This window comes from Callospermophilus lateralis, chromosome 15 (assembly GCF_048772815.1).
Source record: "Callospermophilus lateralis isolate mCalLat2 chromosome 15, mCalLat2.hap1, whole genome shotgun sequence".
Lineage (NCBI taxonomy): Eukaryota > Metazoa > Chordata > Mammalia > Rodentia > Sciuridae > Callospermophilus > Callospermophilus lateralis.
Window position 1 is genome coordinate 19,618,452 of NC_135319.1, and position 72,089 is coordinate 19,690,540.

At 34.9% G+C, this 72,089-nt stretch overlaps 3 protein-coding genes and 1 pseudogene across 3 annotated transcripts; all 4 read right to left on the reverse strand.

The window, feature by feature from the left end:
• Positions 1–31,341: 31,341 nt before the first annotated feature.
• On the reverse strand, positions 31,342–32,292 carry LOC143381368 (olfactory receptor 6C75-like). Its single transcript, XM_076834954.1, has one exon. It carries the CDS (start codon positions 32,278–32,280, stop codon positions 31,342–31,344), a length of 939 nt encoding a protein of 312 aa, XP_076691069.1. The 5' UTR covers positions 32,281–32,292.
• Positions 32,293–48,235: 15,943 nt separating this feature from the next.
• Positions 48,236–49,952, reverse strand: LOC143381535 (olfactory receptor 6E1-like). Its single transcript, XM_076835196.1, has 2 exons — positions 49,948–49,952; positions 48,236–49,163 (listed from the first exon to the last, which is right to left on the reverse strand). The coding sequence occupies exons 1-2, from the start codon at positions 49,950–49,952 to the stop codon at positions 48,236–48,238; spliced, it is 933 nt and encodes a 310-aa protein (XP_076691311.1).
• A 5,808-nt stretch (positions 49,953–55,760) lies between these two features.
• LOC143381536 (olfactory receptor 6C4-like) lies at positions 55,761–59,755 on the reverse strand (annotated as a pseudogene).
• Positions 59,756–70,886: 11,131 nt separating this feature from the next.
• LOC143381537 (olfactory receptor 13A1-like) lies at positions 70,887–71,813 on the reverse strand. Its single transcript, XM_076835197.1, has one exon. The coding sequence runs from the start codon at positions 71,811–71,813 to the stop codon at positions 70,887–70,889; it is 927 nt and encodes a 308-aa protein (XP_076691312.1).
• Between the last annotated feature and the right edge of the window lie 276 nt (positions 71,814–72,089).

Consider the following 72,089-nt stretch of genomic DNA (forward strand, 5'->3'; position numbering starts at 1 on the left):
GGAACTTGAGGTCTAGGCCCACATGATGAAGATTAGGGCCTACTTTTTCTTCTATTAGATGCAGAGTCTCTGGTTTAATTCCTAGATCCTTGATCCATTTTTGAGTTAACTTTTGTGCATGGTGAGAGATATAGATTCAATTTCATTTTGTTGCATATGGATTTCCAGTTTTCCCAACACCATTTGTTGAAGATGCTATCCTTTCTCCAGTGCATGCTTTTGGCACCTTTGTGTAATATAAGATAGTTGTATGCTTGTGGGTTAGTCTCTGTGTCCTCTATTCTGTACCATTGGTCTACCAGTCTGTTTTGGTGCCAGTACGATGCTGTTTTTGTTACTATTGCTCTGTAGTATAGTTTAAGGTCTGGTATAGTGATATCACCTGTTTCACTCTTCCTGCTTAGAATTACTTTAGCTATTCTGGGTCTCTTATTTTTTCAGATGAATTTCATCATTGCTTTTTCTATTTCTATGAGGAATGCCACTGGGATTTTGATCAGAATTGCATTGAATCTGTATAGTGCTTTTGGTAATATGGTCATTTTAATAATATTAATTCTGCCTATCCATGAGCAAGGTAGATCTTTCCATCTTCTAAGGACTTCTTCTATTTCTCTCTTTAGGGTTCTATAGTTTTCATTGTATAGACCTTTCACCTCTTTTGTTAAGTTGATTCCCAAGTATTTTATTGTATTTTATTTTTTGAGGATATTGTGAATGGGGTAGTTTTCCTCAATTCCTTTCCAGAGGATTTATCACTGATATACAGAAATGCCTTTGATTTGTGGGTGTTGATTTTATATCCTGCCACTTTGCTGAATTTACTTACTAGTTCTAGAAGTTTCCTGGTGGATATAGATATTGATATATTTCCTTGGTCTTCTAGATATAGAACCATATCATCAGAAAATAGAGCTAGTTTAAGTTCTTCTTTTCCTATACATATCCCTTTAATTTCTTTCATCGATGTAATTGCTATGACCAGTGTTTCAAGAACTATGTTAAATAAAAGTGGTGAATGAGGGCATCCATGTCTTGTTCTGGTTTTTAGAGGGAATGTCTTCAATTTTGGTGTCCTCATTCTTGCCTAAGACCCTGAGAAATTGGCTGAATTTATCTTCCAGACTTTCCATCAGCACCTTCTCCCTATTTTCTGTAGAGTCTGTTGTGATATTGCCTTTTTCATCATGTATGCTAGTAATTTGAGTTGTCTCTCTCCTTCTCTTCATTAGCATGGCTAAGGGTCTGTCAATCTTATTTATTTTTTTTCAAAGAACCAACTTTTAGTTTTGTCAATTTTTTCATTTGTTTCTTTTGTTTCGATTTCATTGATTTCAGCTCTGATTTTAATTATTTCTTGCCTTGTACTGCTTTTGCTGCTGATTTGTTCTTTTTCTAGGGCTTTGAGATGAAGTATGAAGTCATTTACTTGTTGGCTTTTTCTTCTTTTAAGGAATGAACCCCATGCAATGAATTTCCTCTTAGTACTGCTTTCATAGTGTCCCAGAGATTTCAGTATGTTGTGTCTGTGTTCTCATTTACCTCTAAAATTTTTTAAATTTCCTCCTTGATGTCTTCTGTAACCCATTGTTCATTCAGTAGCATATTATTCATTCTCCATGTGATGTAGGAGTTTTTCTTCCTTATTTTATCATTGATTTCCAATTTCAATCCATTATGATCAGATAAAATGCATGGTAGTATCTCTAATCCTAAGATTTGCCCTCTGGCAATAGACCTATTTTTGAGAAGGATCCATGTGCTGCTGAAAGTGTATCCACTTGATGTTGGTTGATATATTCTATATATGTCAATTAAATCAAATTTATTAATTGTATTATTGAGTTCTATAGTTTCTTTATTCAAGTTTTGTTTGGAAGAACTGTCCAGTGGTGAGAGAGGTGTGTTAAAAATCACACATGATTATTGTGTTGTGGTCTATTTGACTCTTGAACTTGAGAAGGGTTTGTTTGCTGAACAAAGCTGCAACATTGTATGGGGCATATATATAAATAATTGTTATGTCTTGTTGGTGTATGGTTCCCTTGAGTAGTATGTAATGTCCTTCTTTATCCCTTTTGATTAACTTTGGCTTGAATTCTACTTTATTTGATATGAGTATGGACACCTCTGCTTGCTTCCAAGGTCCATGTGAGTGGTATGATTTTTCCCAACCTTTCACCTTCAATGTGTGTTTGAGTCTCCTGTAGGTAGCATATTGTTGAATCTTTTTTTTTAATCCAGTCTACTAGCCTATGACTTATTAATGGTGAGTTTAAGCCATTAACATTTAGGGTTACTATTGAGATATGGTTTGTATTTCCACACATATTTGTTTATTTTTGTTATTTAACTTGACTTGATTTTTCTCTTTGATTAGTTTTTCCTTTAGTGTAGTACCTTACACGGTTGGTTTTCATTGTTATTTTTCATTTCCTCTTCATGAAATGTTTTGCCAAGGATGTTTTGAAGCGCTGGTTTTCTAGCTGCAAATTCTTTTAACTTTTGTTTATTGTGGAAGGTTTTTATTTCATCTTTAAATCTGAAGCTTATTTTTGCTGGATGCAAGATTCTTGGTTGGAACTCATTATCTTTCAATGTTTGAAATATGTTGTTCCAGGATCTTCTAGTTTTCAGAGTCTGTATTGAAAGATTAGCTGTTAACCTAATTGGTTTACCCCTATATGTAATCTGCTTCCTTCTCTTGAGGCATTTAAAATTTTCTCCTTGTTTTGTATGCTGGGAATTTTTATTATTATGTATCTTGGTGTGGGTCTCTTGTAATTTTGCACATTCGGCATCCTGAAGGCTTCTAGGATTTGGATTTACATTTCATTCTTCATTTCTGAAAAGTTTTCTAATATTATTTCATTGAACATATTACTGATTCCTTTGGTTTGGACCTCAATACCTTCCTCTATCCCAATAACTCTTTAATTTGGTCTCTTTATGCTATCCCATATTTCTTGGATTGTTTGCTCCTGGCTTCTTCTCAGTCTCTCTGAGCTGTCTACATTCTTTTCAAGATGATATATTTTGTCTTCGTTTCTGATGTCCTATCTTCTAAGTGGCCTACACTGCTGTTGATACTCTCACTTGAGTTTTTAATTTGGTTTATCATTTCATTCATTTCCAGGATTTCTGTTTGTTTTGTTTTGTTTTGTATAACATCTATTTCCCTATAGACTTGATATTTTGCTTCTTGGGTTTGTTTATGTAATTCCTTGTCAAAGTGACCTTTCATTGTCTTCTTTTGTTGTCTAATGTCTTCCCTGAGACTCTAGAACATCTGACCTATGTATATCCTGAAATCTTTATCTGACATTCTTTGCTGTAGATGTTACCTCTTCTAATGTTGTATTATCTTGCATTGTTTGTGGTCCTTTCTTTCCTTGTCTTTTCTCATTGCTCACTTTTCTTTCCAGCTCTGTTAGACTGTTGTGTTATTGTTTTTCCCCTATAGATTTATATTGCTCTTGTATATTTCCAAAATCTCTCCTTTGTGGGGAAAGACAATGTTAACATTTCCCAATATCAACAATTCATCATCTATGAGCAAATTTTCATTATTAATACATTTATAGTTAGTCTCTATGTCTAGAGATGTTGTATTCAATTATTATTTAAAATATAGTCATTAGTTTCATAAAAGGCATACGGTTTCTAGTGACATTTAGAGAACTGAGGATTGGGCGTAGGACATTATGTTAAGGGGAAAAGGTGTGAGGATATGGGGTTAGTCTATCTTAGCAACTTTGGAGGAGAACTCTAATGAATAAACAGAAGATATTTTATGAAAGAATGCATAAAATCAAACTCCTATATGTATTTAGAAAATTATCCAAAGTAAAAATAGTATAAGTTAGGTGGTGGAGGTAACCAGTGTTGAAAGTGGGAGAGAGGGTGAAAGGAAAAAGAAATAAAAAGGAAAGAAAAGCAGAGAAAAAAGAGAGAGGGAGAAAGAGGGAAAAAAGGGGGAGGGGGGCATATGCAATTCCTCTATATTATATTATTCTGGTGATTCAGTTCTTAAAGTACGATTTCATGCAAAGTTCTTGGTTTCACATATGTTGGGGTTGTGAGGACCAGAGCGGGAAGGGTAGAGGAGAATGGATGAGGAAAAAAAAAAAAAAGAGAGAGAGAGAGAGAAAGAAAAAAGTCTCTTAGAATTCTGTTTTCTTTTCTTCCAGTAGGTGGCATTGTCTATTTCAAGCTTGAGTCTCTGCGCTCAGGGTGGTGGAGGTAACCAGTGTGAGAGGGCCTGAGCTTCTGCCTAGAGCCTCTCTGCTCTTAGTCTCTCTGAGTTGGAAACCAGGTGCCTGTACAGTTACAACTTAACATTGATAGCCATGCCCCCCCCCCCAATAAAAAAAGATTGTAAGAAAAGTTTTGAGTTATCACAGGTGGGGGTGGGGGAGATGGAAACCGGGTACCTGATCAGCCTCGGGAACCCACTGGTAGCCACATCCACCAATAGATGATGAGTAAGGTTTTCCAAGATGGATTCTGTCGGGTGTTTGGTGAAGTAGGGGGTGCTGGGGTGACCTTGTGCTGTGACCAGAGCTTGGTCTGGTGACTGGCAAGCAAAGCCTCTGCATTCTGCACTGCCAGGCTCAACTCCGCTGCTTGCTCTTCCACTGATCAGTATTCTAATTTTCTATATAACTATAATGAAATCAGTTAGAAACTGCTATTTATATATATATATATATCTCCAAGAGAAACAAGATCAGGGAGAAGGAGGGAGGGAAGGATGGGGGAAGTACTGGGGATTGAATTGGAGAAAACTGTGTTGCATGCATTTATGAATATGTCAAAATAAACCTCACTATTAGGTATATCGCTAAAAATAATAACAATTTTAAAATTCACATGAAACCAAAATGGATTTTCATTATCATGAAAAATCAAGATAATCTCAAAAATTAACAAACTGTCCTATTTCAAAGTATATTACAAAGTTTTAATAATTAAATAATACAATACTGTAACTGAAAACTCGATCCTTGTCCCCAATGCCAATTCAATAGCAACAACACAGTTTTGAGAATAAGGAAAAAGAAGTTTTATTGCTTTACTAGCAAAGGAGAAACACAGGGGACTCCTGTTCCAGGGGCTGTGATTCTGCTCATCAAGAGGATCAGGGGGATTTTTAAAGAAGCTCTTCAAAGGCTACATTCCAGGTGTGCCCTGACAGGGAGTCCCAGGGTGCCCTGATGGTCCATTAGGATTCACTTGTTAATTTGGGAGATATTCACTTCCTAGATCTTCTGGCAGACATCTCCTTCTGGTGGAGCACAGATAACCCAAGGTAATTTTCTTCCCTGATCACAGGTTACAGGACAGGAGAGGGAGAAGAGGCAAAGGAAAACATGTCCCTTTTAAAAAGAAACCTCAGAGCTATATTCAAAGAACTCAAAAAATCAAACAATAAGATAACAAATAACCCCATCAACAAATGGGCCAAGGACCTGAACAGACACTTCTCAGAGGAGGACATACAATTAATCAACAAGTACATGAAAAAATGCTCACCATCCCTAGCAGTCAGAGAAATGCAAATCAAAACCACCCTAAGATACCATCTCACTCCAGTAAGATTGGCAGCCATTATGAAGTCAAACAACAACAAGTGCTGGCGAGGATGTGGGGAAAAGGGTACACTTGTTCATTGTTGGTGGGACTGCAAATTGGTGCAGCCAATCTGGAAAGCAGTATGGAGATTCCTGGGAAAGCTGGGAATGGAACCACCATTTGACCAGCTATTGCCCTTTTCGGACTATTCCCTGAAGACCTTAAAAGAGTGTACTACAGGGATACTGCCGCATCCATGTTCATAGCAGCACAATTCACAATAACTAGACTGTGGAACCAACCCAGATGCCCTTAAATAGATGAATGGATAAAAAAAAAATGTGGCATTTATATACAATGGAGTATTACTCTGCACTAAAAAATGACAAAATCATGGAATTTGCAGGGAAATGGATGGCACTAGAGCAGATTATGCTAAGTGAAGCTAGCCAATCCCTAAAAAACAAATGCCAAATATTATCTTTGATATAAGGAGAGCAACTAAGAACAGAATAGGGAGCAAGAGCATGAGAAGAAGATCACCACTAAACAGGGATGAGAGAGGGGAGGGAAAGAGAGAGAGAAGGGAAATAGCATGGTAAAGGAAGGAGACCCTCATTGTTATACAAAATTACATATAAGAGGAAGTGAGGGGAAAGGGGAAAAAAAAAACAAGAGAGAGAAATGAATTACAGTAGATGGGGTAGGGAGAGAAGATGGGAGGGGAGGGGAAGGGAAGGGAGGGGGGATAGGAGAGGATAGGAAAGGCAGCAGAATACATCATACACTAGTATGGCAGTAGGTAAAAAAGTGGATGTGTAACCGATGTGAATCTGCAAAATGTATATGGGGTAAAAATGGGAGTTCATAATCTGCTAGAATCAAATGTATGAAATATGATATGTCAAGAGCTTTGTAATGTTTTGAACAACTAATAATAAAAAAAAGGTGAAGTGGACCACTGTTATAATACTATCAAAAAATTGAGATGTGTTACAGTAGCTGGTGCAAATCTCCACAAGATTTACAGCTCTGAATTCAAGTAAAGCCTTATCAACAGAGAATATCTCCCAGGCTGTCTTCTGCAAGGCACAGCAGGGCTGTCTTCTGCTAGGCACAGCAGGGCCGCCTTCTGCAAGGCATAGCAGTCTGCTGGAAAAAACTTTTAAACTATATTTCTGGTCCTGTGATTATTATTTGGCTCCTTTGCTGTGGTTTTGGTAGTTAGGGACTGTTTTCGGGACAGGCCTAATGCTAAGGTCATGCCTGGGTGGGCAGGTGCTGATTTTCAAAATGGAGTTACTTTAGCCTAAGGACCTAACAGTAAGAACCAATGCAGATGTAAAAACCAAAATACAGATGTAAAAATAGAATGGGGAAACTCGAAATATGTAGCTAACTTATGTTAGATAAGGGTTCCCAAAACAATGGAGAAAATGTGAAGTCTTCAATGAATGGTGCTGGGAAACTGAATATCCATACAAAAGAATAAAATTGGACTTTTATATCAGATAAACTCAAGATGGACTCAAAACTTAAATGTAAGACCTAAAAAAATACTCCTAGAAGAAAACAGTGGAAATATTAATAACACTGGTATTGGCAATGGTTTCTTAGATACAATAGCAAAAGCCCAAATAACAACAGAAAAAATAAAAAAGAGAAATTACATTAAAACTAAAATTTTCTTCACAGCAAACAACAAAGTGAAAAGACAACATATGTTATAGGAGAAAAATTTTCAAACTATCTGTATGATAAGGGGTTAATATACAACCTATTAAAAGAAATGCCTGAAAGTCAATAGCGAAATAAAAACCAAAAACTAAATTCATCCAAAAAAACAACACAAACAAGAAAAGGCCAGATTATTAAAAAAAAAACAAATCTCTAAGGAAGACATCAAATTGGTGAATGAGCTTAATATCTTCCAGGAAAATGAAAATCAAAATCACAATGAGATAATCATGTCACACCTGTTAGAATTGCTATGCTATTTTAAAAAACAAGTGTTAGCAAGAATGTGGAAGAATTGGCACCACTGTTTACATTGCTGAAATAGTAAAATGGCATAGCCACTAAGGAAAGTAGCATGTCGATTTCTCAAGAAATACCAGATAATCTAAAAATCCCATCCTTGGGATTTATTCAAAATAATTTAAATAGGTTCTTGAAGAGATATTTGCCCTCTTACGTACATGGCAGTATTATTTACAGTAGCCAAGATAAGAAAACAACTTAAATATATATAAAAAGTTGAATGGATAAGAAAATACAGTATTTATACAATGGAATATTATGTAGCCTTAGAAAATAAGGAAATCTTATGATATTTAACAATATAGACAAAACTTGAAGATAATATACTAAATGAAATGAGCCAGGCACACAAGGACAAATACTGCATGAATCCACTTTTTAGTTTCAACTCTGTTATAAACTCTACTGGTTGCCAGGGTAAGGAAATTTTATGATATTTAACAATATAGACAAAACTTGAAGATAATATACTAAATGAAATGAGCCAGGCACACAAGGACAAATACTGCATGAATACACTTTTTAGTTTCAACTCTGTTATAAACTCTACTGGTTGCCAGGGGTTGGAATGGAGGGGAAGTAAAAGATTGCTATTGTTCCAGTTATGTAAGATGATTAAGTCCTAGAGATTTGTTGTACAATATTGCACAGATACATAATATAACAACATTTTTGTTAACAATGAACTGCCTATAGGACAATGATCCCATAAGATTACATTGCCTAGTGATATCCTAGCTCAGTTGGACAGATAGATGTTATGATGTTTTCATAATGACGAAAATGTCTAACAAAACTTTTCTCAAAGATTATCCTGATCATTGTGCTGGGAATGTGGTTCAGTAGTAAGGTGCTTTCCTAGTATGTGCAAAGTCTTGGGTTTGATCTCAAGCACTGGGAAAAAAATATATCTGGATTATTAAATAGTACATAATGAAGCATGTATTAACAGTACCATATCATACAATTCTGTATATTTTTGTAAGATATGAATTTATTTAAATCACTTGCCAAATATTATGACAATTTAAAAAATGCAACCAATAAAGTAAGAAGAAACTTTTTCTGTGACTGAAATGTTCTAAATGTAGATTGTGATATTTGTACAGCTCTGTACATTGACAAAATATCAATGAGTTGAATATTATTTAAAAGGGTAAATTTTAGACATATCAAATATCTCAATAAAGCTGCTTCAAAAAGTGTTTAAATATATACCTGGAGAAAGTGCAGTATCTTGAATAGATGGTGCTGGATAAACTGGATTTCCACATGTAAAAGAATGGAATTCAATATCTAGGTACCAACACAGAACTTCTAGTTCCTGTGGCAGTAAAACACATTTATAGAAATAGAACATCATTATACAAAATACATGTATGAAGATGTGAAAAAAAATTAAAAATTTTTAAAAAAGGAATAGAACATGTTCATGAACATCTACATCTTTGGTCTTAATAGTGCACATTTAAGCAATACAAATGTTCATCAATATATTTTGTAATATATTCATTCCAATGCCAAATTACTCAATATCATCTTGCTAGATCTCAAAGTAAACATTGTGATTTATTTTATTTCTCTGCTATTCACAAAGCAGTGAAGATGATGTATGTAAATAGAAACAAAAATAGAGGCTGCATGTAGTGGGTATTGATTGGAACTTATAGGGGATTCTTTTTTTTTTTGTCAATGGACGTGATTTGTGTATTCATAGGGGTGTTAGAAGGTGAGGAGGGTATTGTTTTAAACATTTGTCAAGTCACAGATTTAAGATTAAGACATTTGCATTTTAATCTGAATAAGTTTTTATGTTGATGCAACAATAAAAAGGAGGAGATGAGTAAGAATCCGTGGCTCAGTGGAGAGCACTTGCCTAGCATGTGTGAGGCACTGGGTTCGATCCCCAGCATCACATAAAAAACAACAACAAAAAACTACTAAATAAACAAAATAAATCTGTTGTGCCCATTTACAACTAAAAAACGATCATTAGTAATAGAGACAGGCATATTTTTCAAAATTTCCCCTATACCACCAATCAAATAACTATCTAACCCAAGGTTCCAGTTTCTGGCTGGGTTCCACATAGAATCTTGGAGTGTTCTCCAGGTTCTATTGTAGCTCTGGATCCCTGGTTACTGGGCAGATGCCTGCTGTGGTGGCTACAGCACCATGGAATGTGTCCGATCTTCTGTGGAGCTTGGCTTTATGCTTTTCCTGGAGAAGCTAAATAAGGTGGTGGTTGAGCTGTTGCCCAGTGACCTGAATCCACAACTCAAAGTTCACAGCCTCCAAGGAGAGATACTTGTATGTCTTCCCATCATTGTTTTAATGGTGGGTCTCTTATTTTTATTCATAGTTGTTCAGTTTGTTAAAAGTCGACTTTATGTTAGATATGAAAAGCAACTGGCAGAAGCAGGAGGAGGAGAGATATCAAACTGAGTGCTGCTAAAAAGGAGCTTGCAGAGATTGAGTCATCCTTAGAGAAGACAAGGGCAGAGAAAGACTCTTTCAATATATCTAGCCTAATAGATGCTTACAGGAAGGCAAGGAGTACCAACTTGAAGCTGATGGAAGAAGTAATTTTATTGGTTCAAGAGCTGAAGGAGGAAAGATCCAAACTCTCCAGAAATCAAAAGGAGATGATGGAGTTGCAAAACAGGCTAGAGTTTCTGAAAAAGACCCTGAGAATCAGCAAGCACATCAAGGGAGCTTTTCCAAACTTGCCAGGGGGCCAGTCCCCCAAGAGTGGAACCAGGTCCTAAGGCAGCAGTGTTCCCTTCTGTCTACCCAGATCTCCCAAGCTGCCAGGCTACATTCATCCATTTTGACTCTATATGTGGATCATTGAGGCCAAAAAGTCCAAAGAGACAATGCAGATCCTCCAACTTCACATGCTGGACACAACAGTCATACTTCAAAGTGGAAAATTCCTCCAAATCTAAGTGTGTGGGGGGGGTATTGGACTTCCTGAAACACATTAAGAAATGTGGACTTCCTTTTTATAGAAAGTTTGGATTTTCTCTTACTAAAAGTGAAATAAATGTTGTACTTATGATACTGATCTTTTAAAAATTTTTATTGATGTATAATAATTATGCATAACAGTGGGATTATGACCTATTTAATATGGACATAATTTGGTCAAATTCACTCCCTAGTACTTCCCTCTTCTCATCCCTCCTCCTGTGCTTCTTTCCTTTCCATTCTGGTCTCTCTCCTATTTTTATGAGATCTCTTTTTTTCCTTTACTTTCTCTGGCTTCTGAATATAAGAGAAATCATATGGGCTGGGGTTGTGGCTCAGTGGTAGAGCACTTGCCTTGCATGTGTGAGGCACTGGGTTTAATTTCTAGAACCACATAATATGTATAAAACCTTTATTTTATTTGTTTACTTGCTGTGTCTGGCATATTTCACTTAATAAAATTCTCTCCAGTTCCATCCATCTTTCTGCAACTGATATAATTTTGTTCTTTATTAATAAAACTTCATTTTTAATGTGTATTTATACATATTATATATTATATATATATGTTATATACACACATATTTTCTTTATCTAACTTTTGACAGACACCTAGATTGTTTTCATAATTTGGCAATTGTAAATTGTGCTGCTATAAAAAGTGGTGTTCATGTATGAATATAATATGCTAACTTTAATTCTTTTGGATAAATGCTGAGGAGGGGTCTTGCCAGGGTCATTTTATAATTCTAATACTAGTCTTTGGAGGATCCTCCATACTGATTGATGTCCAGTGGTTGCATTAATTTACAGTCCCACCAAAAGCATATAAGAGTTTCTTCTTCCCTACAACCTCACCAGTTCTTATTTTTATTATTATTTGTATTCTTGATGATTATCATCCTAACTGAAATGAGATAAAAACTCAATGCAGTTTTAATATGCATATCCTGGATTGCTAAAGATGTTGAACATTTTTTAATATATTTGGTAACCAATTATGCTTTTTTTGAGTGTCTGTTTCTTTATTTGCCCATTTATTTAATAAGGTTTTTTTTTTTGGTTTTATGTATTTTATATATATATATGGGGGAAGGGAATAGCTGGCAAATATGTTCTCCAATTCATAGGCTCTCTCTTTATGCTGTTATTTCCTTTGCTATACAGATATTTTTTAATTTGATGCTGTTCCAAATTAATTCTTGGTATTATTTCCTGAGCCTTAAGAATCTTATCAAGTAAATTTTTGCTTACTTATGTATATTGGAGTGTTGACTATATGTTTTCTTGTAGCAGTTGAAAAGTTTCTGATCTAATTGCTAGCTACCACTGATCTACATCCCTAATACAATCTCTGCCTTTCAATTGGTAAATTTAGGCCATTTCTATTCAATGTGATCATTGACATACTTGCCTTTAGGTTTATAACTTTGTTAGTTCTTTAATGTGTTTTTGTTGTGGGTTTTTAAACTATATTTTCTTGTGTAGTTTTTTAACTAGTAACTTTGAAAAACCATATTTATATATTTATCTTTTCATAGTCTAGTTAGAATCAATATTTTAGCATTTAAATGGAGTAGAGAAAATTTCTGGATTTTCTATAGCACATGAGTCTCTACCTTCTTCCCTTTATGTTATAGTTATCTTATGTGTTTCATTTAAATACATGGAAAAACTACTTTCAGATAATGTATCATTTTTTGCTTTCAACTATTAAATATATTTTTAAAAACACGAGGATAATACTAGTCTATTATATTTACCAAGATATTTGTCACTTTAATGCCTATTATCTCTGATATATCATTTTCTTCTGGTAGAATTTTCATTACATCTGAAAAACTTCATTTAGCAATTCATTTTCATCAGCTCTCTTAGCAAAAAATGCTCTTATTTTACTTACATCTTCATTCTTAATAGTTCTTCTAAATATCAGCTCTTGAAAAATATTATGCTATTTCCTTTTGAAGTTTCTGGCAAGAAATCCACAGTTATTAAAATTCTTTCATTACAAGCAATGTGCCCTTTTTGTGTGTGTGTGGGGGGTTACTATCAATATTTTTCTTTGTTGTAAGCTTTAAAGAGTTTGATTATGATTTGAGCTTGAAATTTCTTTTTTTACTCTGTTTGGGTTTAATTCAGCTTCTTGAATCTGTAGGCTTGAATGGTTTGCCAAGTTTAGGAAGTTTTCTGCTATTCTTAAATGTATTTTTTTTTAGTACCAAGTGCTTTCTGCTGTCTGAGATTGTGATGACAAGAAGGTTATATCTTTTTGTTATTTTCAAAAGCCCCCAAAGCTATATTACTTTGCGTTAAATCTTTTTCCTTTTCTGATTTCCAAGTTGGATAATTTCTACTGATTCATTTTCAGTTTCACTCACATTTAACATATTATCTTCATTATGCTTTTGAGCGCATTCAGTGAATCATTTCAGTCGTATTTTTCAGATCTGTCATTTATATCTCATTCTACTCTATACACCATGGCTGAGACCTATATTTTTAAATAATTTTAAGAGTATTTTCAGTTGCTTGTCAAAAATTTTATGTAAACATTGTGAATGTGTAACTGATGTGATTCTGCAATTTGTATTTGGGGTAAAAATGGAAATGCATAACTCACTTGAATCAAATGTATGAAAGATGAAAAAAATAAAAATAATAATAAAAAAAAATTTAAATACCTGATTCAAGATCTATGTCAGATAATTCCAACATCTGTGCATTCAGTGTTTGTGTCCATTGATCATCTTTTTCCCATGAGAATTGATATTTCTTTGGTTTTCATTTCTAATGAATGTTTGGATTGGGATGAAATCTTTGAGACTTGGAATCTGTTTTAAATCTTTTGAAAAATTTTAGCAAGAAATTTACCTGGTTAATGTCAGGTCATTGTTTTATCCCATCATCTCTAGAAAGAGGTTTCAACATCAGTTCAGTTATCAGAATCTTTGCTTAGCTACACAGATCTATCCTATGTGTGCATTACCCAGTGGCAGTTCAGTCTAGCCAGAAATTTTTCTGTTAGTCAATTTTCCAAGTCTTTATTATGCCAATCAATATGAATTCTAATTCTGTGCAGTTTTGCAGTAACCCTTTAGTTTATTTAATAATTTAATGGAATTTCTTTCTTGAGGTCCAGTCTCATCAAAATTCCCCCTCAGCATATTTCATTTCCTGGGTGCTCCTATTTTAGGTACTATCGCCAGAGAAATGGGGCCTCAGTTACTCTTCTCTAACTCAATTTTCTGATTGCACCTTACTCTTGGACCAATGGATGAAAACCATGATTAACTGACCACTGATTTGGTGGTACTTTAGATTATGGTCTTTTCAGTCACCTTGCTACAATTTTTTTTTTCAGAGTACTTCAAATATTATGTTGCAGAGCTGTATGTAATGATAGAGATAGGGTAGGATGTGTTTTTTCCATCTTATCTGGAACTAATTTTATAATTACTTCATTTTTATTTTCAAATAAAATATTTATTTTCAAATAACACATTTAGTTTACCCAATCTCATACCTCCATTTTTGAACATCTTCTGTGTTGCTTAACCTTCCATTTTCTCCGGTCATGGCCCAATACTCAGTTTATACTATGTATAGTGTTAATAATAAATAGTACAATAATTCGTGTGTATGTGTATGCACTATATAATATATATTGTTATTACTAAAGCTTCTTATGGTGTGACTGCCTTGCATAATTCAAAGGGCAGATTCCCTGAGACAGTTTAGGGAACACCTGATAACAATTGTACTGCAATAATTACTTAGTATATCAGCAAGATAATGAAAGCAAGCTTTATGATTCCCCAAAGGTATGTGTGTTTTACAGAAGACATTTTTCAAGTTGAACTAAACAATGGAGAAACTATTCCACAAAGGATTAATTATCTACAAATTTATCCTAATTGGAGTGATGAATAGGCTAGGAAATGAACTTATTACCTTCTACCTCAAGTCCAAATGTGCTGAAAAATTTTGTGTGGCAGACTCCTACATCTACATCTCATCTGTTTCTCCTTCCTTCCTTCCTTCCTTCCTTCCTTCCTTCCTTCCTTCCTTCCTTCCTTCCTTCCTTCCCTTTCCTTTCCTTTCCTTTCCTTTCCTTTCCTTTCCTTTCCTTTCCTTTCCTTCCCCTTTCCTTCCCCTTTCCTTCCCCTTTCCTTCCCCTTTCCTTCCCCTTTCCTTCCCCTTTCCTTCCCCTTCCCCTTCCCCTCCCCTCCCCTCCCCTCCCCTCCCCTTCCCTTCTCTTCCCTTCCCTTCAGCTGTAGTAGGAATTGAACCCAGGGGTGCTTTCCACTGAGATATATCACCAGCCCCTTTTTTATTTATTATTTTGAAACAGGATCTCTCTAAGTTGCTTAGGGCCTTACTAAGTGCCTCAGACTGGCTTTGAACTTGCAATATTCCTGCCTCAGCCTCCCAGGCCTCTGGGATTACATATGCCACCATGTCTGACACAGCTTTATTTTCTTAAGAAAATTTTAATACAGGCTTAAGGCAAAAAATATTTATTATTTATAATTAATTCTGTTGGTTTGCATTCTGGTTTGTTTTCTTGCTGGTCTTATCTGGGATTGCTCATATGGCTACAGGTAGGCATCTTCGGGTCTGACTGGAATTAGAAACCCCCAAATGACCTTACTTACATGCTAGAAGTTGCTACTGGCTGTCATCTTGGAATTTTCTTCCACTAGGAGGCCTCTCATCCCAAGTTAGCTGTTCTAGACTTCTTCACAACGTGGAGGCCTTCAGGTTCCTAGAGACTGACAACAGAAGTTCTGATGCCTTTTACATCAGAGTCTCAGAAAGAAGAGCTCAAGTCCATATTTTTATTTTTTTCATTGTTCTTTCTTCATTAATGATACCATTAATGATATCATTTATCTTCTGTCTGAAGAACTTTCTTTCACAATTTTTTTTAGAGTGTGTTAGCTAGATTTTTAATAAAAATAATAAAAATCTCTTAGTTTTCCCTTATTCAAGAACATCCTGATTTCATCTTTATATTAGAGGGTTATTTTTGATGGACATGGAATTCTGCATTGATGGCTCTTTTCTTGCAATACTTCAAAATGTTATAACACTTGCTTCTGGATTCCATGGTTTCAATTGAGATGTCTGCTATTATTCCTTATAGGTAATGTGTCATTTCTCTTTACCTGCTTCCAAAATTTTGTTTTTATCTTTAGTTTTTCTTAAGTTAACTTCTAATATATCTTGATGTGATTATTTTGTTTGAGGTTTATTATTCTTCTTAAATCTTTAAGTTTATGTATTTTGCTAATTTGCAGTGTTTTTACCATTATTTATTGTGAACTGTTTCATTCCGGCATACTTCTGTCTCCTCTATCTGAGAGTCTAATGATACAAACATTACAGATATTCGTTACCTTCCTACAGGGTCTTAGGGTTCATTTCTTTTCAGTCTATTTTCTTTCTCTTGTTCAGATTGTGTTATTTTTATCTTTAAATATACCTATTATTTCTCTTATAATAATTCCGTTTTTTATCACTTCTGGTGAGTTTTTTTTTAATATGGGTTGTTGTATTTTCTGGTTTTATAATTTCCATTCTTATATTTTCTATTTATTTGTTAAGATTTTGATGGAGTTAGAAAATCAGTATTTATGATAATTGATAATTGATTTAGCAAGAATCACAAGGAGATGTTAACACTAATTGGTAAATATTTGAAGTAAAAAAATTTGTATATAGTCTCAAAGTATGACATTAATTGATCATTAACCTATAAAGTTAATTAATAGGAAAGTATTAACATATTTATAATATTTGCAAATGCTTAGTAATTAACTTTAACGTGGAGAAACTGGAATGATGCATTTTAGCTAAGAGACAAAATAAATAACACCAATAATGGAATAAAACAATGTCATAGGCATTTGTTACACTGAAAAGATCATAGCCTAATTTCTCTAGTATTCTGGCCCAAAGTGCCTCAGATTAACTTAATCACAAGATATCTAATGTACACTTTCAAAACCTGAAGGTCATCAAATACAAGAATGATTAAGGAATTATTCTAGATTAAAGGAGGTTAAGAGACATAACAAGTAAATGTCAAATGGGATCCTAGATTGGATTGTAGATTAGAAATAAAAGGAAGAACAGGGAAGCTCGGTTTTGTTTCGTTTCTTTGCCATAAAGAACATTTTTGAGACAACTGCTGGTTACCAACTGGTAATCAAATTTTGCTTTCTATCTCTGAGTTTGACTATTCTGGTTACCTCTTGTAAGTGCAATTGTACTTGCACCATTTGTTCTTCCTTTCATCCTTCTTTATTTCTTTGTATACTTTCAAATAAAATTTTTATTGAAGTGTAAGGTACATATTTTAAAAAAACTCCCACACATAAGTATATTTTTTCAAACTAATCATATATGAATAACTAGTAACTACCTACTCAAAAGTAACTACTGTGATAATTAGTTTTGTCATTTAAAAAAATGTGTAAGAGAAAGCCTACATGATGGTTTTTGTGTCTTGCTTATTTCATTCAATATTATGTTTGTATTTTATATATATATATATGTTATTTCCTGAACACATGTTTTGTTTGGTACTCTCTGTATGAATATACTATACTACAATTTATTTTTAATCCTCATCTCAAAGAATATTTGCACTGTTATACATTTGGGGCTTTTACATTAGTGCTACACATTTTTATATATGAATTTCTTTATTTTAAAAAGTTTCTGGGTCATAGGGAAAACATAAGTGTGTTCACCTTTGAAAGATTTCCAACATTTAACTTTCCAGCATCAGTGAATGAGAATTCCATTGCTCTCATTAACATTTGGCACTGTCTGAATTTTGCATTTTAGCATTCCAGGTTATATAAAATATTATAGTTTTATTTTGCATTTCTCTGATAGTTGATTAAGTTGAATGTTTTAACATAATATTGACCAGTCATATAATATCTTCAGTGAAGTGAATCTTCAGGTCTTTTACATAGGTTTCTATTGTTCCATTGTCTTTTCATATTGCTTTGTGGGAAATCATTAGAATGAAAATGTCTCTTCTCAGATGGTAGTTTACCTTTCCATTTTCTTATTTTTTTCAAAGTGGGATAGTGGGATTGAACTCACACTCAACCCCTGAGCCACATCCCGAGCCCCATTTTGTATTTTATTTTAGAAACAGGGTCTCATTGAATTTATTCATGTCTCACCATTGTTGAGGCTGGCTTTGAACTCATGATCCTCCTGCCTCAGCCTTCCCAATAGCTAGGATTATAGGCATGTACCACTGTGCTCAGATGGCTTTCCATTTTCTTAATGGTGTCTTTTCATAAGCTGGAAGTACTTAATTTAAATGTAACCCAGCTAATTGTTTTCTAAGGTAAATTGCTTTGTCTTGGTCAAGAAAATTTATCTTTCCCCAAGGACATTAAAATATTTTGCTATATTCTAGACACTTAATATTATATTCATATTTAGAGTTAAAACTCATTTGGACTATTTTTCTTTCTTTCTGTTTTCTTTTTTGATATTTAAAGAGAGATAAGATATATTTTTTCCATATAAATGGCCATCTTATGTAGTACCATTTATTAAAAAGACTACAATTTCCCTTCTGTATTTGTGGTTAGTATTTACAAGGTATTTTTTTCTTTTACTTTCAACATTTGAGTGTCTTTATTATTTATAATGGTTATTTCCGTGACATCCATCCTTGACTTATAGCCTAAAATGAATGATTCTTGTTACCACAGCCCTAAATATACTAGAACCTCAGAACACTAAATCCATTTATTCCCTCCTAATTTTTGTTTTGTATTTTTAATTATCTGATGTTTTATATATTTTTAAAATTACACAAGTAATTTCAAGTGTCATTTTGTACATTCATGATTGTTTTGCATTCACCCACATATTCATCTTTCCAAGTACCTTTTATTCCCTTCTGTGTTTTAAGTTACCCATTTGGTATAATTTTCTTAACTAAAAGCACTTTATAAATCATTTTAATGCTACTTTTTGGTGACAAATTCTCAATTTTTTCTCTCTCTTTATACCATAGTAATGTTCCTCTTGACTCTATTGAATTTTATGGGTTTATTTTTCTATACCATGCTCACCAATATCACTCTTTCTTTATCACTAGAGCTTTATATAAATCCTGATTTCTGATAAGTCAAGCCTCCAAATTTGTTCTTTTAATCAGTATTCTCTAAACTAATCCAAGCGCATTAAATTCCATACATATTTTCAAAACCACTTACCCATTTTAAAAAAATCTGAAAGCATTATTTTTTTTTCATGGAGGTACTGGGGATTGAACTCAAGGGTACTTAGCCACTGAGCCATATCACCAGCTCTATTTTGTATTTTTTAGAGACAGGGTCTCACTGAGTTGCTTAGCACCCCACTTTTGCTGAGGCTGGCTTTAAACTCACAATCCTCCTGCCTCAGCCTCCCCAGCTGCTAGGATTACAGACATAAGCCACCATGATCAGGCTGAAAGGATTTGGATTAAATTAATCCAAACACATTAAAAGGAGTTGATGCTTTAAAAGTATTATATCTTCCAATAAGTGAACATAATATACTCTTTTATTTATTTATATATTATTTAATTTCTCTTTGCAATGTACTTATTTTTTCCACATAGATACGTTGCACATTTTTTCTCTTGGTTCATTTTATTTATTTTTTATTCTAATTTGTTATATATGACATCAGAATGCATTAAAATTCAAGTTACACATATAGAGCAAAATTCTTCATATCTCTGGTTATATATAAACTATATTCACATCACTCATGTCTCCATACGTGTACTTAGGGTAATGATATCCATCTCATTCTGTTACCGCTGTTGACCAGTGACGAGTCCTTGCTTCCCCAACGTTGAAGAATAACACCAAAGAAGCACGCCGAGGCAAGGTCAGAGTAGAAATTAGAAGTTTATTAAAGGACAGCAGAAAAGACTTCTCCCGGAGGAAGAAGGGGACCCAAGAGGTGGAATCCGTGGAAGGGCTGTTGTCTCCCCTTTTTATAGTTCTTTCAGTGATGGAATGTAGGTGGGAAGGTGAGGGGTGGGACACAGGTGGGCCAAAGAAGTAGTCTGAGCAGGAAGGACTTCATTAACACTTCTTTGGGATGGACTTTGGCCTAGGGCCTTTTCAGGACTTCATTAACATTCCATGAGTTGTCCTGCGCTTTCCTGAGTCATTCCCAGCATGGCCTCCATTTTAGATTTCACTCGATATTAGATCCGATTTACCTAACTACACTGACTACCTAACTTTAAATCTGGCTTCAATTCCATCATGTTTTTTACCCCCATGTCCCCCCTTCCCCTTCCACTCCTTTGTTCTATCTAGAGTTTGTCTATTCCTCCCATGCTCCCCCTCCCAACCCCACTATGAATCAGCCTCTTTATATCAGAGAAGACATTTGGCATTTGATTTTTTTTGGATTGATTAACTTCACTTAGCATTATCTTCTCCAATGCCATCTAATTTTCTACAAGTGCCATGAATTTATTCTCCTTTATTGCTGAGTAATATTCCATTGTGCGTATATACCACATTTTCTTTACCCATTCATCTACTTGAAGGGCATCTAGGTTGGTTCCACAGTTTAGCTATTGTGAATTGTGCTGCTATAAATTGATGTAACTGTGTTCCTATAGTAAGCTGTTTTTAGGTCCTTTGGGTATGGATTGAAGAGTGGGATAGCTGGGTCAAATGATAGTTCCATTCCTACATTTCCAAGGAATCTCCATACTGCTTTTCATATTAGCTGCACCAATTTTCAGGCCCACCAGCAATGTATGAGTGTGCCTTTTCCCCCACATCCTTGCCAACACTTATTGTTGTTTGTGTTCTTAATAGCCACCATTCTGACTGAAGTGAAATGAAATCTTAGAGCAGTTTTCATGGCATTTCTCTAATTGCTAGAGATGTTGAACATTTTTTAATACATTTGTTGCTTGATTGTATATCATCTTCTGAGAGGTTTCTGTTCAGTTCCTTGGCCTATTTATTGATTGGACTATGTTTTTGGAGGGGGTGGGGGTGTTTAGCTTTTTAAGTTTTTTATATACTCTAGAGATTAGTGCTCTGTCTGACATGGAGTGGTAAAAATTTGTTCCCACTCTGTAGGCTCTCCCTTCACATTATTGATTTTTTTTTTTTCTGAGAAGAAGCTTTTTAGTTTGAATCCATCCCATTTAAGAATTTTTGATTTAAATTTTTATGCTATAGGCAACAAAAGCAACAAAAGCAAAAATAGACAAATGGGGTTAAATCAAACCAAAATGCTTCTGCACAGCAAAGAAACCAATCAAAAGAGGTAAGAGACACTCTACAGAATTGTAGAAAACTGTCAAACTATACCTCTGGTAAAGGGTTAATACCCAGAATGTATAAAGAACTCAAACATAGCAAAATCAAAAAGAAAAAAGAAAAAACCCAAATAACCCAATTTAAAAACAGGCAAATGTATATCCACAAGAAAGGAGTCCTAGCTAGAATAAGCTACATTCCTTGCTTGCATTATTATAGAAAAATGAATTTTACTGTTCATTTTTTTGAAAAAAAATTTTAAATCATATGGGAAAACTGTACCAATCTAAAGTTAAAGTGGTTTTTTAAAATTAATTTTGTATTTGTTTAAATTAGTTATACAAATGCACTTATATACTTTGATATATCATACATAGATGAGATATAATTTCTCATTTTTCTGAGTATACATATTGTAGGATCATATTCATACAGTCACTTACATACATAAAGTAGTAACGTCTGTTTCATTCTACTATCTTTCTTATCCCCACATCCCCTGCCTTCCCCTCCTTTCACTTCCTAAAGTATTTCTGTTTTAAGTAGAAGATGACATTATTAAAGATTAATTAATTTAATTTGGATTAATGTAACCTAATGGACTATGCTCTGATTTGAATTTACGTTCTAATCATGATAAACCTTGGCTAGATAAATACTTTGTATAAAAAGAAAAGAAGTTGGAATTTAAAAAAAAAAATGCACACAATCTGAAGATCTGGATGTTCCCTTATATATTAGCTCTTTGGCTTATGTCTATTCACATACTACTGAAGACGTAGTCACACTTAGTTATAATTTATTCTACATTGTTAAAATAGTAAAAATTATCTTTAATTTTGCTCATCATTTCTTCAATTTCTTACTTTCAAATTTTCTTGTTTAATTTCTTTTTTTTTTTGTTTGCCTCATTTGATTTGTTAAACATATGGTCTTTGAAATTTTCTATTATGCAAGTGTGCTTTTTCTCCCCTGGGTATGATTTTTAAACTTCTGTATATAAGTGTCTTAAAATCTCAATAACTAAAACATCTTGAAAGTTTAGACTAAAATTATAGAATGAGCAGACATTTATTTAATCATAATTATAGACTCCATTAGAGAATTATAATTACATCTATAGTTGAAACATTGTATCACATATCCATTGTATCCAGTTCACATCATACTATCTATAATTATAATTATTGATATTGTTATTACTATTTAAATAATCTCATTCATTTCATAGTGTCTGTGACTTCATAAATGAAAATAAATTACATTATATTGAAATAACCATGGCTTTACTCTTAGAATTCCATGGTTTCCTGAACAATACATTCTACTTGAATAAACACTAAAATTATTCTAGTGTTAGAAAAGACAGGCAAATGGCTAATAGGTATATGGAAAACTGCTCAACCTCAATTAGTCATCAGGGAAATGCAAATCAATAGCACAATGAAATATCGCCTTACTCCTGTTAGAATGGCTAATTATTAAAAAGACAAAAATGATAAGTGCTATCAAGGATTATGGAGGGAAGGTAACACATATAATGCATTGTTGGTGGGAATGTTAATTGGAATAGCTATTATGAAAAAGCTTCCTCAAAAAATTAATAAAACTAACAAATGATCGACCAGTACCACTAGAATACCCAAAGGAAACAAAATCAGTATGTTTAAGAGATATCTGCACTCTCATGTTTATTAGGGCAATGTTTACAGTTTCTAAGATATTAAATCAACCTGTGTCCATCAACAGACGAATGAATAGAAAAACTTGGTACTTATATATGATGAAATAGTATTCACCACTTAAAAAGATAAAATCTGGTCATTTTCCACAATGCGATTAAAACTGGAGAACATTATATTATGTGAATAGGCCAGACACAGAAACCCTATGATTTCACTCATATATGGAATCTGAAAATGTTGATCTCATAGAAGTAGTGAATAAATAGTGATTAGCAGAGCCCAGGGAGGGTAGGGGGAGTGGGAGGATCTAGAGACTGGTCAATAGGTACAAAATTACAAGTAGATGGGAATAAAACTTCTGGCATTCTATTACAATAGAGTAACTGTATTGTTTATTTAAAGAACTAGAAGTGATAAAATTGGATGTTTCACCACAAATAAACAATGCTTGAGGTGATGGATATGCTATACCTTGATTTAATCATATATACATATATAAACATCACACTGTGTCCCATAATTTTGTACTATTATGTATTAAAAACAAATCTGAAGAAAATTTGTCTCTTAATAACACAATGTACAATTCAGTAGGTATATTTACACAGAAGTGCATCTAATTTCAGAATATTTTAACCCCCTACCCATCAACAGTCTTGTCTCATTCTTCTTTTCTCCCATCTCCTGAATCCATTAATCAATTTTCTCTTACTATGGGTTTGCCTATTTGGGATGTTTCAGATAATGTGGATTTTTATTTTGTTGCTTTTAGTTAGAATAAAATTTTCAAGTTTTATCAGTGTTAGACCTTCTGTCTGTGTGTCCTTTCTTATGCTGCTGTTGTCATGTTTATGCTATGAAGTGGTACCTTTAATTCATTGTCTTATCCACAGAGCCTGACACAGTCTGGTACAATTTCTGACACATATTAAGTGCTTAATAAATATTCGTTTATTTATAAAATGAATGTGTGATTTTTATTGAAGCAAAATTCATATAACAACCATTTTGAAGTGTATAATTCAGCGGCATTTAGCATATTAGATGTTTTACAACAATCTCTCTTAGTTTCAAAACCTTTCATCACCCCAGAAGAACAGCTGTGTCCATTAAGCATTCTTGGCATAGTCCTTCATTTCCTAAAACTCACTAATCTGCTTTCTGTCTCCATAGATTTGTCTTTTCAGGGTATTTCTTATAAAAGGAGTTGTATAACATGTGTCCCTGATCTGTATGGATTCTTTCAAACTAGCATATTTTTAAGGTATATTGAAGTTGTAATATGTATCATTACTTTTTCCTTTTTATGGCTAACCTATATTCCACTAGATAGAAATGCCTTACTTTGACTATTCATTTATCCATAGATATTTGGGTGATTTCTCCTCTTCAACTCTTATGCACAATACTTCTATGAACATTTATATAGATATATGTTTACATTTATCTTGGCTGTATACTTAGAAGTAGAATTGATGTTAACTATGTTAACTTATATTTAATTATTTACCTATTTTTAGAACTACTAAACTGTTTTCCAAAGGAGCTGGACGATTTTGATTTTGTGTTTCCATCAAGAAGTACAGGAGTGTTACAATTTTGATACATCCTCAACAACACTTGCTATTTTCCATTTGTCTGATTACAGCCATCCTAGTGTGTGAGAAAGGACATCGCACTGTGGTTAACTTTCATTCACTAATGATTAATAAGGTTGAGCACCTTTCATTTGTTTATTGGTCTTTTGTACATCTTCAGAAAAATATTGATTTAAGTTCCTTAATCCTTTTTTTAAATTCTAATTTGTTATATATGACAGCAGAATATATTGCAATTCCTATTACACATATAGAGCACAATTTTTCATATCTCTGGTTGTATACAATGTATATTCACACCATTTATGTCTTATACATGTACTTAGGGTAATGATGTCCACCTCCTTCCACCATCTTTTTTTACTCTCTTGCCCCATCCCTTCCCTTCCCACTCCTTTGCCCTAGAGTTTATCTAATCCTCCCATGCTCCCCCTCCCCACTATGAGTCAGCTTCCTTATATCAGAGAAAACATTCAGCATTTGTTTTTTGGGGATTGGCTAACTTCACTTAGCATTATCTTCTTCAACTCCATCCATTTTCCTGCAAATGCCATGATTTTATTCTCTTTTATTGTTGAATAATATTCCATTGTGTATATATGCCACATTTTCTTTACCCATTCATCTATTTGAAGGGCATCTAGGTTGGTTCCACAGTTTAGCTATTGTGAATTGTGCTGCTGTAAACATTGCTATGGCTCTGACCCTGTAGTATGCTTCTTTTAAGTTCTTTAGGTATAGACCAAGGAGTGGGATAGCTGGGTCAAATGGTGGTTCCATTCCCAGTTTTCCAAGGAATCTCCATACTGCTTTTCAGATTGGCTGCATCAATTTGCAGTTCTACTAGCAATGATGAATGTGCCTTTTCCCCCACATCCTTGCCAACACTTATTGTTCTTTGTGTTCTTAGTAGCTGCCATTCAGACTGGAGTGAGATGAAATCTTAGAGAAGTTTTCATTTGCATTTCTCTGATTGTTAGAGGTGTTGAACTATTTTTTATATATTTGTTAATTGATTGTATATAATCTTCTGAGAGGTATTGTTCAATTCCTTGGACCATTTATTGATTTGGTTATTTTGGGGTTGGGGACTCTTTAGCTTTTTGAGTTCTTTATATTCCCTAGAGATTAGTGCTCTATCTGATGTGGGAGTGGTAAAAATTTGCTCCCACTCTGTAGGCTCTCTCTTCATATCATTGATTGTTTCTTTTGCTGAGGAAAAGCTTTTTGGTTTTAATCCATCTCATTTATTGATTCTTGATATTTTTTTGTGCTATAGGAGTCTTATTAAGGAAACTGGGGCCTAATCTGACATGATGGAGATTGGGGCCTACTTTTTCTTTTAATCGGTGCAGTGTCTCTGGCCTCATTCCTAGGTCCTTGGTCCACTTTGAGTGAGTTTTGTGCATGGTGAGAGATAGGGGTTTAATTTCATTTTGTTGCATATGAATTTCCAGTTTTCCCAGCACCATTTATTGAAGAGGCTATCTTTTCTTTAGTGTATATTTTTGGCACCTTTGTGTAATATAAGATAACTGTAATTTTGCGGGTTAGTTTCTGTGTCCTCTATTCTGTACCATTGGTCTACCAGTCTATTTTGATGCCAATACCATGCTGTTTTTGTTACTATTGCTCTGTACTATAGTTTAAGGTCTGGTATAGTGATGTCACTTCTTTACTCTTCCTGCTAAGGATTACTTTAGCTATTCTGGGTCTCTTATTTTTCCAGATGAATTTCATGACTGTGTTTTTTTTTTTATTGCTATGAGGAATGCCATTGGGATTTTAATTAGAAATGCATCAAATCTGTATAGTGCTTTTGGTAGTATAGTCATTTTGACAATATTAATTCTGCCTATCCAAGAACAAGAGAGATCTTTCCATCTTCTAAGGTATTCTTTAATTTCTTTCTTTAGCATTCTGTACTTTTCCTTGTAGAGGTCTTTCACCTCTTTTGTTAGATTGATTTCTAAGTATTTTATTTAAATCCTCTGAAAGGGAAATGAGGAAAACTACCCCATTTACAATAGCCCCCCCCCCTCAAAAAAATTCTCAATCATTTAAATTTGGTTATTTGTCTTTTTGTTTTTATTTGTAAATGTTTAAAGAACTTTTATCATAAATCTGGCAAGAAACTTTTATCTAAAGAACATATAAAGTATAATGGTGTAAATGATAGGCAAAAATTTCTTTTTAAATTCATGATTTGCAAATATTTCCTCACATTTTATAAGATGTATGTTCACTGTCTTGTGTGCTTTAAAACACAATTAAAAATTTTTTAATGACATTTAATGTGTCTGTTTTTCTTTTATTGCTTGCTCTGTTAGTCTCTTGCTCTGTTAGGAAATGTTTCTACTGTGATTGACCAGTACTATACCTAGTGTTTGCCCAGTCCTTTGGACAAGCCAAAGTTTCCGAGGCCTATAAAGTAGAATAAAGACTAACTAATATTTGTTCAAATCAGGACTATCACAAATTGGTGGATAAGTAATGGGCATTTGTGAGCATGGCCAGTAGTAAACCTCTTTTCTGTGGACCCTCCTTGAGGCAGATTCAGAGAGAAGATCCTTTCCATTGACTGACATCCAGTCAATACTGTTCCACTAGGATATATTCAGGGTACTAATTTGCTAGTTAATCCCTGATTCTCTAAATGGAAAAAGATTATCAGACTGTGGTCAGAAATGAAAGGTCAACATGGGTGTGGTGTTGAACACCTGTAATCCCAGTTACTTATGAAACTGAGGCAGGAGGATTGCAAGTTGGAGACCAGCCTGGGCAATTTAGTGAGACCATTTAGTCTTAAAACTAAAGAAATAAATTTTAAAAAGGTTTGGGTGGGAATAGGAAAGACAGCAAAATGAATTGGACATTAATCTCTTATGTTCTTATATGAATACATGACCAATGTAACTCCATATCATGTACAACCACAAAAATGGGAAGTTAATACTCCAAGTATGCATGATATGTCAAATATATTCTACTGTCATGTATAACTAAAAAGAACAAACAAAAAAATTGTTTTTTAAAGTTTTTGGGGTGTAGCCCAGTGGTAGAATGACCCTGAGTTGGTCTGAAGTACTAAAAAAAATGTTTAGATTTTTAACAAATTAAAAAATTAAAGATCAATAAAATCAACAAACTTTTAGTTAGACTGAGAGAAATAGCCAAAACTTAGAATTAGCCTATATGTTCTTTAACCTGTGAATGTTAAATGCAAGCATGATGCTTAAACAGAAAAATTGGTAAATTTGATGTTATCAAAATTAAAATCTTTTCTCTGTGAGAGTCCTTTCATTTAAGTCAATCTCAAAATTTACATATTTATTCCATTGTATAACCATTTTTAAATGAAAATATATCTGAATTGTTAAATTATAGCTTTTAACAGGTGAAATACATACAGATCTATTTTTCACAACTGCTTGTGAAAATTTTATTTCAATAAAATTTTTAATTATAGAAAAATGATAGTTTGGAAATTTTGTCATGATATTCTATACAAAGTATTGAATTCATTACTACAAAATGGACATTTCATATTAAATCATAGTGAACAAAAAATAGTAATGTCAAATGTTTACAGGAATACAAAAAAAAAATGAATTTCTCATTTATTCTCTGGTGAGAAAAATGACACAATTGCTCTGGAAAACAACTTGTTAGTTAACAATTTGTTAGAAAACAGCTAGTTAGTTAAACATACAACTGTTGTATGACCCAATAATTACATTCCTAGGCATTTATCCCAGAGCCATGAAATTTTATGTTTGTACAAAAAGTTGTACACAAACCTTTACAGAGCTTTGCTTGCAAGAACTAAAAACTGAAAGTAGCCCATACGTTCTTCTACAGCAAACTTTTTAAAAAATGTGGTACATACATACTGCAAGACAATCATCAGCAATAAAAAGTAATGAACTATTGATAACATAATAATTTGCATGAATCTCTAGATTATTATGCTAAGTGGAAAAATCCAGCCCCAAAGACTACTTCTCCTATGTGTATACATACATATATGTGCACACATACACATTAATATATACATTTTATTTAATATATAAATATACATATCTATTTCTTAAAATGGAAAAGTTACAGAAATGGTAAACAGTAGTTGCAGCAGGAGATAAGTGGCATAACCATACAAAGCTATAAAAGATCAACAGGAGGCATCTTTGTCATGTTGGAAATGTTCTAATCTTGACATTATCAGTGTCAATATCCTGGCTAGGATATTTTATTATACGTTGTAAGTTGTTCCCATCGAAGGAAATTAGGTAAAGGTGACATGAGATCTCTATATTATTTATTAAAACTGTATGTGTATTTATGGTTATCCTAAAATTAAACATTTAATTTTGTTTAGGGCAAATGAGGGAAAACTCATCCTTTGGGAAACAAGTTATTCACTGGGATACTCTCTATGGGTTACACTCAGAATTCTGTCTAGCCTTTCACAACATTTCACAAAGAAGAGTGTGATCTAGTATGTATGATCTTTGTGACCCAGAGTGATACCCAGGTAAAGGTGGCCCTACTTTGTGAAGATAGTGTTACTGGCGTTTACCGTGAGGAGTCCTTGCTTCCTGGAATGCTGAAGTATAACACCAGAGAAGCATGCCAAGGCAGTAGAGTGCAAAGTGGAAGGTTTTATTAAAGAATAGCAGAAAAGACACCTCCCACCACCAGGAAGAAGGGGGACCTGAAAGGGGAATTGTGGAAAGGGGAAGTCTTCTCTCTTTTACATCTAAGACCTTCTTTTGTTCTTCCATGTTCCTGTCCTTTATTTCCCTCTATCTTGCAATGTGATGGGGGATGCAGGCGGGAAGGCCAAAAGGCCCTGGAAACAATGGGGCCAGGAGGAGCCATCTGGGTAGGAAGGGTCTGGGGTGGTTTGATTAGCATCTAGCAGTTTTACTGGGAGCTGCTTCATTAACAGTTCTTTAGGATGGCCTAGGGCCTTAGGGACATTAACATTTCAATGTTGTTCTAGTTTCCCTGGACTCAGACAGGACTCCATTTTCTTTATTAGACTCCATTGCCTAAATACACTAACTACCTATCTTTAAATCTGTCTTCAATAGTTTAATAACAAGTGCACACTGCAAGGTTTAAATGAGTGACCCTCCGCATGGGTTCTTAATGGTAACTTTCTCTAGTTGGATTGTTAGTCTATTAGATTGCTGCTCAGAGTTCTGAGGTAAACATTTAAATCAGTCAACAGATGGATTGTTTTTGTAGTTCTGGGGATTGAACCCAGCACCTCATGTACGCTAAGAAAGCACTCTATAATTGGAACGCCTTCTCAGCCCAGCCAACAATCTTTAAAATTCTTGTCAGGTTATGCTTTAATATAATTAATTGTGAAATCAAGCTGGAAAAGAAAATATACACACCAAAATCAGACACACAGAAAATCAAATACATAACATGAACATGGGGAATCAGAAAAGAATCACTTCTTCAATGAAAGTGCAAACAGTACTTGACTCAATTTAACTCAACATTATCAGTGCACACATTTTCTTGTACACATTTTTAATTATGAGTTTTTTTAGTATTGGCTATAAACTATCAACCGGGATTTAGCTTAGCCTGAAAGATACTGGAAGACACCTCTAAAATCTTGTTAGGAGGAGAGAGAAGGGAAATTGCATGTAAATGGAAGGAGACCCTCAGGGGTATACAAAATTACATACAAGAGGAAGTGAGGGGAAAGGGGGAAAAATATAAGGGGGAGAAATGAATTACAGTAGAGGGGGTAGAGAGAGAAGAGGGGAGGGGAGGGGGGAGGGGGGATAGTAGAGGATAGGAAAGGCAGCAGAATACAACAGACACCAGAATGGCAATATGTAAATCATTGGTTGTGCAACTGATGTGATTCTGCAATCTGTATATGGGGTAAAAATGGGAGTTCATATCCCACTTGAATCAAAGTGTGAAATATGATATATCAAGAACTATGTAATGTTTTGAACAACCTACAATAAAAATTAATTCAAAAAAAAAATCTTGCTAGGAGAAAATATCTCTAAGAAGAAAAGAGAGTTACTGAGACCACCTATCTTCCAACCAACTGAAACATCAATTACCAGCAAAAGCACAAATTAAAAGACTTTTCATTTTGTTCGTTATTAAAACATGTTAAAGAAATTTCATTAATAACATTTGCTAAAGGTGAAAGATGATAAAGTAAAAGTGCCAGTCACAACCAACTGAAATATACTGAGCTATTTATATCTCTAAAACCAACAGACCCAAATAAATTAATAAGCTTACACTGATTAATTTATGTAAACAGAAACATTGAATTGCCATATTTTTCATAAGGCTATTATATTATGATTTTCATAAGCAATTTTCTTCTAAATTCAAAACTTGCTTTGAATAAATAAAGTGGTAAAGAAGGGTGTCTATTTTTTTGTAGGCATCAGAAAATTCAAGGTTGAGTCATAAACATCAATTGTTAAATCTGATAACACTTTTATTCTTAGCTTGAGGGGTTTGTATTACAATATCCCTCAGTATCTATGGAGAATTGTTTTCAGCAACTCTGTCAATATCAAAATCCATGGATGCTCAAGTCCCTTAGTAAAATAGCATAGTATTTGTTTATAACCTGCTCACATATTCTATATACTTTAAATCATTTGTAGATAATTTATACTATTTATTTATACCGTGTGTTATATACTACAATATAAATAGCATGCATGTAGTGTTATACTGTATTAAGGGAAAAATGACAAAAGGATGTACATATTCAATATACACATGCAATTTTTTCCAAATATTTCCCGTCTACAATGAGTTGAATGTATAGAGAGAGAACACACAGATGTGGAAGATCAGTGATTTGATTTGTACATGTTAGCCTCAAGGTAAATGTTGTCTGACTTGAACTTACTTAAGACCAATGGGAAGAACAGTAAGGAACATACTGTTCAGCACAATATAGGGAACTAACGTTATACAATTAAAGAAGTTGCAAGATCAGGCAGCATCCATCTAGGTGAAAGTTCACATAAGCTAGATCACTACATGTGGGAATTCTAGTAGAGGAGACTTCCACCGTAGTGGGAAGTTGAAGTAGATGAACAAGATTTAGCTTCCCCACAAAGCTCTCTGATCCTATTTCTGCAATTTCACCCTGGACAGAGCATCCCTCAGAGACTGGTGGACCTGTTTGTTGCGCAGGGTGTAAATCACAGGGTTCAGCAGTGGGGTCACCACTGTGTTCACAAGAGCAGCCTCCCTGTTGGAGTCCAGCCTGCTCGCTTGCTTTGGTTTCACATATATGAAGACACAACTGCCGTACATCAGTGAGAGGACCAAGAGGTGAGAAGAGCAGGTGGAGAAAGCTCTTTGTCGCTCCTTGGCTGATGGAAGACGCATGATTGTGACTACTATGTTGCTGTATGCAATGATGGTTATAATGAGGGATGTAAAAAGGATAAACAAAGCTATACCAAAGGCCAGCATTTCAATAGATCTGGTCTCAGAACAGGAGAGATGGATTAAGGAGCCTAAGTCACAGAAGAAATGAGATATGATGTTGGAGCCACAAAAGGATAACTGGGAAACCTTCAGGATCACACCAGTGATAAAAATGAAGGACGAGGTATAGCAGAAAAACACCAGAAGGAAACATACCTTCAGGCTCATGATAATTGGGTAGTGTAGAGGCTTGCAAATGGCCAGGTATCGATCCAAGGACATCACAGTCATGAGGAAGAAAATTGTTGACCCAAGAAATAAAAAAGAAAAGGCTTGTGTGAGACAGGATGTAAAATTAATTGTTTGCTGTCCTAAAAGAAAGATGGACAGCAATTTAGGAATAACTGTGGTGATGAAACAGAATTCACAGAAAGAGAAACTGCTGAGGAAGAAGTACATAGGTGTTTGAAGGCGATGGTCAGTCCAGGTGATGGTGATTATAAACATGTTTCCTGTGATTGAGGCTAGGTATGCCAGCAGGTGCACCAGGAAGAGGACCTTTCCCAGATGCTGGACTGCAGGAAACCCCAACAAGGTGAACTCTGACAAGGTTGTCTCATTTCTAAACCCCATGGTTATCTCCAATTTCCTGTCTGTCATCAATCTTCTTTGACCTGTTAGACAGAAAATACTACCACCCAACAAGAAAGAATGTAATTGACAGCCATGTTAAAACAAAACAAAAACAAAAAACAAACAAACAAACACAAACTGCTTGTGGTTACTATTCTGAATGAGGACTTGTTTTCTATTTTTTAAATAGTTTATTACAAACTATATTGAACTTTTCCCATTGTTAAATGGTAGATCTTCAAAATTTATTTTGGGGGCATTTTTCATTTTAGTTTTGTTGTTTTGGGGAATAAGTTTGATAAACAATTAACTTTTCTGGAAAACAGTATTTTTGGAAATACTTTGTAAGATAACAAAAGGCAACATGAAAATCATTATTTTTTGTGTGACAAAATATATGACTAATAGATAACATCAAAGGCTAATACCCCACTGAAAATATTCTTTCAGGGTGTTACAATATTAGTTTCTATATTTCATTTGGGATATGCATTCTATGAAGTTCTATGCATTGACTCCAGTACTCCAAAAAATCGGATAAAAATCTAGGTTCTGTTGCCATGTTTCAATCCAGTTATTTTTCTGAAATCTGATTAGCCTGAGTTCTTTAACTGAGACCCATGAGTGTGTGAGGAAAGCTCTCAAGTATAGAATCTCATAATTTCCCTGTACACAGATTTTTAAAAACTATGTCTAAAGATGGGGGAAATAGTTGTATATCCTTATCGTAAAAGCTCAATGAATAACATAGGAGGCAAATCAGTGTTCCTCTCATCCTACCAACCTCACAGAATGGAAGTATTTCCTTATGCTATCAGTCAAGGCATTTATTAACTTGCTCTTAAACATTTCTTTTTCTGTGAACATCATTGTTATAATGGAGGATTCTTGTATATATGGAATCACACCTAGATGCTCCTAGCAATCATGAGAGGAACATTAATATTTTTAAGCCACTACTTAGCTAGAGAGCAGATGAAGTGATATCTAATATGGTGAAATGGGTCCAGACAACAGTTGGAAATTAGGCTCTAATGAATAAGTCACTATAATTAAATCATGTTTGAAATTCTTTGATTTGTCCAAACCTATTGCTTTAATTAAGTATGGTCCACAATAGTAGCTTAATAATAACTAGTCACTGGTTTAAATATTTGATACATTAGATTACGTATCATTCCCATGGTCAATACTCACCAACAAGTAGCTCACTGGAAACACAGCTTCTTCAATGATGAGCTGCTTTTATCTTCCAACAAACCAGGATCTTTTTCCTAGGCTAAAGGAAAGAAAAAGGGAAAATACTCTTAAGTGAGATCTACCCATCCTTGACCTATAAAACAATCAATGGATCACTTATGTCTTAATCAATATAAAATTATTAAGGCTAATTAATTTAAGGAAGACAGAAACTACCATCAGTGGAACATTGTTACAGTTTTCCCTATGGCAATCTGGCTGATAAATCCTAGAGCATGAAAACAGTAATAAATGCTAGAATCTGTACAAGTATTTGTGAGTACAGATATTTAGAATTCTTGAACATATTTATATTCATTCTACTGTGCATATTCAGTCACTCTGTGACATATTTATTTTGTATGGGGCATGATGACATAGTCCATCAATAATATCTAACTTGGTTCATTGTGCATCCATACCAAAAGAGACTCAGGAGAAGACAACCAAGGTCAAATTTCCTTGTTCATGGACCCCTTTGGCTAGTTCTCTGTCAACTAGAGTGGCTCACCCTCTGAGTTGGTGAGAATCATTGCAGTCATAAATGAAAAATACATTTAAATGATCCTATGCCATATTACCAGAGGATTATTTAAAATTATCAGTTAGGTCACATGAATTCCAAAAGAACAAACCCCTGGAACACTCATTAGAAGATTATGAAAAAGGATTCAGGACTTAAAATCACAATTGATTCCCAGGGGACATTTAATTGCTCATTGTCAGAAATAGAAAACTTCAGTAAAAATATATTGTTAATTATATTTTACTGCATATGGAAACATACCGTCATTCTCAATAATCTGCATGGTTCTCTGTGAACATCTTTAGAGGTAGATTTGGCATAACTGCCCCAGAGGCATAAAACTTGTAAAATCATGAATTATGTATGTAAAGAAAGACAGGCTTAAACAGCAGAAATACCTTTTAACAGTAAATGGATGGCATTGGAGAAGATAAAGCTAAGTGAAGTTAGCCAATCCCCAAAAACCAAATGCCGAATGTTTTCTCTGATATAAGGAGGCTGATTCATAGTGGGGTATGGAAGGGGAGCATGGGAGGAATAGAGGAACTCTACATAGGGAAGGGGGGTCAAAAGAGAAGGGAGCGGGAAGGGGTTTAGCAATGATGATGGAATGTGATGGACATCATTATCCAGAGTACATGTATGAAGTCACGAATTGGTGTGAATATACTTTATATACAACCAGAGATATGAAAAATTGTATAATAAGAATTATAATGCATTCCACTGTCATTTATTTTTAAAAGTCAATTAAAAAATAAAAAAAACCCAAATACCTTTTTACAGTTGTCTTTTTTTTTGACTCTTTAATCTAGCATTTTATTTATTGAAATGTAATTTGAATATTATAAAATGTGCCAATCTTAACTGTGTAGATCAACGTTTTTTTTTTTTTAACACATAGAAACAGCCATCTCATCACTCTAATAAAACTATAAGACAACTATTTCACCATAAATTTCCTTGTGCCCTTCTCAGTAACACACAAAGGAAATAATTTCTATCAACAAAAATTACTTTTGTTCTTGAATAGAATGCAGCATTTGTTTCTTGTTTGGCTTTTTTTTGACATATTTCTGAGATTCATTTATATTCTTTCTTATGTCAGTGATCTATTATTTTATATGCTTTGTAGTGGTTTGTTGTAGCAATATATCAGTTTTTCATTCTTCCTTTGGAGTATATTTTTTCTTCCCATTTTGGGAGCTTATGAATAAAGGTGCAATGAATATTCTTGAACAATCTTTTGAAAGTATGAGCATTCAATTCTCTTAGGTAGGAAACTTGGAGTGAAAGTGCTAAATAATAAGATAGGTCCTAACAAACTTAATAAATCATGAAACAGTTTCCAAAATGGATTTAGGCTCTCATCAGCAATGCATGAGAAATTTAATGTTCACCATATTCTCACAAACACTCTTGGAAGCATTCTGGTTGATGTCTAGTAGTGTCCTCTTTTTTTAATAGCTATATAATTATTGAACACAGGGCTACTTACATGCTAAGCACATACTCTTCCACTGAGTTATACACCAGCTCTTCAGTAGAATGTTATTCTGGTTATACCTTGCATTTTCCTGGTACTGCTAATGTCAAACCCTTTTTCACATATTTATTAACATTTGAAATTTCTTTTGTGAAGTGCCTGTGAAAGTCTTTTACTCATTTTTAATTGCCCTGCCCCCCTCTTTACCCTTAAGACTTCTTATCTATTCTGGATACTTGCCTATATTAAAATTCTAGTTGGTGCATACTGGAAAAAAATTAATGAAGTATTAGAATGGGCAGAATTCTTTTCTAATTGATGAAATCCAATGTCCAAGTGTTTTTCTTTTGTGGTTAGTACTTCCGTGTCCTTTCCCAGAAATTCTCACCTTCCCCAAGGTAAGATAAACAGTCTATGTTTTCTTTCAGAAACTCTAATATATTTTAAACATATAAGTCTATAATCTATCCCAAACTAATGTTATATGCACCACCTGAAGTAGAGGTTAAATTTTCTATGTGGATATCTAGGCTCTTTGGAAACATTCTGAAAAGTTCTTTTCCTACTATCAAAGTACATAGATACCAAGGTCAAAATTAATCTACACATATTGGATGATTTCTGTACTGTTTATTCGGTTCCTTTTGTATCTTTTTCCATCCTAACAAAAATACTGCATTGTCTCAGAGCTGGGCGCAGTGGCACATGCCTGCAATCCCAGTTGCTCTGGAGGCTGAGACAGAAGGATTGTGAGTTCAAAGCCAGCCTCTACAACAGCAAGGCACTAAGCAACTCAGTGAGACCCTGCCTCTAAATAAAATACAAAATAGGGCTGGGGATGTGGCTTAGTGGTCCAAGCCCCTGGGTTCAATCACCAGTACAAAAATAAATAAATAAATAAATAAATAAGCAACAAACAAATAAATAAATACTAAACAGTCATAATTCATGTAGTTCAGAAGCATTTCTTCCTGCTGTATTTCTATTATTGTTTTTAATACTTAGCAAATATTTTCTTAATATAATGTTTAGCAGTCACATCTGGAATTCTTTGCAAGTAGGTATTTTTCCTTCAATAATTTATAATTGGTGCATTATAGTTGTACATATTAATGGTATTAGTTGTTACATATTCATGCATGCACATGATATAACAATATAATTTGGCCAATATCACTTCCAAGCAATTTCCCAATCCCTCATTGATACCCACTTCTTGATCTTTTTCCCCCACTGATCTCAATTTGATCCACCCGCTATGGTTTTCCTTTTTTCTCTGTTGTTTCCATATATGAGAGAAAACATATGGCCTTTAAATTTCTGAGTTTGACTAATTTGGATTAATGTGATGGTCTCCAGTTCCATCCATTGTCCTGCAAATGCCATATTTTCATTGCTTTTATGGCTTAATAAAGCTCCATTGTGTGTGTGTGTGTGTGTGTGTGTGTGTGTGTGTGTGTGTCACATATTTTTTATCCATTCATCCAGTGATGGACACCTAGTCTAGTTCTAGAGTTCGATTACTGTGAACTCTATTGCTATAAACATGGATATGCGTGTATCACTGTAGTATGCTGACTTTAAATCTTCAGGATGAATACCAAGGAGTGGTATAGGTGGGTCATAAGATGGTTCAATACCTAGTCTTTTGAGGAGCCTCCATACTGATTTCCATAGTTGTTGGACTAAATTGCAGTCCCACCAATAGTGTGAAAGTATTCCTTTTCCTGCACATCCTCTCCAACATTTATTAGTATCTGTATTCTCAATGACTGCCATTCTTACTGGTATGAGATGAAATCTAAGTGTCATTTGGGTTTATACTTCCCTAACTACTGATGATATTGAACTTTTTTTCATGTATTTGTTATCCATTTCTATGCCTTATTTTCAGAAGGGTCTATTTAATTCATTTGCCTATTATTAATTGGGTTATTTGAATTTTTGGTGTAAAGTTTTTTGAGCTTTTTATGTATTCTAGATATTTAACCCTCTGTGGAAAAAGTAGTTGGCAAAGACTTTTTCCCATTCCTTGGGTTCTCTTTCCACATTTCCAATTGTTTTCTTTGCTGTGGATGAGATTTTTAATTTAATTGTGTCCCATTTGTTAATTCTTAGAATTATTTAGTGAGCTTTTAGGCCTAAAAGCTGGAGCATTGACCCCACATTTTCTTCTAGAAGTTGCATAGTTTTTGGTTTATGCCAAGGTCTGAGATCCATTTGAGTTGATTGGCCAGGTATCGGTCCAGGGATAACACAGACAAAAGAAAGAATGCAGAAGCTCCCAGAAAAAGAATGATGAAGTCTTGTGTGAAGCAGGCAGCAAAGGAAATTGTTTGCCTCCCTGACAGAAAGATGGTCAGCAATTTTGGAATAACTGAGGTTATAAAGCAGCACTCTATAAAGGAGAAATTGCTGAGGAAGAAGTACATAGGTGTCTGGAGACGATGGTCTGCCCAGATTATTGTGATTATGAGCATGTTTCCCATGATGGAGGTCAGATATGCAAGCAAGTGTATCAGGAAGAAGATGTAACCCAGGTGCTGCACTGCAGGAAACCCCTCCAGAATGAACTCATGCACTCTTGTCCTGTTCCTTAGTTCCCCCTCCACCAGCTTTTCCATTTCTTCACTCACTTGTTGTTGAGCTATTTTGCAGTGTCATGACTGAAGAATGAAGAACAAGTAAAATAACCAGGTATGGCAATCAGGCTTATTAATTATTTTAAAACATTATATTTAATATGTTGATTTTTTTGCCCTCTGTTAAGTAAAAATAAGTTATTTTAATCTGTGACTGTTTATATGCATGCATCCTTCCTGGATAAGTAAGAAATGTTCATGTAGCTCCCCATTTTCATAAAGAATAGTGTGCTTCTAATCATATTTGTATTTTTCTACATAGTTTATAGCTCACTGGGAAAAAGTTCATCTCTTTAGTTACATACGTGATCAAGCAATGTATTTCTGGTAAGATAGCACGTCATGCAGCCAGAAAATCAACATTGTGAACGAAAAATTATAACTAAAAAGGAAATGCGGCATTGAATGTAGTTCTATGGTAGAAGGTTTTTATACCATGTGTAAAGCCCTGGGTTTAATGTGCAGCACCAGAGCAAACAAACATTATGCACTCATGATTATGGAAATCGGCCATCACCTTAAAATATTGCTTTATTCTATCTTACTGTTTATTTCCATATTAGGGGCCATAGTACTTTTCATAGGACAACTTTCTGAGTTTTCAACTGTAGCCCTCTGAAGTAATTTAGTTTAAAGGAGTCACATACCAATTCTAAACAGATTGTTGGGGATTTAACCCAGGCCATTTTGATTTAGTTCCTTCAATAGATCAGTAAAAGATAAGTATTTTACATTTACCCCATGCTTATGGTCAGTATACAGGAGAATTTCTATCTTCCGATTTTTTTAGTTCAATGTTTATGAATATCTTCCAAGAAAATAAATAAGTAATTAATTTAAAAAAAAACACAAAGAAGGATTTCATGACTCAACTCCAGCAATTATTTTCTGACTCTTTATTCCTTTTATTTACAAAATACAATAAATATTGCCCCAATTTATATATATATATATATATATATATATATATATATATATATATATATATATATATATGTTGTAGGAGGACACAATAGCTTTATTTAATTTATACTGTGTGCTGAGGATCAAATTGAGGTACTCACACATGTTAGGCATGCTCTCTACCACTGAGCCAAATCCCCAGCCCCTATTTTTCCCCTTTAAAATTCATAAAATTTTCTTTTTGTGAGCCTTTGTCATTCTGGTAAACTAGTATTGTCAAATAACAGAACCAGCTGTCTGATTTAACTAAATAAAATGCTTCCACATTTTTAGTGTAAGAGCTCAGCTTAAGGAGAAATAAACTACTTCAGTTAACAAGGAATGAATGGCAAGATTCTCCAATCACATAAAGTCCACATACTCACCCACAGGAAGCTCACTGTAAACAGACCTATATTTTGCTCTTTTACTCTTCCAAAGAAACTAAAATGCTGATCTCAGCAGATGAAATGTAAATGAAAAAAACACTTGAATTTTACATGTCCTTAATTTGCCTCAGTGAAAATTCAACAAGTGGATCACCTCTGCTAATCATCTTTCAGTAAATTCACCTTCCAAGAGTGGGATCAACCATAGTGATGGCTCAGGGGAAATCTTGCCTGATGAAATCCTGAAGAGGAAAGAAAAACACATATTTCCTAAATGTTCTGCTGGAACTTGGGAGCGAGTTCCTTTGGAAATCCAAAAGCTTTCATACCCTCCTTGCATCCTCAGTCCCCCCAGCCTTCCATCCTGTTCCTGCTCTTGCATCAGTTTCCCAGGCAGGACACCCTACTTTGGGGGCATATGAATACTCAAGGACAGGATGGCCACACAGATTCCTTACATAGTGTTTCTCTAACATGCATTCCAGGGCACTAGGTTTGCCAGTCCTCCACTTCTCCAGACTGGGGAGGATACCTGCACCACTGGGAGCAGAATGAAAGGGGTAGGAATTCACCCAACATATGTGTAGCCTTGTACTGTCTCTTGACACCAGTCAGGATCCACTAGGAACAGTGGGCAGTGCCAAGACACAACAGACATCATTAGAAAATGGAACAAACACACCTAGAGACCAATGTCCCTGGAAGATCCCTGGTGGGTGGGTGAGATCCCTAACAGGCATGTTGTGAATAGTTCATTATTACTACTACTCTCTCATCATTTCACATGAAATTAATATGGACCAAATATTTGTCTGAGTTGATCTTTATGAAAATCTTTAAAAGTGGGATACATCTAATCTCCCCAGGTTTTATAAAGTCCCAAACTGCACCATGTTGCTAAGGTGAGGATGAAAGTACAAGTGTGGAAACTGGACCCCTGCACAGCAGTAATGAAGTGGAGTTCCCCCTTACTCTGCCAAAGCAATGTCCAAGAAAGTCAGATAAAGCATGAGGTTTAAATGGGTGTCAGAGTGTCAGAATACCCCAAATGTCCATTTTCAGTTGAAAATCATTTGCAATACCAAGAACCTGGAGGATCTCATATTTAATTTTAAAAGACAATAGACATCAACATCGCTATGACAGAGGAATTAGAATTATATGGAAGTATTTGAATCTGCCATTGTAAAAATACCTCATTGAATTACATAATGAAAACAATTTTTTAAAATAGAAAGTCTCAGGAAAAAATAGTTTTAATCAAGGATTAGAAGAAATAAAAAAATAATCAAATAAAAATTCTGAAACTGAAAAATATAATAAATGAGAGTTTGATACTCAATTGATAGGCTCAACAATGGAGTTGAGGAAATGGGAAAATAAATGAACTAGAAGGTAAAACCATGGAAACTAAACTCAACAAAAGGAACATAAGACACTATAAAAAGTAAATAATCTCATGGATCTAGGGACAAAATGTCCAACATTGATGTTGCTGGAGTCTGGAGTCCTGAACACAGGAGAAACAGGTCAAAGTTTTTCCCAAATTTTACATATGACATAACCCATTCAAGGAGGTAGATGAACCCCACATAGAATAAAACCAAAGTATCCAAACTAAGACAAAATGAAAATATTTGATGATCAAAGACAACAATATTTTAATGCTGCAGAAGGGAAACAGCACACTTCCTAAGTGGAAAAGAAATTCAAATGATGATGGATTTCTCATCAAAAACCATGGAATTTAGAAAAAAAAAAAGTCCCAATATTGCTCAACTGCTGAAGAAAGAACTTTCTCTTATATAGACTCCTGCTTCTAGAATCTTATATTACGTGAAAACATTCTTCAGGAATAAAGTATAAATTAAGACATTCTCAGATACAGAAAAATAAGAATCTGTCACCAGCATGCTTAACCAAATAAGAATGGCCAAAGGAAGTACTCTAAACAAAAATAAATAATGTTAAAAAAATCACTAGCTATACAAAGTAACACACTCAAAAGTACTGTAGATAAATTAAAAATAGATAACTAGAAAAAAAGAAAAGAAAACAAGAAAATTGCCAGGCATGGTGGCACACACTTTTAATCCCAGTGGCTGGTGAGGATGAGGTATGAGGATTATAAATTCAAAGCCAGCCTCTGAAATGTCACTCAATAATATACTCAGTGAGACCCTGTTTCTAAATAAAATACAAAAGAGAGCCGGGGATGTGGCTCAGTGGTTGAGTGCTCCTGGTTTCAATCTCCAGTACCAGAAAAAGAAAAAAAAAAAATCCTACACTGTCTCAATTAATATAGTTCATAAACATTTCTTCCCACTGTTTTTCTGCCTATTGTTATTTTTAATACTTACCAAATATTTTCTTACAGTGATCACATCTGGAATTTTCTTTGCAAGGCAGTATTTTTCCTTCAATAGTTTTTAATTGGTGCATTATAGTTGAACATATTAATAATTTTTTTTTACATATTCACACATGCACATAATATAACAATATAATTTGAAGCCCAGACCGCCCACACCAGCCACTGGAACCCAGGCTCTCAATAGGCCCTTTACACTCCTTCCCCTTTACACTCCTTCCCCAGACACCTGTCAGAGCCTAGACTTGGGTGCAGGACCGCCCCTTCTGACCAGCGCTCTCTGAAGGGCAGCCAAGCTCAGGAGTCTAGATTGACCCACACCAACTTGCACAGGACCTAGATCCTAGGTTCAGTAGCATTCATTGAGGGACACCAGCAGAGTCTGTAAGCCCAACATTAAGGTGAGGTACAGACAATCTGCACAGGTACCAGGTGAATATAGGGAAGAATCTGTAATATCTCAGCTCCATAATGCAAGAAAGGAAGACACATATACAACATGAAAAAACAAGGGAGGAAAGTGCCCAAAACAAACCAGGACATTATAATAACATATCACATGGACAGCAAAGTTGATGAAATGTCAGAGAAGGAGTTCAGAAGGTTTATATTTAAAATGATCTGTGAATTAAAGAATAACCCAAATGAGCAAATACAGGCAAAAATTGATCACTCACACAATGCAAATAAAAACCACTAAGATTCCATCTCACTCCAGTCAGAATGACAACTATTATGAAGAAAAACAACAATAAGTGGTGAGGATGGTGAGGCTGGTGAGGATGTGGGGAAAAGATACTCTTGTACTTTGCTGGTGGAACTGCAAATTGGTACATCCAATATGGAAAGCAATATGAAAATTTTTTTGAAAATTGGGAATGGAACCACCACTTGACCCAGCTATTTCTCTCCTCACTCTATACTCAAAAACTTATACTTAAAAACAGCATACTGCAGGGACACAGCCAAATCAATGTTTATAGCAGCACAATTCACAATAGCTAAACTGAGGAACCAACCTAGATGCCCTTCAATAGATAAATGGATAAAAAATGTGGCATATATACATAATGGAATATTACTCATCAATAAAAGAGAATAAAATCATGGAATTTGCAGGTAAATGGAAGGAGTTAGAGAAGATAATGCTAAATGAAATTAGCCAATCACACACACACAAAAAAAACCACAAATGCCTCCTTATATCTTTGTTATAAGGAGGCTGATTCATAGTGGGATAGGGAGGGGGAGCATGAGAGGATTAGAAGAACTCTAGATAGGGCAGAGGTGTGGGAGAGGAAGGGAGGGGGAAGGGTGGAATGTGATGATTTGCCCATTTATTAATTGGCAGGGTAGAATGTGATGATCTTTATTATTCAAAGTACATGTATGAAGACATGAAGTGGTGTGAATATACTTTGTATACAACCAGAAATATGAAAAATTGTGCTCTATATGTGTAATAGAAATTGAAATGCATTCCTCTGTCATATATAAGTAAAAAAAAATTTAAATGTAAGTTGGCCAATATCACTTCCCAGCACTTTCCCCTTCCCTCATTGATACCCACTCCTGGATTTCTTTTGTCCACTGATCTCCCTTTGATCCACCCCCCGCTATGGTTTTCCTTTTTACTCTGTAGTTTCCACATATGAGAGAAAACATATGAGCTTTAAATTTCTGAGTTTGACTTATTTTGATTAATGTGATGATCTCTAGTTCCATTCTTAGTCCTGCAAATGCCATCATTTTTTAAGGTTGAATAAAGCTCCATTGTGCATATATAAACCATATTTTCATTATCCATTCAACCAATGATGGACATCTAGTCTGGTTCTAGAATTTTTCTACTGTGAACTCTCTATTGCTATAAACATGGGTATGCATGTATCACTGTAGTATGCTCACTTCAAATATTTGGGGAAAACACCAAGGAGTGGTATAGCTGGTTATAAGATGGTTCAATGCCTAGTCTTTGAGGAGCCTCCATACTGATTTCCATATTTGTTGTACTAATTTTCCATCCCACCAACAATGTGAAAGTATTCCTTTTCCTGCACATCCTCTCCAACATCCATCATCCTTTATTATTATCTGTATTCTCAATGATTGCCATTCTGACTGGTGTGAGATGAAATCTCAGTGTTGTTTGAATTTGCTAACTACTAATGATGTTGAACATTTTTTCATGTATGTGTTAGCCATTTGTATGCCTTGTTTTGAGAAGTGTCTATTCAGTTTTTTGCCCATCTATTAATTGGGTTATTTGATTTATTGATGTAAGTTTTTTGAGCTCTTTATATATTCTACATATTTAATCCTCTGTGAGAAGAGTAGCTCATTAAGACTTTCTCCCATTCCTTGGGTTTTCTATTCAAGTTTCCAATTGTTTTCTTTGCTATGGATGAGATTTTTAATTTAATTGTATCCCATTTATTAATTCTTAGAATTATTTAGTGAGCTTTAGGGGTCCTATTGAGATAGTTGTTGCCTGTGCCTAAAAGCTGGAGCATTGACCCCATATTTTCTTCTAGATTTGCATAGTTTCTGGTCTATGCCAAGGTCCTGGATCCATTTTGAGTTGATTTTTGTGCAGGATGAGAGACAAGGTTCTAGTTTCATTCTTCTACATCTGGACATCCAGTTGTCTCAGCATCATTTATTTAAAAGGCTGTCTTTTCTCCAAAGTATGTTTTAGGGACCTTTGTCAAGGATCAGATGACTGTGCATGTGTGGGTTTGTATCAGTGTCTTCAGTATGGTTGGTCAATGTGTCTGTTTTTATGCCAGAAGCATGCATACAATTTTTTGTTACTCTAGCTCTGTTAAATAATTTAAAGATAGATACTTTGATGCCTCTGGCATTGCTTTTTTGGCTTAACATTGCTTTGGCACAATAAGGTAGAGTGCACTAGAAATGAATAGCAATACCATAGATTAGGTAGAGGGATGTGTGGAAAGGGAAGAGGAGGGGCTTTGGGGATAGGAAAGATAGTAGAAGGAAACAGACATTATTACTATATGTATATATGTGACTGCATGACCAATATGATTCTGCAACCTGTACACTCAGAAAAATGAGAAATTACACCCCATCTATGTGTGATACATCAAAGTGCATAAATGCATTCTACTGTCATGTATAACTAATTAAAACAAATTAAAAAACAAAAACATATTGCAATGGCAATTCTATTTCTTTTATTCTTCCAAATAAATTTTACTCAGGTTTTTCTAGTTCTGTGAAGAATGTTATTGGTATTTTTATAGGAATTGCATCGAATGCAAAATTTACTTTTAGTAGTATGACCATTTAAAAATATTATTTTTGCCTATTCATGAACATCGTGAACATGGGTGGTCTTTCCATTGTCTGAAGTTTTCCTCAATGATTTGTAGTTTGTATTGTATAGTCCTTTCATCTCTTAGCTTAAATATATTCTCAGGTATCTTAATCATTTTCCTTTTGAAGTTATTTTGAATGGAAGCGTTTTTCTGATTTTTTTCTCAGCATATTTGTTGTTGGTATATAGGAGAGCTATTGATTTTGGTGTGTTGATTTTGTACCATGATACTTTACCAAATTTGTTTATTAACTCTAGCAGTCTTTTGGATTTTTTAAGTATAGGAACTTAGCATCTGCAAACAGTAATATTTTGACTTTTTCCTTTCCAATTTTTATCCCTTTTATTTCCTTCTCTTGCCTAATTTCTTGCACTAGAATTTCTAGCACTATATTAAGCAGGAGTGGTGAGAGTAGTTTCCTATGTCTTGTCTCAAAAACTGTTTCAATCTGTTTCTTCTTGTGTTTAGTCAATTGTACCTTTGAAGGTAATAGTCCATTTCATCTTACTTACCAAAATTATTAGCTTTAAGTTGATCATAATATTACATTATTATCATTTTTGTATCTGTACAGTTTGTAGTGATGTGCCCTATCTTTCTTGACACAATAATCAATTTATTCCATCGCATTTTCTCTAGCGAGTCCTATTAAAAGTTTGATAAAATGTAAGAATCATTTAGAAGAATGAATTTTTTTTTGTTTTCTATTTAATTGTTTAATCTACAAGTATATGTTTATACAAGCTTCCATGCCTACTTTGTATTTAACTTCCTTTTCTTACCTTTAAAATTAAAAGCATAAATAGTTCATTTTATACTTTCTTCTTTTTAAATAACTATTACTTTAAGTTATAGTCCAGATATATTGGGAAGTTCTACTATAATTTTTTTTGCAACATATTTTCTAATGAAATTTAGACAGTTGTTAATATCCAAATATTGATAACCCACTATATTAATTGTTGTTATTGATTTCTTATTTAATTTAGTTGTGATTGGAGAACATATTCTGCATATTTTCAAGATTTATTTTATAACCCACTATAAAATATATCTTGGTGACATTCCCATAAGCCCATAAAAATAATGTGTATTCTGCAATGTGAAATATAATTGTGATTATCAATTAAATCCACTTAGTCAAGAGAGTTGTACAAATCTTTGATACTCTTACTAATGTTTTTGTGCTTTCACTATAAATTACTATAAATTATTGGATCAGCGATGTTAATACCTCTATCAACGTCTATGGATTTTTTTTCTACTTTTAATTCTTCCAATTTTTCTTTCAAGTGTATTTAAGCTCTATCATAATGTACATATGTGTGTGTGTTTGTATGTGTGTGTATGTGTGTATGTGTGTGTGTGTGTGTCTGTGTGTGTGTGTGTGTGTGTGTGTGTGTGAGAGAGAGAGAGAGAGAGAGAGAGAGAGAGAGAGAGAGAGAGAGATTTTGTATCCTGTGTTTTTTTTGAGGTACTGGGGAATTGAACACAGAGCCTTGTACATGGTAAGCAAATGCTCTATAACTGATATAACTGAGTTGTATGCCAATCTTTATTGTTTGGGAGACAGATTCTTCTTCAGTTGCTCAGGCTAAACTTAATTTCTGAATCTCCCACCTCAACCTCCCAAGAAGCAGGGGTTATATGTGTGTACCACCCAGCCTGATGTACCCTTGATTATTTAATTCCTTTATTTTATAAATTAACTTACTAACCTGTTTAAAAACACCTTGTTATGAATTCTCTTTTATTTGATATTACTATACTCACATAAGTTTTCTTTTGACTGGTTTTTGTGTTCCTTTCATTTTACCCTCTGTCTCACTACATGTTTTGATGTTGTGCTTTTAATCAATAATGAAGTTTTCCTTTACACCCCAGTTTGTAACCTCTGCCTTTTAATTGGTGTGCTTAATCCATTTACACTTAATGCTATTGTCATAAAAGTAGCTTTAACTCTATTATCTACATGTTTCCACTTGGACCCTCTATTTTATAGTCATTTGATTCTTCTTTCCGATCTTATTTTGAATTGAGAATTTTGATATTCCATTCTAATCAGCTTGATTGCCTTTTGAAATATTGTGTTGAGGTCTCCTTGGTAAATAATGAACTCTACAAGTAATCTATTATATTTTGACATCTTTGAGGTCCAATTTTCTTGGTGAACAGATTTAAATCCCTGTGAAATTACCACCACAATAACTATAATGAAAATGTATGACAACACCAAAATTTACTAGTGTCCTGTTATGATGATTCCATTTTCTTTGTTGGTTCTCTGTCTATAACAAACTACATTTTGTCATTCCAATTTGCTTCTTCTACAGAGACAGAGTTTATTTAAGTTGCATTACGGGGCACCAGATAACGGGGCACCAGATATTGTCCTTCATCTTTAAGTCTTCAGGTACTGAAATCAGTCTTGAAAAACATCAAAGTCAATGGGAACTTTCACTTCTAGCTAGAGATGTTTATATGCCTTCACCACAGTGGGAACTGGAACTATGATTACTTCTATGTATATACAGAATATTCAGTATTAAAAATAATTATATGAATATTTTATGTAATTTATTGCTAGCAATTCAGCTATGTAGATATAAATTTCCTTCAAAATACATGTTAAATCTGTCCTTGAATCATTTGGATATTCTTAAAACTAATGAATTTCCTTCTGTCCACTTGTTCTTACCACAATTACATACTTGAAACCACATCTTTCCACTTTTAAAATTTCTCATGCAACAAATAAAGTTATGCATATGTGGTTATCCATTAAAACACTTTAAGTTCTACTGATTTAAAACTGATAAAAAGGTTTAGGAAGACACTGCCATTTCAGTGTAAGGACTATTAGAGCTTTCAGATTGGATTATTGGATAAATTAGCCCTTATTTAAAAAATAAAAAAGTAGAAGGTGAAAAACTAACATATTAGGAGATTTGTGTAGAAGACATGAATTAGAATTTATATCCGAAGTAGAAGGGATTCCCCCTCTGAGATTGTGGTTCTATTTCTTCAGTTTCACCGTTGACAGAGCATCTCTCAGAGCCTGGTGGACCTGCTTGTTGCGCAGGGTATAAATCACAGGATTCAGCAGTGGGGTCACTACTGTATTCACAAGAGCAGCCTCCCTGTGGGAGTCCAGCCTGCTCGCTTGGTTTGGTTTTATATATATGAAGACAGAACTGACATACATCAGTGAGAGGACCAAGAGGTGAGAAGAGCAGGTGGAGAAAGCTCTTTGTCGCTCCTTGGCTGATGGAAGACGCATGATTGTGACTACTATGTTGCTGTATGCAATGATGGTTATAACCAGGGATGAAACAAGGATGAAAAAAACAAGGTTGAAGAACAATATTTCAATAGATCTGGTGTCAGAACAGGAGAGATTTGTCAGAGGTCCAAAATCACAGAAAAAGTGAGGGATGACATTGGGGCCACAGAAGGTTAACTGGGAAAGCATTGCAACTGGAACCACCATGAAGAAGAACCCCAAAGCTAAGCAGGAAGCAACCAGAAGGTAACACATCCTTGGGTTCATGATAGTGGGATAATGCAAAGGTTTGCAAATGGCCAGGTATCGGTCCAGGGATAACACAGACAGAAGAAAGAATACAGTTGCTCCCAGGAAAAGAAAGATGAAGTCTTGTGTGAAGCAGGCAGCAAAGGAAATTGTTTGCCTCCCTGACAGAAAGATGGTCAGCAATTTTGGAATAACTGAGGTTATAAAGCAGCACTCTATAAAGGAGAAATTGCTGAGGAAGAAGTACATAGGTGTCTGGAGACGATGGTCTGCCCAGATTATTGTGATTATGAGCATGTTTCCCATGATGGAGGTCAGATATGCAAGCAAGTGTATCAGGAAGAAGATGTAACCCAGGTGCTGCACTGCAGGAAACCCCTGCAGAATGAACTCATGCACTGTTGTCCTGTTCCTTAGTCCCCCTCCACCAGCTTTTCCATTTCTTCACTCACTTGTTGTTGAGCTATTTTGCAGTGTCATGACTGAAGAATGAAGAACAAGTAAAATAACCAGGCATGGCAATCAGGCTTATTAATTATTTTAAAACATTATATTTAATATGTTGATTTTTTTGCCCTCTGTTAAGTAAAAATAAGTTATTTTAATCTGTGACTGTTTATATGCATGCATCCTTCCTGGATAAGTAAGAAATGTTCATGTAGCTCCCCATTTTCATAAAGAATAGTGTGCTTCTAATCATATTTGTATTTTTCTACATAGTTTATAGCTCACTGGGAAAAAGTTCATCTCTTTAGTTATATACGTGATCAAGCAATGTATTTCTGGTAAGATAGCACGTCATGCAGCCAGAAAATCAACATTGTGAACGAAAAATTATAACTAAAAAGGAAATGCGGCATTGAATGTAGTTCTATGGTAGAAGGTTTTTATACCATGTGTAAAGCCCTGGGTTTAATGTGCAGCACCAGAGCAAACAAACATTATGCACTCATGATTATGGAAATCGGCCATCACCTTAAAATATTGCTTTATTCTATCTTACTGTTTATTTCCATATTAGGGGCCATAGTACTTTTCATAGGACAACTTTCTGAGTTTCCAACTGTAGCCCTCTGAAGTAATTTAGTTTAAAGGAGTCACATACCAATTCTAAACAGATTGTTGGGGATTTAACCCAGGCCATTTTGATTTAGTTCCTTCAATAGATCAGTAAAAGATAAGTATTTTACATTTACCCCATGCTTATGGTCAGTATACAGGAGAATTTCTATCTTCCGATTTTTTTAGTTCAATGTTTATGAATATCTTCCAAGAAAATAAATAAGTAATTAATTTAAAAAAAAAACACAAAGAAGGATTTCATGACTCAACTCCAGCAATTATTTTCTGACTCCTTATTCCTTTTATTTACAAAATACAATAAATATTCCCCCAATTTATATATATATATGTTGTAGGAGGACACAATAGCTTTATTTAATTTATACTGTGTGCTGAGGATCAAATTGAGGTACTCACACATGTTAGGCATGCTCTCTACCACTGAGCCCAATCCCCAGCCCCTATTTTTCCCCTTTAAAATTCATAAAATTTTCTTTTTGTGAGCCTTTGTCATTCTGGTAAACTAGTATTGTCAAATAACAGAACCAGCTGTCTGATTTAACTAAATCAAATGCTTCCACATTTTTAGTGTGAGAGATCAGCTTAAGGAGAAATAAACTACTTCAGTTAACAAGAAATGAATGGCAAGATTCTCCAATACACAAAATCTACATACTTACCCACAGGAAGCTCACAGTAAACAGACCTATATTCTGCTCTTTTACTCTTCCAAAGAAACTAAAATGCTGCTCTCAGCAGATGAAATGTAAATGAATAAACACTTGAATTTTACATGTCCTTAATTTGCCTCAGTGAAAATTCAACATGTGGATCACCTCTGCTAATCATCTTTCAGTAAATTCACTTTCCAAGAGTGGGATCAACCATAGTGATGGCTCAGGGGAAATCTTCCCTGATGAGATCCTGAAGAGGAAAGAAAAACACATATTTCCTAAATGTTCTGCTGGAACTTGGGAGCGAGTTCCTTTGGAAATCCAAAAGCTTTCATACCCTCCTTGCATCCTCAGTCCCCCCAGCCTTCCATCCTGTTTCTGCTCTTGCATCAGTTTCCCAGGCAGGACACCCTACTTTGGGGGCATATGAATACTCAAGGACAGGATGACCACACAGATTCCTTACATAGTGTTTCTCTAACATGCATTCCAGGGCACTAGGTTTGCCAGTCCTCCACTTCTCCAGACTGGGGAGGATACCTGCATCACTGGGAGCAGAATGAAAGGGGTAGGAATTCACCCAACATATGTGTAGCCTTGTACTGTCTCTTGACACCAGTCAGGATCCACTAGGAACAGTGGGCAGTGCCAAGACACAACAGACAACATTAGGAGAAGATGGAACAAACACACCTAGAGACCAATGTCCCTGGAAGATCCCTGGTGGGTGGGAGAGATCCCTAACAGGCATGTTGTGAATAGTCCATTATTACTACTACTCTCTCATCATTTCGCATGAAATTAATATGGACCAAATATTTGTCTGAGTTGATCTTTATGAAAATCTTTAAAAGTGGGGTACATTTAATCTCCCCAGGTTTTATAAATTCCCAAACTGCACCATGTTGCTAAGGTGAGGATGAAAGTACAAGTGTGGAAACTGGACCCCTGCACAGCAGTAATGAAGTGGAGTTCCCCCTACTCTGCCAAGGCAATGTCCAAGAAAGTCAGATAAAGCATGAGGTTTAAATGGGTGTCAGAGTGTCAGAATACCCCAAATGTCCATTTTTAGTTGAAAATCATTTGCAATACCAAGAACCTGGAGGATCTCATATTTAATTTAGAAAGATAATCAATAGACACCAACAACGCTATGACAGGGGTAATCTGAAGCAAGAATTTGAAGTGACCATTTTTAAAAAGCCTCATTGAATTACAAACAGAATGAAACAATTTTTTTTTAAGATAGAAACTCTCAGGAAACAAATAGTTTCAGTCAAGGATCAGAAGCAATAAAAATAATCAAATAAAAATTCTGAAACTGAAAAATATAATAAATGAGAATTTAAAATTCAATTGATAGGCTCAACAATGGAGTTGAGGAAATGGGAAAATAAATGTACTAGAAGGTAGAACCATGGAAACTCAACAAAAGGAACATAAGGCACTAAAGAAAAAGTAAATAATCTCATGGATCTAGGGACAAATGTCTAACATTCATGTTGCTGGAGTCTAGAGTCCTGAACACAGGAGAAACAGGTCAAAGGTTTTCCCAAATTTTGCATATGACATAACCCATTCAAGGAGGTACATGAACCCCAAATAGAATAAAATCAAAGTATCCAAACTAAGACAAAATGCAAACATTTGATGATCAAAGTCAAAAATATTTTAATGCTACAAAAGGGAAACAGTACACTGTCTAAGTGGAAAAGAAATTCACATTGCGATTGATTTCTCATTCAAAAACCATGGAGTTCAGAAAGAAATGTCACAATATTACTGAAAAAATAAATTTCTGCATATAGACTCCTGTGTCCAGAATTTTATATAAAGTGAAAACATTCTCCAGGAATGAAGTATAAATTAAGATATTCTCAGATAAAGGAAAAATAAGAATCTGTCACCAGCATGTTTAACCAAAAAGAATGGCCAAAGGAAGTTCTCTGAAAAAAAATAAATAATATGTAAAAAAAGCACTAAACTAGCTATTCAAAATGATACACTTAAAAGTGCTATAGATAAATAAAAATACAAATCTAGGAAAAAAGAAAAGAAAACAAGGAAATTGCCAGGCATGGTGGCACACACCTTTAATCTCAGTGGCTGGGGAAGATGAGGCATGAGGATCATGAGTTCAAAGCTATCCTCAGCAATGTCGAGTCAATAATCAATTAAGTGATACACTATTGAATAAAATAAAAAATAGGGCTGGGGATGTGACTCAGTGGTTGAGTGCCCCTGGGTTCAATCTCCAGTGTCAAAAAAAGAAAAAAAATCCTACACTGTCTCAATTAATGTAGTTCATAAGCATTTCTTCCTGCTGTATTTCTATTTTTATTTTTAATACCTACCAAATATTTTCTTAATATGATATACAGTAGTCACATCTGGAATTTTCTTTGCAGGAAGGTATTTTTTTTTTAATAATTTTTAATTGGTGCATTATAGTTGGACATATTGATGAGGCTTGTTGTTACATATTCACCCATGCACATAACAATATAACTTGGCCAGTATCACTTTCAGTACTTTCTCCATCCCTTATTGATACTCACTCCTTGATCTCTTTTCTCCACTAATCCCTTTGATCCACCCCGCTTTGGTTTTTCTTTTTACTCTGTAGTTTCCACATATGAGAGAAAACATATGACCTTTAAATTTCTGAGTTTGACTTATTTTGATTAATGTGGTGATGTCTAGTCCCATCATTCATCCTGCAAATGCCATTATTTTTTTTAAGGCCAAATAAAGCTCCATTGTATAGATATACCACATTTTCTTTATCCATTTATCCAATGATGGACATCTAATCTGGTTCCAGAGTTTGTCTACTGTGCTATAAACATGGATATGTATATATCACTGTAGTATGCTGACTGTAAATCTTTAGGATGTATACCAAGGAGTTATATGGCTGGATCATAAGATGGTTCCATGCCTAGTCTTTGATGAGACTCCATATTTTGATTTCCTAGTTGTTGTAATAATTTACTGTCCCACCAACAGTGTGAAAATATTTCTTTTCCTGCACATCCTCTCCATCATTTATTAGTATCTGTATTCTCAATGACCTCTATTCTGACTGGTGTGAGATGAAATCTCAGTGTTGTTTTGATTTGCATTTCTCTAACTATTAATGATGTTGAACTATTTTTTATGTATTTGTTTGCCGTTTGTATGCCTTATTTTTGAGAAGTGGATGTTCAATTCATTTGCCCATTTATTAATTTTGTTATTTGAATTTTTGATCTAAAGGTTTTTGAGCTCTTTATGTATTCTAGATATATTTAATCCTCTGTGAGAAGAGTAGCTGGCTAAGACTTTCTCCCATTCCTTGGGTTCTCTTTTCATATTTCTAACTGTTTTCTTTGCTGTGGATGAGATTTTTAATTTAATTGTATATAATTTATTAACTCTTAGCATTATTTAGTGAGCTTTTGGGGCCCTATTAAGATGATGGTTGTCTGTATCTAAAAGTTGGAGCGTTGACCTCACATTTTCTTCTAGAAGTTGCATAGTTTCTGGTCTATGCCAAGGTCCTGGATCCATTTTGAGTTGAATTTTGTGCAGGATGAGAGACAAGGTTCTAGTTTCATTCTTCTATATTTGGACAACCAGTTGTCCCAGCACCATTTGTTTAAAAGGCTGTCTTTTCTCCAAAGTATGTGTTTGGGACCTTTGTCAAGGATCAGATGACTGTGTATGTGTGGGTTTGTCTCTGTGTCCTCAGTATGGTTGGTCAATGTGTCTGTGTTTATGCCAAGAAGCATGCAGGCAGTTTTTGTTACTCTAGCTCTGTTAAATAATTTAAAGATAGACATTGCTTTTCTGGCTCAATATTGTTTAGCCCGTGACCAGCACTGGCTTCGTGAAAGAAGGTTCAAAACATGAGAAATCTCTAGGGAGTTTTGAATTAAAGAGACAAGACTCTAATTACCTTTAAACCAGCTCCAGGACGGCTCCTCCTAGCTCCAGCCTCCAGCCACCTATAATGGTAGCGAGGTTTACTGAAGAGGCTAGCGACAGAGAGAGAAAACGCCAGGGAGTGGACTTTTATTGGGAAACAAAAAATTCTGGGGAAAATCCCATCCAATGAAGATTAAGGGGGGCAGCATCCCAAGGTCAGGGATGACAATTGGGTCTTCGGGGTAGTGGCCAGACACGCCTCCACACGGACAAGCCCTGGGACCTGGAGAAAGCTCTGGACATAATATGTGCCTAAGCGCCTCTCACTTATCCGGGGAGGTAACTCAAATCACGTGCGAGGATGGCCTCCCACAATATTGCTTTGGCAAAATAAGACAGGGTGCACTAGAAAAGAATAGCATTACCATAGATTATGTAGAGGGATTTGTTGGGAGGGAAGAGGAGGGGCTGTGAGGATAGGAAAGATAGTAGAAGGAAACAGACATTATCATTGTATGTATATATGTGATTGCATAACCAATATTATTCTGCAACCTGTACACTCAGAAAAATGAGAAATTACATCCCATCTATGTGTGATACATCAAAGTGCATACATGCATTCTACTGTCATGTATAACTAATTAAAACAAATCAAAAAACATAAACATATTGCAATGTCAATTCTGTGTCTTTTATTCTTCTAAATGAATTTTACTCAGGTTTTTCTAGTTCTGCAAAGAATGTTATTGGTATTTTTATAGGAATTGCATTGAATGCAAAATTTGCTTTTAGTAGTATGACCATTTTAAAATATTAATTTTGCCTATTCATGAACATCATGAACATGGGTGGTCTTTCCATTGTCTGAAGTTTTCTTCAATGATCTGAAGTTTGCATTGTATAGGCCTTTCATCTCCTTGGTTAAATTAATTCTCAGGTATTTTATTCACTTTCTTTTTGAAGTTATTTTGAATGGAAGTATTTTTCTGATTTTTTTCTCAGCATATTTGTTGATGGTATATAGGAGAGCTATTGATTTTGGTGTGTTGATTTTGTACCATGATACTTTACCAAATTTGTTTATTAACTCTAGCAGTCTTTTGGATTCTTTAAGTATAGGAACTTATCATCGGCAAACAGTAATATTTTGACTTTTTCCTTTCCAATTTTTATCCCTTTTATTTCCTTCTCTTGCCTAATTTCTTGCACTAGAATTTCCTGTGTCTTGTATCAAAAATTGTTTCAATCTGTTTCTTCTTGTGTTTGTTCAGTTGTATGTTTGAAGGCAATAGTCCATTTCATCTTACTTACCAAATTTATTAACTTTAAGTTTATCATAATGCTACATTATTATCATTTTATTATCTGTACGGTTTGTAGTGATGTGCCCTGTCTTTCTTGACACAATAATCAATTTTTTCCATCGCATTTTCTCTAGTGACTTCTACTAAATTTTGATAAAATTTAAGAATCATTTCAAAGAATGAATTTTTCCTTTTTTGTTTTCTATTTAATTGTTTAATCTACAAATATATGTTTATACAAGCTTCCATGCCTACTTTGTATTTAACTTCCTTTTCTAACCTTTAAAAGTTAAAAACATAAATAATTCATTTTATACTTTCTTCTTTTTAAATAACTATTACTTTAAATTATAGTCCAGAAATATTGATAAGTTCTACCGTAATTTTTTTGCAGCATATTTTCCAATGAAATTTAGACAGTTGTTAATATCCAAATATTGATAATCCTCTAGATTAATTATTGTTATTGATTTCTTATTTAATTTAGTTGTGATTGGAGAACATATTCTCTATATTTTCAGGCCTTCAAAATATTTCAAGATACCCACTATAAAATATATCTTGGTGACATTCCCATATCCCATAAAAATAATGTGTATTCTGCAATGTGAAATATAATTGTGATTATCAATTAAATTCACTTAGTCAAGAGAGTTGTACAAATCTTCGATACCTTTACTAATGTTTTTGTGGTTTTCACTAAAAATTACTGAATCAGTGATGTTAACACCTCTATCAATGGCTATGGATATTTTTTATTTCTACTTTTAATTCTTCCAATTTCTCTTTCAACTATATTTAAGCTGTATCATTATGTACATATGTGTGTGTGTGTGTGTGTGTGTGTGTGTGTGTGTGAAAGAGAGAGAGACAGAGAGAGAGAGAGAGAGAGAGAGAGAGAGAGATATTGATTTTGTATCCTGTGTTTTTTGAACACAGATACATGTACATGGTAAGCAAATGCTCTATAACTCAGTTGTAGGCCAATCTTTATTATTTTAGTTTTTTTTTTAATTTTTTAGTTTTTGACAGACACGACATCTTTGTTTGTATGTGGTGCTGAGGATTGAACCCAGGCCGCACGAATGCCAGGCGAGCGTGCTACCGCTTAAATCACATCCCCAGCCCCTATTATTTTAGTTTTGAGACAGATTCTCCTTAAGTTGCTCAGGCTAGTCTCAATTTCTGATCCTCCCACCTCAACCTCCCAAGAAGCTGGGGTGATAGGTGTGCACCACCACCCAGCCTGGCTCATTATTATGTACCCTTTTTTATTCAACTCCTTTATTTTATATATTAACCTACTAACCTGTATGAAAAAACCTTGTTATGAATTCTCTTTTATTTGTTATTACTATAATCGTATCAGGTTTCTTTTGACTGGTTTTGTGTTCCTTTCATTTTAACCTCTGTCTCACTACATGTTTCGATGTTGTGCTTTTAATCAATACTGAAGTTCTCCTTTACACCCAGTATTATAACCTCTGCCTTTTAATTCGAGTGCTCAATCCATTTACATTTAATGCCATTGTCATAAAAGTAGCTTTAACTCTATTATCTACATGTTTCCACTTGTACTCTCTATTTTACAGTCATTTGATTCTTCTTTCCGATCTTATTTTGAATTGAGAATTTTGATATTCCATTCTTATCAGCTTGATTGCCTTTTAAAATATTTTGTTGAGGTCTCCTTGGTAAATAATGAACTCTACTTATCTGTTATATTTTGACATCTTTGAGGCCCAGTTTTCTAGGTGAACAGATTTAAACCCCTGTGAAATTACCACCACAATAAATGTTATGAAAATATATATCAATTCCCAAATTCACTAATATCTCATTGTGAGGATTCCATTTTCTTTGTTGGTTCTCTGTCTATAACAAACTAATTTTTGTTTCTTCTACAGAGTTTTTCTAAATTGCATTACTAGGCACCAGATATTGTCCTTCATCTTTAAGTCTTCAGGTACTGAAATCAGTCTTGAAAAACAACAAAATCAATGGGAACTTTCAGGTTAAGCTAGAGACATTTATATGCCTTCATCACTTGGGAACTGGAACTGTGATAATTTCTATGTATATACAGAATAGTTAGTATTGAAAACAATTGTATGAGTATTTTATATAATTTATTCCTAGCGCGCATGCTATGCAAATGTAAATTTCCTTCAAAATCCATGTTACATCTGTCCTTGAATCATTTCGATATTCTTAATACTAATGATTTTCCTTCTGTCCACTTGTTCTTACCACAATTACATACTTGAAACCATATCTTTCCACTTTTAAGATTTCTCATGCAACAAATAAAGTCATGCATATGTGGTTGTCCATTAAAACTCCTTAAGTTCTACTGATTTAAAACTGATAAAAAGGTTTAGAAAGATACTGTCATTTCAATGTAAGGACTATTAGAGCTTTCAGATTGGATTGTTGGATAAATTACCCCTTACTTTAAAAATAAAGAATTAGAATGTGACAAACTGACATATTAGGAGATTTGTGTAGAAGACACAAATTAGAATTCATATCCAAATTAGAAGGGATTTCCCCTCTGAGATTGTGGTTCTATTTCTGCAATTTCACCCTGGACAGAGTATCTCTCAGAGCCTGGTGGACCTGCTTGTTTCGCAGGGTGTAAATCAAAGGATTCAGCAGTGGGGTCACTACTGTATTCACAAGAGCAGCCTCCCTGTTGGAGTCCAGCCTGCTCGCTTGGTTTGGTTTCACATATATGAAGACACAACTGACATACATCAGTGAGAGGACCAAGAGGTGAGAAGAGCAGGTGGAGAAAGCTCTTTGTCGCTCCTTGGCTGATGGAAGACGCATGATTGTGACTACTATGTTGCTGTATGCAATGATGGTTATCACCAGGGATGAGCCAAGGACGAAAAAAGCAAGGTTGAAGAACAATATTTCAATAGATCTGGTGTCAGAACAGGAGAGATTTGTCAGAGGTCCAAAATCACAGAAAAAGTGAGGGATGACATTGGGGCCACAGAAGGTTAACTGGGAAAGCATTGCAACTGGAACCACCAAGAAGAAGAACCCCAAAGCTAAGCAGGAAGCAACCAGAAGGTAACACACCCTTGGGTTCATGATAGTGGGATAATGCAAAGGTTTGCAAATGGCCAGGTATCGGTCCAGGGATAACAGACAGAAGGAAGAATACAGTTGCTCCCAGGAAAAGAAAGATGAAGTCTTGTGTGAAGCAGGCAGCAAAGGAAATTGTTTGCCTCCCTGACAGAAAGATGGTCAGCAATTTTGGCATAACTGAGGTTATAAAGCAGCACTCTATAAAGGAGAAATTGCTGAGGAAGAAGTACATAGGTGTCTGGAGACGATGGTCTGCCCAGATTATTGTGATTATGAGCATGTTTCCCATGATGGAGGTCAGATATGCAAGCAAGTGTATCAGGAAGAAGATGTAACCCAGGTGCTGCACTGCAGGAAACCCCTGCAGAATGAACTCATGCACTGTTGTCCTGTTCCTTAGTCCCCCTCCACCAGCTTTTCCATTTCTTCACTCACTTGTTGTTGAGCTATTTTGCAGTGTCATGACTGAAGAATGAAGAACAAGTAAAATAACCAGGCATGGCAATCAGGCTTATTAATTATTTTAAAACATTGATTTAATAATGTGATGTTTGGCCTCTGTTAAGTAAAAATAAGTTATTTTAATCTCTGACTATCTTTATATACATGCATCCTTCCTGGACAAGTTAGAAATGTTCATGTAGTTCCCCATTTTCATAAAGAATAGTGTGCTTCTAATAATATTTGTATTTTTCTGCATAGTTTATAGCTCACTGGGAAAAAGTTCATCTCTTCAGTTATATACGTGATCATGCAAAATATTTCTGGTAAGAGAGCACATCATGCAGCCACAAAATCAACATTGTGAAAGGAAAATTGTAATTTAAAATGAACTGAGGCAAGAGTGTAGTTTTATGGTAGAAGGTTTTTCTAGCATGTGTGAAGCCCTGGGTTTGATGTCCAGCACCACAGCGAGCAAACATTATGCACTCATGGTCATGGAAGTCTGCCATCACCCTAAAATATAGCTTTATCCTATCTTACTGTTTATTTTCCTATTGGGGGCCATGATATTGTTAGTAGTACAACTTTCTGAGATTCCAACTGTAGTCATCTGGAGTAATTTAGTTTAAAGGAATCATATTCCTTCTTTAATCAGATTGTTGAGGATTCAACCCAGGTCATTTTGATTTAGTTCCTTCAGTCTAAATCAAATTAAATCCTTGTCAGTCTATAGGAGAATTTCTATCTTCTGATTTTTCCAGTTCATATATTTATGGAATACCTACCCCCTAAATAATTAAATAAATAAATAAGCCACAAAGAAGGATTGCATGACTCCACTTCAGCAATTATTTTCTGACTCATTCTTCCTCCTGGTATTTACAAAGTACAATAAATATCCCCCTCTCTTAAAAAAGTATATATATATTAGTTGTAGTTGGACACAACAGCTTTTATTTAATTTATAGGTAGTGCTAGTGATGAGGATCAAACTGAGGGAATCACGTTAAGCGTGCTCTCTGTCGCTGAGCCACAATCCCAGCCCCTATTTTTTCCCCTATAAAATACATAAAATTTTCTTTTGTGAACCTTTGTCATGTTGTTCAGCTAGTATTCCCAGATCTCAGAACTAGCTGTCTGATTTAACTAAATGAAATACTTCCACATCTTTAGTGTGAGAGATCAGCTTAAAGAGAAAGAAACTACTTCAGTTTACAAGGAATGAATGGCAAGATTCTCCAATCACACCAAATCTACATACTCACCCACAGGAAGCTCAGGATAAGCAGACCTATCTTCTGCTCTTTTACTCTTCCAAAGAAACTAAAATGCTGATCTCAGCAGATGAAAGTAAGTGAATAAACACTTGAATTTTACATGTCCTTAATTTGCCTCAGTGAAAATTCAGCATGTGGATCACCTCTGCTAATCATCTTTCACTGAATTCACTTTCCAAGACTGGGATCAACCATAGTGATAGCTCAGGGGAAATCTTGCCTGATGAGATCCTGAAGAGGAAAGAAAAACACATATTTCCTAAATGTTTTGCTGGAACTTGGGAGCGAGTTCCTTTGGAAATCCAAAAGCTTTCATACCCTCCTTGCATCCTCAGTCCCCCCAGCCTTCCATCCTGTTCCTGCTCTTGCATCAGTTTCCCAGGCAGGACACCCTACTTTGGGGGCATATGAATACTCAAGGACAGGATGGCCACACAGATTCCTTATATAGTGTTTCTCTAGCATGCATTCCAGGGCACTAGGTTTGCCAGTCCTCCACTTCTCCAGACTGGGGAGGATACCTGCACCACTGGGAGCAGAATGAAAGGGGTAGGAATTCACCCAACATATGTGTAGCCTTGTACTGTCTCTTGACACCAGTCAGGATCCACTAGGAACAGTGGGCAGTGCCAAGACACAACAGACAACATTAGGAGAAGATGGAACAAACACACCTAGAGACCAATGTCCCTGGAAGATCCCTGGTGGGTGGGAGAGATCCCTAACAGGCATGTTGTGAATAGTCCATTATTACTACTACTCTCTCATCATTTTGTATGAAATTAATATGGACGAAATATTTGAGTTGATCTTTATGAAAATCTTTAAAAGTGGGATACATCTAATCTCCCCAGGATTTATAAAGTCCCACAGTGCACCATGTTGCTAAGGTGAGGATGAAAGTACAAGTGTGGAAACTGGACCCCTGCACAGCAGTAATGAAGTGGAGTTCCCCCTTACTCTGCCAAGGCAATGTCCAAGAAAGTCAGATAAAGCATGAGGTTTAAATGGGTGTCAGAGTGTCAGAATACCCCAATGCCCATTTTCAGTTGAAAATCATTTGCAATACCAAGAACCTGGAGGATCTCATATTTAATTTTAAAAGACAATCAATAGACATCAACATCACTATGACTGAGGGATTAGAATTATATGGAAGTATTTGAAGCAGCCATCATAAAAATGCCTCATTGAATTACAAACATATTAAAACACTTTTTAAAATATAATGTCTCAGGAAAAAAATAGTTTTAATCAAGGAATAGAAGAAATAAAGAAGGATCAAATAAAAATTCTAAAATTGAAATATATAATAAATGAGATTTAATACTCAATTGATAGGCTCAACAATGGAATGGTGGAAATGGGAAAATACATGAACTGACAGTTATAACAATAGAAACTGCACTCATCAAATGGAAGATAAGACACTAAAAAAAAGTAAATAATCTCATGGATCTAGGGACAAAATGTCCAACATTGATGTTGCTGGAGTCTGGTGTTCAGAACACAGGGGAGACAGGTCGAAGGTTTCCCCAAATTTTGCATATGACATAACCCATTCAAGGAAGTAAATGAACCCCAAATAGAATAAAACCAAAGTATCCAAACTAAGACAAAATGCAAACATTTGATGATCAAAGAAAAAAATATATTAATGCTGCATAAGGGAAACAACATACTTCCTAAGTGGAAAAGAAATTCAAAGGATTTCACATCAACAATCACAGAGTTCAAAAAGAAATATCATAATATTGCTCAACTGCTGAAGAAAGAACTGTCAGTATATAGAATTCTGTGTTTAGAATCCTATACTAAATAAAAACATTCTCCAGGAATGAAGTATACATTCTGACATTCTCAGATAAAGGAAAAATAAGAATCTGTCATCAGCAAGCTTAGCCAAAAAGAATGGCCCAGGAAGTTCTCTAAACAAAAATAAATGATATATTTTTTAAAAAAAACACTAAACTCGCTATACAATGTGATACACTCAAAAGTGATATAGAGAAATAAAATTGGAAATCTAGGGAAAAAAGCAAAGAAAACAGGGAAATTGCCTGGCATGGTGGCACACATCTGTAATCCCAGTGGTTGGGGAGGCTTAGTCATGAGGTTCATGTGTTCAAAGTCAGTCTCAGGAAAAACAAGGTCCTAAGTAAGTAAGACCCTGTCTCCAAATAAAATATAAAATAGGGCTGGGGATGTGACTCAGTGGTCAAGTGTCCCTGAGTTCAATCCCTAGTACCCTCCCCTCAAAATAAGAAAACAGGGAAATTAAAAACAGAAAAATAGAAAAGAAGAAAAAATGGCAAAGTAAGCCCTAAGTCATCAAAAATTATATGATAATACTAAGGTTGAATGGTCTTGATATATGTATTATAAAAATTTGTAGAATAAATTAAAAATCTCTGTGATGTCAAAACACAATGTGTATTAAAATATAGGGAATTTGATAGTAAGAGTATGAAAAAATATGTAACAAAAAATGAGTGTGGTTTTAAAATGGCAACATGAAGCATCCTCAATGGTAATGAAAATGTTCTGTACTGGACTCATATTAATGTGATAATGTACTGTAGGTTTGCAAGATGTTACTCTTTGAGGAAACTAGATACAGCGTACATGAAATCACTCTATTGTTTCTTACAATTGCATGTGAATCTACAAATACAAATTTCATCTCAAATTTTTAATGAGAAAATTGTAATTATAATTAGATGATATATTTGTAATGTGTTTATCTGCATTTTCTCCTACTCTTTCTTTTACACTGAAATAAAAGTAAATTTATTCCTTCAGCCCATTATCCAAATAGTCCTGAAATTATACTTCTACAAGGTACCAATTAGCATCTGTGCTTCCTGAAAAACTGACTCAAACTTTAATGGTATAAAACAAATTTCTTATGATTTTTATTTCTTATGTTTCTGAGAGTTGACTGGGCTCAATCAGGTGGTTACCACTTAGGGTTTCTCTTGCAGTTGCAAATAATGGCCAAGGTTAGAGTTATTCCAGAGCTTCCTCATTTACATATTTGGTGTCTAGGCTAGAATGATTCAAAGAATTGGGGTTCTGCTAGCATATTAATGATTTCTGCACCAAATTCATCAAGGCTATGGTCTATAGTTTTCTTTCCTTGAATAATATACTTTTGGAGGATAAATGGGTCATCAAAAAATCAGGGTGGGCATTTAAAAAATTTTTAGAATCAAGCAAAAATGGAAACACAACATACAAAAATCTGTGGGATACAAGGCAGTTATAAAAGAAAAGTTATAGCTATATAAACTTGATGAATGCCTACATGAAAAAAAGCAGATAGACTAAATTATGTTATGTGCACATATGAACATAACACATGGACCTCGCTATTAGGAACAATTATAATGCACAAATAAAAATTTTTAAAAAGTGAGATATCAAACAACCAAATAATGAACCTCAAGAAAAATAAGAACAAATAAATTCTAGAGTTTATAAAAAGAAATAATAAAGATTAGAGCAGTAATTAATGAAATAGAAAGTAAAAGAACAATGCAAAGGATCAATCCAACCAAGAGTTGATTCTTTGAAATATAAAAAAGACTATTAACCCTTAAGCAACCTAACTAAAAGGAGAGAAAAGATGCAGAGTAAAATAATTAGAGATGAAAATGTAATATTAAAATAGACACAACTGAAATCAGGAATGATAGGGACTATTTTGAAAACTTACACTCAAGTAAATTGAAAAATTAAAAAGAAATTATTGAACTTCAAGACACACAAAACCAACTCTGAAGATATCAATACCACCAGGATATTGAAAATCTAAACAGATCAATAACAAGTAATGAGGATGAAGCAGTAACAAAAAGCTTCTGACAAAGAAAGCTCAGGACTGGTCAGATTCAAAGCTGAATCTTACCAGATATTTAAGCAAGAACTAATGGCAATGACTCTTGAAATTTTCCATGAAAAGGAAAGGGAGGGAATGCTTCTGAATACATTCTACAAAGATAGTATCACCCAGATACCAAAACCAGGTAAGAACATGGTCAAAGAAAGAAAACTACAGAGCAATGTTCTTGATGAACATAGATGCCAAAATCTTTAATAAAATGTTAGCAAATAGAATTCAACTACACATTAAAAAAATCATATACTACAATCAAGTTGGTTTCATTTCAGGAATTCAAGTATGGTTCAACTTATGCAAATTAATAGACACATCACATAGAATAAAGAACAAAAATTATGTAACCTGAATGGATGCAGAAAAAGACTTTGACAAAATTCAACACCTCTTCATGGTAAAGAACTCCAAAGCAACTACGGATAAAAAGAATTTACTTCAATATAGAAAAGATTATGTATGATAATTCCAAAGCACGTCATACTGAATGGGAAAGAAAGGAAAGCATTTCCTATAAAATCAGAAACACAACAAGGCTTTCCACTTTCACTACTCCTATTCAATGTAGTACTTGATACTGTAGCCAGAACAATTAGGCAAGAGAAGGGATTAAAAGAAATAGGAATAGGAAAGGAAGAAGTCAAATTGTTTGCAGATGACATGAGCCTATACTTTTGATAAAAGATGTCATCAGAATACTTCTAGAGTGGATAAACAAATTCAGCAAAGTAGCAGGATACATCTTCAATATACAAATATCAATCACTTTCTATGCACCTATAATAAATAACTGAGAAGGAAATCAGTAATATAATGCAATTTACAAAACCTTCCAAAAAAAAAAAAAAAACTCTAGGAATAAATCTAACGAAGCAGGTCAAAGATTTCTACAAGGAAAAATGGAGAATGTTGAAAAAAAATTGAAGAGGATGAAAAGATCTCCCACGCTCACAGACAGGCATAATTACTATTTTTAAGTGGACACATTGCCATAAGTGATGTACACATTCAGTGCATTCCCCATCAGAATCTCAATGGATACTCCTCACAGCACTAAAAAACAATCCTAAAATTCCATATGAAGAACAAAAGGTCCAGAATAACCAAAGAAATCCTGAGCAAAGGAAATAAAGTAGGCATCCCAATACCTGATTTCAAATTATGCTACAGAGAAATAGAAACAAAACCGGCACAGTCCTAGAATAGAAACAGACTTTTAGATCACAGGAAAACTCACAAAGCTACAGTCATCTAATTTTTGACAAAGGTGCAAAAAAGATACACTGGAGAAAACCACTTTCTTTAACAAAGAATGCTGGGGAAATCAGATATTCATTTAGGGAAGAATGAAATTAGACTCCTACTTCTTGAAGTCTACAAAAGTCAACCCAAAATGGATTAAAATTTTAGTCATAAGACTAAACTTTACAAGTTCTACAAGAAAATATAGAGGAATCAAATTGGCCGCACCAATTTGCAGTCCCACCAGCAATGTACAAGTGAACCCTTTTCCCCACATCTTCGCCAGCACTTGTTGTTGTTTGACTTCCTAATGGCTGCCAGTCTGACTGGAGTGAGATGATATCTTAGGGTGGTTTTGATTTGCATTTCTCTGACTGCTAGAGATGGTGAGCATTTTTTCATGTACTTGTTGATTGATTGTATGTCCTCCTCTGAGAAATGTCTGTCAGGTCCTTGGCCCATTTGTTGATTGGGTTATTTGTTATCTTATTGTCTAATTTTTTGAGTTCTTTGTATATTCTGGATATTAGGGCTCTATCTGAAGTGTGAGGAGTAAAGATTTGTTCCCAGGATGTAGGCTCCCTATTTACCTCTCTTATTGTTTCTTTTGCTGAGAAAAAACTTTTTAGTTTGAGTAAGTCCCATTTGTTGATTCTAGTTATTAACTCTTGTGCTATGGGTGTCCTATTGAGGAATCTGGAGTCCGACCCCACAGTATGTAGATCATAGACAACTTTTTCTTCTATCAGATGCCATGTCTCTGATTTGATATCCAGTTCCTTGATCCACTTTGAGTTAACTTTTGTGCATGGTGAGAGAAAGGGATTCAATTTCATTTTGTTGCATATGGATTTCCAGTTTTCCCAGCACCATTTGTTGAACATGCTATCCTTCCTCCATTGCATGCTTTTAGCCCCTTTATCAAATATAAGATAGTTGTAGCTTTGTGGATTGGTTTCTGTGTCCTCTATGGGTGCTGGTATCTGTTTAACTGGGCAAAGCGCTTTCTAAGAATATAGATCAAATCTCATATTTCTGTTTTGTCATATTTTTATTTATCTCTCTTAAACTCTCAGTATTTATCCAAGTACTTCTTACTTTTAAAAATCAATAGTTGCAGAAAAAGCATTCGACAAAGTACAGCATCCCTTTATGTTCAAAACACTAGAAAAACTAGGGATAACAGGAACTTACCTCAACATTGTAAAAGCAATCTATGCTAAGCCTCAGGCTAGCATCATTCTGAATGGAGAAAAATTGAAGGCATTCCCTCTAAAATCTGGAACAAGGCAGGGATGCCCTCTCTCACCACTTCTGTTCAACATAGTTCTCGAAACACTGGCCAGAGCAATTAGACAGACGAAAGAAATTAAAGGCATAAAAATAGGAAAAGAAGAACTTAAATTATCACTATTTGCAGATGACGTGATTCTATACCTAGCAGACCCAAAAGGGTCTACAAAGAAACTATTAGAGCTAATAAATGAATTCAGCAAAGTGGCAGGATATAAAATCAACACGTATAAATCAAATGCATTCCTGTATATCAGGGACAAATCCTCTGAAATGGAAATGAGGACAACCACTCCATTCACAATATCCCCCCCAAAAATAAAATACTTAGGAATCAACCTAACAAAAGAGGTGAAAGACTTATACAATGAAAACTACAGAACCCTAAAGAGAGAAATAGAAGAAGTTCTTAGAAGATGGAAAAATATACCCTGTTCATGGATAGGCAGAACTAACATCATCAAAATGACGATATTACCAAAAGTTCTCTATAGGTTTAATGCAATGCCAATCAAAATCCCAATGGCATTTCTTATAGAAATAGAGAAAGCAATCATGAAATTCATATGGAAAAATAAAAGACCCAGAATAGCAAAAAGAATGCTAAGCAGGGAGGGTGAATCAGGCGGTATAGCGATACCAGACTTCAAACTATACTACAGAGCAATAGTAACAACAACAGCATGGTACTGGTACCAAAACAGGCGGGTGGACCAATGGTACAGAATAGAGGACACAGAAACCAATCCACAAAACTACAGCTATCTTATATTTGATAAAGGGGCTAATAGCATGCAATGGAGGAAGGATAGCATCTTCAACAAATGGTGCTGGGAAAACTGGAAATCCATATGCAACAAAATGAAACTGAATCCCTTTCTCTCGCCATGCACAAAAGTTAACTCAAAATGGATCAAGGAGCTTGATATCAAATCAGAGACACGGCGTCTGATAGAAGAAAAAGTCGGCTACGATCTACATACAGTGGGGTAGGGCTCCAAATTCCTCAATAGGACACCCATAGCACAAGAGTTAATAACTAGAATCAACAAATGGGACTTACTCAAACTAAAAAGTTTTTTCTCAGCAAAAGAAACAATAAGAGAGGTAAATAGGGAGCCTACATCCTGGGAACAAATCTTTACTCCTCACACTTCAGATAGAGCCCTAATATCCAGAGTATACAAAGAACTCAAAAAATTAGACAACAAGATAACAAATAACCCAATCAACAAATGGGCTAAAGACATGAACAGACACTTCTCAGAGGAGGACATACAATCAATCAACAAGTACATGAAAAAATGCTCACCATCCCTAGCAGTCAGAGAAATGCAAATCAAAACCACCCTAAGATACCATCTCACTCCAGTAAGATTGGCAGCCATTATGAAGTCAAACAACAACAAGTGCTGGCGAGGATGTGGGGAAAAGGGTACACTTGTTCATTGTTGGTGGGACTGCAAATTGGTGCAGCCAATCTGGAAAGCAGTACGGAGATTTCTTGGAAAGCTGGGAATGGAACCACCATTTGACCCAGCTATTCCCCTTCTCGGTCTATTCCCTAAAGACCTAAATAGAGCATGCTACAGGGACACTGCTACATCGATGTTCATAGCAGCACAATTCACAATAGCAAGACTGTGGAACCAACCTAGATGCCCTTCAATACACGAATGGTTAAAAAAAATGTGGCATTTATACACAATGGAGTATTACTCTGCATTAAGAAATGACAAAATCATAGAATTTGGAGGGAAATGGATGGCATTAGAGCAGATTATGCTAAGTGAAGCCAGCCAATCCCTAAAAAACAAATGCCAAATGTCTTCTTTGATATAAGGAGAGTAACTAAGAACAGAGTATGGACGAAGAGCATGAGAAGAAGATTAACATTAAACAGGGACGAGAGGTGGGAGGGAAAGGGAGGGAGAAGGGAAATTGCATGTAAATGGAAGGAGACCCTCAGGGTTATACAAAATTACATACAAGAGGAAGCGAGGGGAAAGGGAAAAATAATACAAGGGGGAGATATGAACTGCAGTAGAGTGGGTAGAAAGAGAAGAGGGGAGGGGAGGGGAGGGGAGGGGGATAGTAAAGGATAGGAAAGGCAGCAGAATACAACAGACCCTAGTATGGCAATATATAAATCAATGGAAGTGTAACTGATGTGATTCTGCAATTTGTATACGGGGTAAAAATGGGAGTTCATAACCCACTTGAATCAAAGTGTGAAATATGATATATCAAGAACTATGTAATGTTTTGAACAACCAACAATAAAAAAAATAAAAAAATAAACAAAAAAACAAAAAAACAAAATACAAAGGGCTGGGGATGTGGCTCAATGGTTAAGTGCCTCTGGATTTAATTCCCATTGGCCCTCTGCCAAAAAAAAAAATATGAATGAATATCAAATAATGTCTAAAATCAGTTTGTACAGATAATTCCACTGAAATGGATGTATTTATAGAAATAATATTTCTAAAAATAAAAGCTAAAATTCATATTAAAAAAAAATAAAAATAAAAATCAATAGTTCAATGTAGAAACCATAAAAATTGTAAGAAACTTAGAGGAATAAAGCAACAAATATTCCTTGTGGCATGTTGAAAATCTATTAGTAAGGTATTAGTAAGTGAATCCTTGCTGATATTTTTCAAAGCTATGGTAACTGGAAATTCTTTAAGACAACCGAGGGTTCATCATGTAATTGGGGAAAATCCCACAATGAGGTAGGATAAACTATTTATCAGTCACAGTTCATTAAATTCTTGAATTTCATGCCCCCTGTCAATATGCTTCTTATAAAAGATAATGAGAATACTGGTTGAAGGATCAAAGACAACTTATCCCTTCCAAGTCAAATAGGTAACTTTTCTCTCAGCTTCAACCTAAAACAGGCAATAGTATGTTTTTGTTCAATCCCAGAAATACAGCTTAACATTCACATTTTGCTTCTGTCATCATAATAAAAAGGATAGATTTTTTTAGGAAAGTTTTTTTTTTTTTTTTAAATAGAACAGAGCACAGAGAATTTGTCCAGTCCGTTTTATTGAGAAATGATTTGAGGAAAACAGTGCCTTCTTACAACGTTCCTTTTACAGCTAAATCATATCCGCTGTCTGTACTCCAGGCCAATGAAGTAGGTCAGATCCTCAAGGTCTGAGAACAAAGTCAAGGAGTGAGAAATCTTGGGCATTTTTCCAGTTATATAAACCACACATCAGATATTGAAATTGGAATTTTTACATTAAAGGCAAAGTTCTGATCTTACAAATCAGTTTTACCTTGAGTCTCAGTGAGAAAAAAAGAGAAAACAGAAATAAAAGTTCATGTTACAGTAAGAAACTAATTCTTCTATTTTTTTTTAAGTTGAAGGGTCTCCAGAGGAAGCACTTGATGTAAGATAGTAGAAGTTTTCTTAGAGATTAGTGGTCACTCTAAAGCAATTCTTCAGTCTGACAGTTTTGGTATGGACTTTTTATTTCCTGCCTAACTCTGCTTAGCACATACACCTATATGCTAGGTGTGATTTCAGAATTTACACTTTGAACATAGTACATTTGAAAGAAAAGAAAAAGATTTTCATACTCTATAAGCCTAAAACACTAGGAGCATTTTTTCTCTCCCAAGAAGATTTGTTTCCCTGCAAACTAAGCACCTTGGAGTCAGACCATGAGACCCCATGTCTCACAAATTTGGGGGCACAAACCCAGCCAGTCTTCCATCAGCCAATCTAGGGACAATGAATTCTGAGCCCATCTATGCAGACATTCTGCAGGGGTGAAAGATACAGGCTTACTTACCTTCAGTCCAGAAACTTGCTCATCGGACCCCCATACCCCCGGCCCCCGCCACACACACACAGGAAGGTCAATTCTCACTAAAACTATAGCCTCCATGAAAAAGAAATTCTGAAAACACAAATTAACATCTGAAGAAGGGGAAGAACTTCGCAAGAGCTGCTTTGACCTCCTTGTTTCTCAAAGTATAGATGAGGGGGTTGAGGGTAGGACTCAACATGGTGTATAGCACCCCAGCCACCTTGCTTTTCTCTGCACTGTAGCTGGACACAGGGCTTATGTAGGCATAAAAGACAGCAGTGTAGTACATGCACACCACAATGAGGTGGGATGAACAGGTGGAGAAGGCTTTCTGCTTCCCTTCTGAAGTCCTCATCTTCAGGATGCTAGAAATGATGAACCCATATGACACAATGGTCATCAGGAAGTTTAAGATGCCATAAAAGGCATCAGCCAGGACAATCATGACACTGTTCACATAGGTGGAGCTGCAGGAGAGAAGCAGCAGTGGAGGAACCTCACAGAAGAAATGGGTAATGATGTTAGGGCCACAGAAACTCAAACGCATCATCAGCCTTGTGTGGATGGCAGTGTTGAAGGCACAGAGCACCCACACTCCAGTGGCCAGCATGCTGCAGAATGCCTTGCTCATCATGGTGCTGTAATGCAGTGGGTGGCAGATGGCTGCATACCGGTCATAGGCCATGACCGTGAGGAGCAGCAGCTCTGAGGATGCAGACCATGTGAGGAAATAAAGCTGTGCCATGCAGCCTCCAAAGGATATCAAGTTCTTCTCTGACACCAGACCCTTCAGTGCCTTGGGCATGATGGAGGAGGTACAGATAATGTCCATAGTAGCCAAGTTGAACAGGAAAAAGTACATGGGGGTGTGCAGCCCAGGGTTGAAGGTGATGGCCAAGATGATGAGGACATTCCCTGTGAGGGCCACTGAGTAGAGGGAGAGGAAACAACTGAATAAGAGTCCGTGGTATTGTGGGTGCTCCGAAAAGCCCTGCAGGATAAACTCCGTTACCATTGTCTTGTTGCTCATGGTCCCTGGGTTGAGAGGGTTTTCTGGACTATCAGGAGAATCTTCATCCACATTTTCATGTCATTTCAGGACTAGAGAATGACAGAGAGATGCGAGAGATCTTAATGAAGTTTATTCATAAAGCATCATTCTACCTGAAAGAGATGCATATTAAAGCAATGATCCATCTCTTATCATCTATGAATTCACAAAGTTAGAAAAACAAGACACTGACTAGCATGTAAGGGTGCAAGACAAAGGCCTTTAAAATGAAATTATAGCATTTGCAAGAAAATG

Excerpts from the sequence above, each read along its gene's own strand:
- LOC143381368 (XM_076834954.1), bottom strand. The coding sequence starts at position 32,280 with ATGGGGTTTAGAAATGAGACAACCTTGTCAGAGTTCACCTTGTTGGGG.
- LOC143381537 (XM_076835197.1), bottom strand. The coding sequence starts at position 71,813 with ATGAGCAACAAGACAATGGTAACGGAGTTTATCCTGCAGGGCTTTTCG.